The following is a 72,089-nucleotide window of genomic DNA, read 5'->3' as shown; positions in this document are numbered from 1 at the left end:
AACACCACGGGTAAGAAGAGAAAGAAACATGTGTCGCCACGGCGAGCGAGAGGGAACCATGGCGGGAAGACGGAAACGAAGCCACGGCAACGTCCCTATCCCGATAACTCGCCGAGATATCGTGCCAACGTATAGGAAGCGTGTGCGGTACAACCAAATAAAGATGGGGTGATCCCGCTACCGGGTTCCCATGTGTTGAGGGCGCGACGAAAGAGAGACAACGTGTCAACGGGCAACATACGACGCAAACTCACACGGGTACATCTCATACATCATATGCTTTCGTTACACGATACGTTCCAGCGGTATACCTTCGGAGCGTGCGAATCGGAGGGGTTCGGTTCGTAGCGGACGTCGTGGAAGTCGAGGTACTCGGGTCTCGTCGATGGTAGTTGTACTCTTTTCGTCGGTGCACGTGTCTTCGGCGTCGGTAGTCAAACACGGTCCGGGGGGGTCGTCGAGGACGTCGTGGTACTCGGCGACCTTGTCGACGATCCACGGTGGCGGGGATGGAGCACGCGGTCTTCGGCGACGTTTCTGAAAGGCGATAGGGCGAGGCAACGCAACAGCATCTAGAAACAAATAGCAGCTAACTAACAGAAGCAACAACAAACATTACAGCAAGCATCGGCATCAGCAGCAACAACTAACCTAGCAGCAAAGAGCAAACTACACCTAGCAACTTACAACAGCAGCTAACACTACTAGCTAGCAGCAAGGCAAGCAAGCAGCAACAGCATCTACAACAAGCTAGCAGCCGAGCAAAGCAACTACCCTAGCATGCATTGGCACAGCATCTCGCGGCAACAGCAAGCACGGCAGCAGCTACGGCACAGCAACTGCGGCAGCATAGCATCATGCAAGCAAGAATCGGGCAACAGCACCCAGCGGCAGCAGCACATCGGCAAGAGGAGGCCGGGGTTCCTGGAGGCCTAGCCATGGCGAGCACGGCGCCGGGGAACAGCGGCAGGGCGAGCGCGGCTCCGGCGAGCACTGACGGGGGCAGGCGGCACGGGCAGGACGGCGGCGCGCAGAGGACCTCGGGCCGGCCAGGGGCGACGAGGGGATCCGCGGGCACGGCAGCCATGGAGAGCTCGCGCGGGCGAGGGGCACTGGCGCGGGAGGTGGCTCGGCGGGGGGGACTGGAGGCGGCGACCGGCGGGAGCGAGGACGCGGGGCGCGGGGCTCCAACAGACGGGCGGCGGCACGTCGGCCAGGGGTTGGCTAGCCCGCAGCTGGCGGCGCACGGGGAGACGGCGAGGAGGCGAGGGCGAGGGCGAGCAGCGCGGGCAGGGAGGCGAGGTCGGAGGGGATCGAGACAGAGGGAGGGACGAGAGGAGAGGGACGAGAGGAACAGGGTGACGGGGGTTGGGGAAGGTTGCGCGAGGGGGACGAGGGGGTCGGGCAGGGCTCGCTAGGGTTGGGGGAGGAGGCTTGGGCCTTGGCCGGCTAGGCCTTGGGCAGGCCTCCACCTCTCTCCCTATTTGTTTTTTTAACTGAAAACAACCACAAAGGAAAAGGTTTTAACAAAATAAAAAAAATGCCTTTGGCTCCTGTGAAAAATATACCCCAACTATAAAATAGATTGGGTATTTTTTTAACGAATAAAAATTAAACCTTTTTGAAGAATAAAATAAAACCTCTTTTACAAGAGAATAAAATAAACCCCTTTTTAATAAATAAAATGAGACTCTAATTTAAAAATAAACAAAAGGAAAAATAAAGGAAACCCAAGGGGTTGCCCCCACGTTAAATAAAAGGATTTTAAAAGAAGACAAACTTTTAAAAGGGGGTTAAAACTGAAATCTTTTAAACAGTCACGAAATAAAACAAGAGATGAGAGAAGGGTTTTAGGTCCACGGTGTAAAAGGGTTTGAAGCGGCTCTGTTGCACCCACTCTCAGCACGCCAACAAACAATGCCACCTCACAAAGCACTCACAAGCATTAACACCCAACAACAAGGAGCAACAAGCAACAGCGACAAATAACACAGTTGACATGATGCCACGCATGATGCCATGATGCAAACTACATGATGATGCAACAAATAAAACTAACCACACGACGGAAACGGAAATAAAGGGGAATCTTCTCGGACGTCGGCATCGGGCTGTCACATTATCTCCCCCTAATGCCAGAAATGTCCTTATTGCTAATGCAATCAACATACGGGCTGTGAATAATTTTGATTGACGGATAAATTATTATTCCTCACATAGATCCCTAATTTTTTTGTGAGGGCACATTGATGTATGCTGGAGTAGTGATATTGGTATGCAACCGAATTATTGTAGATAGGAAATAATTTTAAAAATAAACAAAAGGAAAAATAAAGGAAACCCAAGGGGTTGCCCCCACATTAAATAAAAGGATTTTAAAAGAAGACGAACTTTAAAAAGGGGGTTAAAACTGAAATGTTTTAAACAGCCACGAAATAAAACAAGAGAGGAGAGAAGGGTTTTAGGTCCACGGTGTAACAGGGTTTGAAGCGGCTCTGTTGCACCCACTCTCAGCACGCCAACGAACAATGCCACCTCACAAAGCACTCACAAGCATTCACACCCAACAACAAGGAGCAACAAGCAACACCGACAAATAACACAATTGACATGATGCCATGCATGATGCCATGATGCAAACTACATGATGATGCAACAAATAAAACTAACCACATGACGGAAACGGAAATAAAGGGGAATCTTCTGGGGCGCCGACATCGGGCTGTCACAACTCTCCTACACTACAAGAGGATCTCGCCCCGAGATCCAAGAATGAAAGGAGGAGAGGATGAGAAAGAACAAGAGGTAAATTTAGTCGCTTCTTTGACAAACGAGTGAAACCAACGATTCTTGAAGGTTGCAAAGATATGAGAAATGATATGAGAAAGAAGCAAGAATTCACGGAAAACTTCGGCAGCACTTCGGTAGGAAAATGGGACAAAAAATTCGATAAGAAGAGAGAATTAGACAATATACATAACAAACAACTAAATAGAACAAGGGAACACCACAATCTTGACAAAACAAGATGATAGACCCAAAAGAGCAACATCATAATGCCTCCGGAACAAGAGAATATGAAGTAGCTCAAGCGGAAGAAGAGAATGAAGAAAAGAATGACAACTATCATCACCATAGAATTGAAGAGCCTCCGGACAGAGAATTGACGTAGTAGTTGGAAAACCAACAACGAAGAACAAGATAGTAGTGGGTTTATGAAAATCATCTCAACAAATATGAGGTGACAACCAACCACTAAAAGAAACAAGGATAGTTGAAAGCAAAGATATCAAAACTTCTTACACCAAGAGGATACATTGAGAAGTGGGATTAATGACAAGCACCATAATAGCAACAATCCATAGGAAAAGCTTTAGGTGAAATCCAAACGAAGATAGCTCAATGAAGAAATCATGGGTTGCAAATATCTCATGATCATAGAATTGGTGGATTTAATCATCTCACTCTTGAAAGGAAAACTCTTCGAGGCTCCTACACTAACAAGAATGCTATAACACCACCTCAAAGGATAAAGGAGAACAAACGCATTGGAAATGCAAGAGAAAGAATACTTGAGGTACTCCAACAGGAATGTTGAAGAACACTTGAGAATGAATCACATCCTTGAAGAACCAGCATGACGAGCCTCCGTATCAAAAGGATGATGCAAGATATGAAGGATGAAAGAATAATATTGAAGCCTTGCAAAGTCTTCGATGAAGCTTCACGAAGAGATACTTGAGAAAACTTGGAACTCCGTAAAAGAAAAGATAATAACACTTGAGAAAAAGGAATTGATACCATGAGCCACTCCGGAAGAGGAATTCAGATTACTATGAACAAGAATAAGAATTATGTTATGCTTATCCTTCATCAAGTTTAATTGATGACAAGCAACAGATTTAGCATACAACTCATTCCTCTTGAAAGAATCTTGAAGAGATAGAGAGATAAGCACCACTTGAGGCAAAATTGAAGGAAGCACCGGTAAGAATTCACAATTGAATGGGAATACCAAGAATTAATGGAGATACATGAGAATGAAGAGATCATGAGCCAGCTGAGGGAAAACTAGAACAAGGCACCAGAATAAACGAGAGACGAACGAAGAGACAACAATTGAGAAGAATTGAGGATGAAGCTGAACGCTGAGAACGAAGAATCTTCTAAAATGATGGCCTTCGGAGGATCGAGAATGAAAACAATTCAGAAAAGCACTGATAGCAAGAAATGAATTACTCATGATTGGAACAATTCAAGATGATGCAACAAAGCTGAAATGATGAATCTCCAAGAGAATGGACCAAGATTTGAGAGAAACACTCCTTTGGTCTTCCAAGCTGGAAATGATGAGGAGAACACCACCAAGAATTAATGAGACACCCCGGAATTAATGAAGAATGAAAGGTTGAGCCAAACATGATATTTAATCAAATAGATCTTGGATAAGGAATGTGACTGATGAGATACATACTTACGTCATAGTTGAAATAATTAGAGACCTCCGAGAAAAGATTAAAAGAGCCAGGAAATATCCTGGGAAAACCTGTGGGTTATGGGCCCACTCAAAGAAACCACCGTTAGAAAAGATTGCTAGAAAGATTGATATAGCACCGGTACAAATGAATATTAGATGAGATTAGCACCTCGAAATAATTGGAAGGATTGAAAAACAAGAACTACTGAGATAACTCCAACGCCTCGGATAGATAAGAGATGAATGAATAACAAGATAGGCTGATAAGAATCTCCAACATGGGAAAGAATTAACAAGGATGAAAATGATATGATGAACACGGACAACTGAATTAAATTCACCGGAAAAGATGACAAGAATGAATAAAGATGAACACGAAGCTCCTGAGAATCTACGCAATGAATCACCGGATAAGAGAGAAAAGAACACACAACGTAAGCACAATGAAAAGAAAACTCTTGGATGAAAATTGAATCACCAAAGAAAAGGGTGGGAGTGCGGGGAAAACAAAGACAACTTGGGGCAGATGAAAGAAACTACGGACAGAATTGAGAGAATGATCTGCAAAAAATTTGGAGAGGATTGAATTCAGTTGAAGAGAAGCACACCGGTTGGAAAGAATTGTCAAGGCAACTCCGGTTGACAAGAAATAACAAGAGAATTGATAAGACAATTTATTAAGCAAAAGGATTAGCACTTGTTGGGGAACGTCGCATGGGAAACAAAAATTTTCCTACGCGCACGAAGACCTATCATGGTGATGTCCATCTACGAGAGGGGATGAGTGATCTACGTACCCTTGTAGATCGTACAGCAGAAGCGTTAGAGAACGCGGTTGATGTAGTGGAACGTCCTCACGTCCCTCGATCCGCCCCGCGAACAATCCCGCGATCAGTCCCACGATCTAGTACCGAACGGACGGCACCTCCGCGTTCAGCACACGTACAGCTCGACGATGATCTCGGCCTTCTTGATCCAGCAAGACATACGGAGAGGTAGAAGAGTTTTCCGGCAGCGTGACGGCGCTCCGGAGGTTGGTGATGACCTTGTCTCAGCAGGGCTCCGCCCGAGCTCCGCAGAAACGCGATATAGAGGAAAAACTATGGAGGTATGTGGTCGGGCAGCCGTGAGAAAATCGTCTCAAATCTGCCCTAAAAGCTCCATATATATAGGAGGAGGGAGGGGGACCTTGCCTTGGGGTCCAAGGGACCCTCAAGGGGTCGGCCGAGCCAAGGGGGGGAGGACTCCCCCCCCAAACCGAGTTGGACTTGGTTTGGTGGGAGGAGTCCCCCTCCCTTCCCACTTCCTCCCTCTTTTTTTTCTTTTCCTTTGATTTACTTCTCTTGGCGCATAGGCCCCCTTGGGGCTGTCCCACCAGCCCACTAAGGGCTGGTGTGTCTCCCCAAAGCCTATGGGCTTCCCCGGGGTGGGTTGCCCCCCCCCCCCCCCCCCGGTGAACTCCCGGAACCCATTCGTCATTCCCGGTACATTCCCGGTAACTCCGAAAACCTTCCGGTAATCAAATGAGGTCATCCTATATATCAATCTTCATTTCCGGACCATTTCGGAAACCCTCGTGACGTCCGTGATCTCATCCGGGACTCCGAACAACATTTGGTAACCAACCATATAACTCAAATACGCATAAAACAACGTCGAACCTTAAGTGTGCAGACCCTGCGGGTTCGAGAACTATGTAGACATGACCCGAGAGACTCCTCGGTCAATATCCAATAGCGGGACCTGGATGCCCATATTGGATCCTACATATTCTACGAAGATCTTATCGTTTGAACCTCAGTGCCAAGGATTCGTATAATCCCGTATGTCATTCCCTTTGTCCTTCGGTATGTTACTTGCCCGAGATTAGATCGTCAGTATCCGCATACCTATTTCAATCTCGTTTACCGGCAAGTCTCTTTACTCGTTCCGTAAGACAAGATCCCGCAACTTACACTAAGTTACATTGCTTGCAAGGCTTGTGTGTGATGTTGTATTACCGAGTGGGCCCCGAGATACCTTTCCGTCACACGGAGTGACAAATCCCAGTCTTGATCCATACTAACTCAACTAACACCTTCGGAGATACCTGTAGAGCATCTTTATAGTCACCCAGTTACGTTGCGACGTTTGATACACACAAAGCATTCCTCCGGTGTCAGTGAGTTATATGATCTCATGGTCATAGGAATAAATACTTGACACGCAGAAAACAGTAGCAACAAAATGACACGATCAACCTGCTACGTCTATTAGTTTGGGTCTAGTCCATCACGTGATTCTCCCAATGACGTGATCCAGTTATCAAGCAACAACACCTTGTTCATAATCAGATTACACTGACTATCATCGATCAACTGGCTAGCCAACTAGAGGCATGCTAGGGACGGTGTTTTGTCTATGTATCCACACATGTAAATGAGTCTTCATTCAATACAATTATAGCATGGATAATAAACTATTATCTTGATACAGGAATTATAATAATAACTATACATTTATTATTGCCTCTAGGGCATAATTCCAACAGTCTCCCACTTGCACTAGAGCCAATAATCTAGCCCTCACATCACCATGTGAATTACATTGTAATAAATCTAACACCCATACAGTTCTGGTGTCGATCATGTTTTGGCCGTGGAAGAGGTTTAGTCAGCGGGTCTGCTACATTCAGATCCGTGTGCACCTTGCATATATTTACGTCCTCTTCCTCGACGTAGTCGCGGATGAGGTTGAAGCGTCGTTTGATGTGTCTGGTCTTCTTGTGAAACCGTGGTTCGTTTGCTAAGGCAATGGCACCAGTGTTGTCACAGAACAAGGTTATTGGATCCAGTGCACTTGGCACCACTCCAAGATCCGTCATGAACTGCTTCATCCAGACACCCTCCTTAGCCGCCTCCGAGGCAGCCATGTACTCTGCTTCACATGTAGAATCTGCTACGACGCTTTGCTTGGAACTGCACCAGCTTACTGCACCCCCATTAAGAATAAATACGTATCCGGTTTGCGACTTAGAGTCGTCCGGATCTGTGTCAAAGCTTGCATCGACGTAACCTTTTACGACGAGCTCTTCGTCACCTCCATACATGAGAAACATCTCCTTAGTCCTTTTCAGGTACTTCAGGATATTCTTGACCGCTGTCCAGTGATCCACTCCTGGATTACTCTGGAACCTACCTGCCATACTTATGGCCAGGCTAACATCCGGTCTAGTGCACAGCATTGCATACATGATAGAACCTATGGCTGAAGCATAGGGGACGGAGCGCATATGCTCTCTATCTTCATCAGTTGCTGGGCACTGAGTTTTACTCAATCTCGTACCTTGTAACATTGGCAAGAACCCTTTCTTGGACTGTTCCATTTTGAACCTCTTCAAAACTTTATCAAGGTATGTGCTTTGTGAAAGTCCTATCAGGCATTTTGATCTATCCCTATAGATCTTAATGCCTAGAATGTAAGCAGCTTCTCCTAGGTCCTTCATAGAGAAACTTTTATTCAAGTAACCTTTTATGCTCTCCAAAAGCTCTACGTTGTTTCCAATCAGTAATATGTCATCCACATATAATATTAGAAACGCCACAGAGCTCCCACTCACTTTCTTGTAAATACAAGATTCTCCAACCACTTGTATAAACCCAAATGCCTTGATCACCTCATCAAAGCGTTTGTTCCAACTCCGAGATGCTTGCACCAGTCCATAAATGGATCGCTGGAGCTTGCACACCTTGTCAGCATTTTTAGGATCGACAAAACCTTCGGGTTGCATCATATACAACTCTTCCTTAAGAAAACCGTTAAGGAACGCCGTTTTGACATCCATCTGCCAGATTTCATAATCGAAAAATGCAGCTATTGCCAACATGATTCTGACGGACTTAAGCATCGCTACGGGTGAGAAGGTCTCATCGTAGTCAACTCCTGGAACTTGTGAAAAACCCTTTGCCACAAGTCGAGCTTTATAAACGGTCACATTACCGTCAGCGTCCGTCTTCTTCTTAAAGATCCATTTGTTCTGAATAGCCTTGCGGCCCTCAGGCAGTATCTCCAAAGTCCACACTTTGTTCTCATACATGGATCCTATCTCGGATTTCATGGCTTCTAGCCATTTGTTGGAATCTGGGCCCACCATTGCTTCTTCATAATTTGCAGGTTCATTGTTGTCTAACAACATGATTGATAAGACGGGATTACCGTACCACTCTGGAGCAGCGCGTTATCTCGTCGACCTGCGTGGTTCAACAGAAACTTGAACTGGAGTTTCATGATCATCATCATTAACTTCCTCCTCAACCGGCGTCGCAATGACAGAGGTTTCCCCTTGCCCTGCGCCACCATCCAGAGGGATGAGAGGTTCGACAACCTCGTCAAGTTCTATCTTCCTCCCACTCAATTCTCTCGAGAGAAACTCCTTCTCGAGAAAAGTTCCGTTCTTAGCAACAAACACTTTGCCCTCGGATTTGAGATAGAAGGTGTACCCAACTGTCTCTTTTGGGTAACCTATGAAGACGCACTTTTCCGCTTTGGGTTCCAGCTTTTCAGGCTGAAGCTTTTTGACATAAGCATCACATCCCCAAACTTTAAGAAACGACAACTTTGGCCTTTTGCCATACCACAGTTCGTATGGTGTCGTCTCAACGGATTTCGATGGTGCCCTATTTAAAGTGAATGCAGCTGTTTCTAATGCATAACCCCAAAATGATAACGGCAAATCAGTAAGAGACATCATAGATCGCACCATCTCTAACAAAGTACGATTTCGACGTTCGGACACACCATTACGCTGTGGTGTTCCAGGCGGTGTTAACTGCGAAACAATTCCACATTGTCTTAAGTGAGTACCAAACTCGAAACTCAGATATTCACCCCCACGATCAGACGGTAGGAACTTGATCTTCTTGGTACGATGATTTTCCACTTCACTCTGAAATTGCTTGAACTTTTCAAGTGTCTCAGACTTGTGCTTCATCAAGTAGACATAACCATATCTACTTAAATCGTCAGTGAAGGTGAGGAAATAACGATATCCGCCGCGTGCCTCCACGCTCATTGGACCACACACATCGGTATGTATGATTTCCAACAAGTCACTTGCACGCTCCATTGTTCCGGAGAACGGAGTCTTAGTCATCTTGCCCATGAGGCATGGTTCGCACGTGTCAAGTGAAACAAAGTCAAGTGACTCTAAAAGTCCATCAGCATGGAGTTTCTTCATGCGCTTTACACCAATATGACCCAAGCGGCAGTGCCACAAAAATATGGCGCTATCATTGTTCACTCTAACTCTTTTGGTCTCAATGTTATGTATATGCGTATCGCTATCAAGATTCAATATGAACAATCCTCTCACATTCGATGCATGACCATAAAAGATGTTACTCATAGAATTAGAACAACCATTATTCTCAGACTTAAAAGAGTAACCGTCTCGCAATAAACAAGATCCAGATATAATGTTCATGCTCAACGCAGGCACTAAATAACAATGATTTAAGTTCGTCACTAATCCCGATGGTAGCTGAAGTGACACTGTGCCGACGGCGATTGCATCAACCTTGGAACCGTTTCCTACGCGCATCGTCACTTCATCTTTCGCCAGCCTTCGTCTATTCCGCAGTTCCTGTTTCGAGTTGCAAATGTGAGCAACAGAACCGGTATCGAATACCCAGGCACTACTACGAGAGCCGGTTAAGTACACATCAATAACATGTATATCAAATATACCTGATTTTTCTTTGCCCACCTTCTTATCTGCCAGATACTTGGGGCAATTGCGCTTCCAGTGACCCATACCATTGCAATAGAAGCACTCTGTTTCAGGCTTAGGTCCAGCCTTGGGTTTCTTCGACGGATTGGCAACAGGCTTGCCGCTCTTCTTCGAATTGCCCTTCTTGCCTTTGCCATTTCTCTTGAAACTAGTGGTCTTGCTCACCATCAACACTTGATGCTCTTTATGGAGTTCAGACTCTGCGACTTTCAGCATCGCAAACAACTCGCCGGGAGACTTGTTCATCCCTTGCATGTTGTAGTTCAACACAAAGCCTTTATAGCTTGGCGGCAGTGATTGAAGGATTCTGTCAGTGATAGCTTCTTGCGGGAGTTCAATCCCCAGTTCAGCCAGACGGTTTGAGTACCCAGACATTTTGAGCACATGTTCACTGACAGACGAGTTTTCCTCCATCTTGCAAGCATAGAATTTATCGGAGGTCTCATACCTCTCGATCCGGGCGTTCTTCTGAAAGATAAACTTCAACTCCTGGAACATCTCAAATGCTCCATGACGCTCAAAGCGACGTTGAAATCCCGGTTCTAAGCCATACAAGACTGCACATTGAACTATTGAGTAGTCCTCCTTACGCGCTAACCAAGCGTTCTTAACATCCTGATCAGCCGTAGCGGGTGGTTCATCTCCTAGCGCAGCATTAAGGACATAATCCTTCTTCCCAGCTTGTAAGATTAGCTTAAGATTACGAGCCCAGTCTACAAAGTTGCTTCCATCATCTTTCAACTTAGCTTTCTCTAGGAACGTATTAAAATTCAGGATGACACTTGCGTGAGCCATGATCTACAACACAAATATATTCAAAGTGGACTTAGACTATGTTCAAGATAATTAGAGTTCAACTTAATCAAATTATATGCTAAACTCCCACTCAAAAAGTACATCTCTCTAGTCATTTGAGTGGTTCATGATCCACTTACACTATCCCAAGTCCGATCATCACGTGAGTTGAGTATAGTTTCAGTGGTAAGCATCCCTATGCTAATCATATCAACTATATGATTCATGATCGACCTTTCGGTCTCATGTGTTCCGAGGCCATGTCTGCACATGCTAGGCTCGTCAAGCTTAACCCGAGTGTTCCGCGTGCGCAACTGTTTTGCACCCGTTGTATGTGAACGTTGAGTCTATCACACCCGATCATCACGTGGTGTCTCGAAACGACGAACTGTAGCAACGGTGCACAGTCGGGGAGAACACAATTTCGTCTTGAAATTTTAGTGAGAGATCACCTCATAATGCTACCGTCGTTCTAAGCAAAATAAGGTGCATAAAAGGATTAACATCACATGCAATTCATAAGCGACATGATATGGCCATCATCTCGTGCTTCTTGATCTCCATCACCAAAGCACCGGCACTATCTTCTTGTCACCGGCGCCTCACCATGATCATCCATCAACGTGTTGCCATCGGGGTTGTCGTGCTACTTATGCTATTACTACTAAAGCTACATCCTAGCAAAATAGTAAACGCATCTGCAAGCACATATGTTAGTATAAAGACAACCCTATGGCTCCTACCGGTTGCCGTACCATCGACGTGCAAGTCGATATTTCTATTACAACATGATCATCTCATACATACAATATATCACATCACATCGTTGGCCATATCACATCACAATCATACCCTGCAAAAACAAGTTAGACGTCCTCTAATTTTGTTGTTGCATGTTTTACGTGGTGACCAAGGGTATCTAGTAGGATCGCATCTTACTTACGCAAACACCACAACGGAGATATATGAGTTGCTATTTAACCTCATCCAAGGACCTCCTCGGTCAAATCCGATTCAACTAAAGTTGGAGAAACCGTCACTTGCCAGTCATCTTTGAGCAAAGGGGGTTACTCGTAACGATGAAACCAGTCTCTCGTAAGCGTACGAGTAATGTCGGTCCAAGCCGCTTCAATCCAACAAAACCGCGGAATCAAGAAAAGACTAAGGAGGGCAGCAAAACACACATCACCGCCCACAAAAACTTTTGTGTTCTACTCGAGAAGACATCTACGCATGAACCTAGCTCATGATGCCACTGTTGTTGAACGTCGCATGGGAAACAAAAAATTTCCTACGCGCACGAAGACCTATCATGGTGATGTCCATCTACGAGAGGGGATGAGTGATCTACGTACCCTTGTAGATCGTACAGCAGAAGCGTTAGAGAACGCGGTTGATGTAGTGGAACGTCCTCACGTCCCTCGATCCGCCCCGCGAACAATCCCGCGATCAGTCCCACGATCTAGTACCGAACGGACGGAACCTCCGCGTTCAGCACACATACAGCTTGACGATGATCTCGGCCTTCTTGATCCAGCAAGAGAGACGGAGAGGTAGAAGAGTTCTCCGGCAGCGTGACGGCGCTCTGGAGGTTGGTGATGACCTTGTCTCAGCAGGGCTCCGCCCGAGCTCCGCAGAAACGCGATCTAGAGGAAAAACTATGGAGGTATGTGGTCGGGCAGCCGTGAGAAAATCGTCTCAAATCTGCCCTAAAAGCTCCATATATATAGGAGGAGGGAGGGGGGCCTTGCCTTGGGGTCCAAGGGACCCTCAAGGGGTCGGCCGAGCCAAGGGGGGGAGGACTCCCCCCCCCAAACCGAGTTGGACTTGGTTTGCTGGGAGGAGTCCCCTCCCTTCCCACTTCCTCCCTTTTTTTTCTTTTCCTTTGATTTACTTCTCTTGGCGCATAGGCCCCCTTGGGTCTGTCCCACCAGCCCACTAAGGGCTGGTGTGTCTCCCAAAAGCCTATGGGCTTCCCCGAGGTGGGTTGCCCCCCCCCCCCCCCCCGGTGAACTCCCGGAACCCATTCGTCATTCCCGGTACATTCCCGGTAACTCCGAAAACCTTCCGGTAATCAAATGAGGTCATCCTATATATCAATCTTCGTTTCCGGACCATTTCGGAAACCCTCGTGACGTCCGTGATCTCATCCGGGACTCCGAACAACATTCGGTAACCAACCATATAACTCAAATACGCATAAAACAACGTCGAACCTTAAGTGTGCAGACCCTGCGGGTTCGAGAACTATGTAGACATGACCCGAGAGACTCCTCGGTCAATATCAAATAGCGGGACCTGGATGCCCATATTGGATCCTACATATTCTACGAAGATCTTATCGTTTGAACCTCAGTGCCAAGGATTCGTATAATCCCGTGTGTCATTCCCTTTGTCCTTCGGTATGTTACTTGCCCGAGATTCGATCGTCAGTATCCGCATACCTATTTCAATATCGTTTACCGGCAAGTCTCTTTACTTGTTCCGTAACACAAGATCCCGCAACTTACACTAAGTTACATTGCTTGCAAGGCTTGTGTGTGATGTTGTATTACCGAGTGGGCCCCGAGATACCTTTCCGTCACATGGAGTGACAAATCCCAGTCTTGATCCATACTAACTCAACTAACACCTTCGGAGATACCTGTAGAGCATCTTTATAGTCACCTAGTTACGTTGCAACGTTTGATACACACAAAGCATTCCTCCGGTGTCAGTGAGTTATATGATCTCATGGTCATAGGAATAAATACTTGACACGCAGAAAACAGTAGCAACAAAATGACACGATCAATCTGCTACGTCTATTAGTTTGGGTCTAGTCCATCACGTGATTCTCCCAATGACGTGATCCAGTTATCAAGCAACAACACCTTGTTCATAATCAGAAGACACTGACTATCATCGATCAACTGGCTAGCCAACTAGAGGCATGCTAGGGACGGTGTTTTGTCTATGTATCCACACATGTAAATGAGTCTTCATTCAATACAATTATAGCATGGATAATAAACTATTATCTTGATACAGGAATTATAATAATAACTATACATTTATTATTGCCTCTAGGGCATAATTCCAACAGCACTCTCATATGAATATGAGAACACTGCTTAGAAAAGATCTGAAATCACCACTTGACATCGAAGCAACACGAATTACCATATTCAACAAAACAAAGGGTGAGGCTTATGAAACAAGCCAGAACAAACTCATGAGAGAGATTTCGTCCGATATTTTTGTGGACAGGATCGCACGGGCTCGAACCTTACAGTAGCCATCAAGTGCAAGACAGTGCACCCAACATACGAAGCGTCCCCGAATCGTAGCAAGCTACAAGGACTCTTTAAGACACAACGAGAACCGCTGTAAGTCGACCGTCAACAAACGAATCCACTAGATGTCGAACCCCAACCTAACATCATGCATTTGTTGGAAGATTGTCCTATAAGTAACTACTTGAATTCCCACCTAAGAATTCCCGAAATATCTGGTCGTGCAATCTGGTACACGGATACAAGGAGTAATAATCACACAACTCCTATACTAACCCATCACCTGTATCACATCCGTCAACACACAACCAGAATCTCGGACCTTCATCTACAATAGACCCTCGTGATCACAACGATACAAAGTATGGCAGTACTCCCGAACAATCTGCACCAGTACTGGGGACATCGGGGTTATCTCGCCACTACTAGTATTGAAGCAATTACGAACATCCTTCGTTCTGAGATACTAAGAAACCTGAATGATAACGATGTGCTCGAGAATCCCCTGTAGCTCAACTCCCTGGAAGAAAATCAAGTCAGACTGGAGGCACCAAGACAGAACTCCGTCACATCGGCATCATATAGATTCCAAAAATATCTGCATGATCCTAAAAAAATTTGAGTGAGAAGAGGAGTAGAATAAATTATTACATAAAGATTCCACACCAGAGCATAGAGGAGGAGAAAAAAGAATCCTACTCTCCGATATATAACTAGACTCAAAGCAGTTTTTCACTAGTCTCGACTCGGCCAAGTTCGATCAATCAAGGGGGCTCCTAGGTCGGTACTGCTCTGATACCAACTTGTCACACCCAAGATGCGACCCTATACTCAATTTGGCACAAAGGCCCCGTCAGGGATAGAAGCGCATCTCGTCGTGTCGCAAGAATGGATATCGTTACAAGTACATGTACTGAAAAGAAGAGATATATATATATATATATATATAATTGGCTTACACTCGCCACAAGCTACATCAGAGTCACATCATTACAATACATAAACATCATGAAGAAGAGCAGGGTCCGACTACGGACGAAAACAAATGAGAAAAGAAGAACGACGTCCATCCTTGCTATCCCAGGCTGCCGGCCTGGAACCCATCCTAGATCGATGAAGAAGAAGAAGAATAAGAAGAAGAAGAAGCGACTCCAAATGAACAATCAACGCGCTCGCGTCAATAACCTTTACATGTACCTGCAACTCGTGTTGTAGTAATCTGTGAGCCATAGGGGACTCAGCAATCTCATTTCCAAAGGTATCAAGACTAGCAAAGCTTATTAGGTGAGACATGGTTAAGTGGTGAGGTTGCAGCAGCGGCTAAGCATATATATATGGTGGCTAACTTACGAGTACAAGAAATAAGAGGCGGAAGATCTACGCTTAGCGGACGTGACTACTGATGATCAAATGAATGATCCTGAACACCTACCTACGTCAGACATAACCCCACCGTGTCCTCGATCGGAGAAGGAACTCACGAAAGAGACATCACAGTTATGCACTCAGTTGGCAAGTTTTAATTAAGTTAACTTCAAGTTATCTAGAACCAGTGTTAAACAAAGTTTTCACGTTGTCACATAACCGCGGCCACGACTTTCCAAAAAGATTTAACCCTGCAGGGGTGCTCCAACTAGTCCATCACAAATTACCACAAGCCGCATAGAAATCCTCGATCACGAAACTCGCAATCTCGTCGGACCTCTTAGTGCAAAACCTCAACTCTGAGATTACCCAAAGCATCACCAGAATCCCCATGCACAAGATATCTCGTCAAAGGTAAAACTAATCCAGCAAGGCCGCCCGACGTGTCGACGATCCCGATAGGAGCCGCGTATCTCGTTCTCGGGACACGACGGATAAGCACAGCGTACGGTGGCCTGATAGAAATCTCCTGAGTTGCCTCGGGTTGGCCCCGCAAACAACTCTAGTATTGGACCAGCACCATCAGCACTGGCCCCCTGTATTATGTAAAATTACTCCTCGGGTTCATGACGCCCTATGCATCTCAGTATTAACAAATTATTATGTTGGGCAAATGTAGTACCAATGTTGGGCCTTGCCATACCAGCTTTAAACTAAAACGAATTATCAAGGGGGTCCCCATAACAACCCCGATCGTGTTAGGAGCGCTCAATTATGGAACATAACACCAGTAGCCGAAACTAAGGGGGCAAAGGTGGAACAAAACACCAGGCTAGAAAGGCCGAGCCTTCCACCTTTTACCAAGTATATAGGTGCATTAAATTAAATAGCATTAATATGGTGATATGACAAGGAACCCATGTTACCACATGGAAGCATCTACACCTGCAACTAGCAACGCTAACAACATGGTTAAGCAAGCAGTAACATACCCAATCAGTGGTTTGCTAGGTCGAACAGGTTGAAGGTTTCATGGCATTGTTGAGAGGCTGATATTTAACATGTGGTAGGCAACGAGACATAATCGATAGAAGCGGTAAAACTAGCATGGCAACGATAGTAATGGTATCTGGGGAAATGGTCATCTTGCATGAGATCCCGCTTGGAAGAAGAAGAATTCCGTGAAGTCGGTGAACCCACGTAGTCGAACGGGTCCTCACATTCCGACACGCTTGCGGAACTCTATCGAGACGGAGAAAACCAGAAACAAACATCAACACAGATATTCACCACAGCAAAAGCACGACATGATGCACAACATACTATGATGCATGATCGGTTCAAAATGCAGGGGATGGCATGGAGATTCACCTCACACAACACTACACATTAAGTGAAGCTCGATATGCAACGAGTTACATATCGACGAAACTTCACGTTTAATTATTTAGTTCACTCCCGTTAATTTACACGGCAATATTAAATTGTGGTTAAAATGGCAAGGGGGTGAAGCGGGTGATTCTACAAGGCATCCTAGTCGGTTAACACGCGGGACTTAGAACGGACGCTACGGCACAAGAGGCATGCAAAACAAGATTATATGCCATGAATGCGACATGCATGCAAGTTACAACACCACGGGTAAGAAGATAAAGAAACATGTGTCGCCACGGCGAGCGAGAGGGAACCATGGCGGCAAGACGGAAACGAAGCCACGGCAATGTCCCTATCCCGATAACTCGTCGAGATATCGTGCCAACGTATAGGAAGCGTGTGTGGGACAACCAAATAAAGATGGGGTGATCCCGCTAACGGGTTCCCATGTGTCGAGGGCGCGACGAAAGAGAGACAACGTGTCAACGGGCAACATACGGCTCAAACTCACACGGGTACATCTCATACATCATATGCTTTCATTACACGACACGTTCCAGTGGTATACCTTCGAAGCGTGCGAATCGGAGGGGTTCGGTTCGTAGCGGACGTCGTGGAGTCGAGGTACTCGGGTCTCATCGACAGTAGTCGTACTCTTGTCGTCGGTGCACGTGTCTTCGGCGTCGGTAGTCAAACACGGTCCATGGGGGTCGTCGAGGATGTCGTGGTACTCAGCGACCTTGTCGACGATCCACGGTGGCGGGGATGGAGCACGCGGTCTTCGATGACGTTTCCGAAAGGCGATAGGGCGAGGCAACGCAACATCATCTAGCAACAAATAGCAGCTAACTAACACAAGCAACAACAAACATCACAGCAAGCATCGGCATCAACAGCAGCAACTAACCTAGCAGCAAAGAGCAAACTACACCTAGCAACTTACAGCAGCAGTTAACACTACCAGCTAGCAGCAAGGCAAGCAAGAAGCAACAGCATCTACAGCAAGCTTGCAGCCGAACAAAGCAACTAGCCTAGCATGCATCGGCACAGCAGCTCGCGGCAACAGCAAGCACGACAGCAGCTACGGCACAGCAACTGCGGCAGCATAGCATCAGGCAAGCAAGCATCGGGCAACAGCACCCAATGGCAGCAGCACATCGGCAAGAGGAGGCCGGGGTTCCTAGAGGCCTAGCCATGGCGAGCACGACGTCGGGGAACAACGGCAGGGCGAGCACGGCTCCGGCGAGCACCGGCAGGGTGAAGCGGCATGGGCAGGACGGCGGCGCGCAGAGGACCTAGGGCCGGCCAGGGGCGACGAGGGGAGCCGCGGGCACAGCGGCCATGGCGAGCTCGCTGGCGGCGCGTGGGGAGACGGCGAGGAGGCTAGGGCGAGGGCGAGCAGCGCGGGCAAGGGGGCTCGGGGTAGGAGAGGGCAGGGAGGCGAGGTCGGAGGGGATCGGGACAGAGGGAGGGACGAGAGGAACAGGGCGACGGGGGTTGGGGAAGGCTGCGCGAGGGGGGCGAGGGGATCGGGCAGGGCTCGCTAGGGTTGGGGGAGGAAGCTTGGGCCTTGCCCGGCTGGGCCTTGGGCAGGCCTCCTCCTCTCTCCCTATTTTTTTTTTCTTTTTAAAAACTAAAAACAACCACAAAGGAAAAGGTTTTAATAAAATAAGAAAAATGCCTTTGGCTCCTTTGAAAAATATACCCCAACTATAAAATAGATTGGGCATTTTTTTAACTAATAAGAATTAAACCTTTTTGAAGAATAAAATAAAACCTCTTTTACAAGAGAATAAAATAAACCCCTTTTTTAATAAATAAAATGAGACTCTAATTTAAAAATAAACAAAAGGAAAAATAAAGGAAACCCAAGGGGTTGCCCCCACGTTAAATAAAAGGATTTTAAAACAGGACGAACTTTTAAAAGGGGGTTAAAACTGAAATCTTTTAAACAACCACGAAATAAAACAAGAGATGAGAGAAGGGTTTTAGGTCCATGGTGTAACAGGGTTTGAAGCGGCTCTGTTGCACCCACTCTCAGCACGCCAACGAACAACGCCACCTCACAAAGCACTCACAAGCATTAACACCCAACAACAAGGAGCAACAAGCAACAGCGACAAATAACACAGTTGACATGATGCCATGCATGATGCCATGATGCAAACTACATGATGATGCAACAAATAAAACTAACCACACGACGGAAACGGAAATAAAGGGGAATCTTCTCGGACGTCGGCATCGGGCTGTCACATTATCTCCCCTAATGCCGGAAATGTCCTTATTGCTAATGCAATCAACATACGGGCTGTGAATAATTTTGATTGACGGATAAATTATTATTCCTCACATAGATCCCTAATTTTTTTGTGAGGGCACATTGATGTATGCTGGAGTAGTGATATTGGTATGCAACCGAATTATCGTAGATAGGAAATACTTTGTTGATTTCCACGTAATTAATACAAGGGGAAAGTAGTATGATATGCAAGTAGTACGATATGCAGTTGCTATGATTTAGATCATACTTACGGTGTGTAAGGTCGTAGTTGTCCAGCAAGAGGCTGGTAAATTTACAATTCTTTAAGATTGGTCATTAATTTAATTTCACTATCTTTGATAAGATGTTGAATTACACCATTCTGGGTATGTACATAAGGTACCGTTGCTAATGAAATGGGTTCAACAACATTGTCCATTTGAATGGGTATATCCGTTGTCCAGGATAATTTGCTCTGACTTTGATAAGTTGATCGATTAATTTGGTAAGGTCATTCATGGTTGTGTGTGACAAGAGACACACTTGAAATCATTTTTTAAATGTTCCCATGAGTGCCATGAAGTATCCATATAAGACAACATAATAGTTGAGTAATCCACATATCTTCTAAATGTCTTCAAGGAAGAATAAGTGGCGCATTTGAATTTTTAAGGTGAGAGAGCCTTAAAATTTATTTCCCCTGTGGCACATGCCATGCACATAAAATTTGTTGATTTGGGAAATATTATAACTTAAAATTTTATGGCCAATAGAATTGCCAATATTTTTTATAATCAACCCCAAACCAGGACTATAAGGCTTAAAGCCAAATATTTTGTAAGATTTAGAAAATTATTTTGTACGCAACAAAATTGAGTATGAATTGATTCATACATTCAAAATTAATCAAATATAATGACCAATAAATAGGATATTGGAAATTGTACTACATGTGGTAGCACAAGAATAGGCTCATGTTATTTTCAGAATAATTAGGATATTACATGAGGTCACCCATATTATTGAAAATTAATTCTGCAAACATATCATAGGCATAAAGGAATTGATCATTCTTTTATTACACTATATTTTGGGTTCTCCTTCTGATGAAGATTTGAGAACAATCATTTACGAGGATATTTCTTGGTTGTATGTTTGCAAATTTTCAAATATCCCAATGAACTTATTTGCCTTTTAATAAATTCATGGTGTGGTTTGACCATATGTTTGAGGGTTTGATAATCATATGTACGATATTTATGTAACCACACATTTGACAAACTTAAGAGTTGTCTTTGTGATCATTTAGAAATGATCAATTCCCAATTAAAAGGTAATTATGTGATTGGTTGTCTTTAGCCTCCACTTTACTTTGAATTCCTCATGGTTCTATTTTGTGACCACTGACTTGCTACTCAATACTACCAAATATTTGAAATAATGGTATAGTACCCGTTGGGTGAATGTGATCATTTTAAGAAATAATATGTTTCTTTACCATGAAAATGGTAATGCCATCATATAAGAGGATGTAAAGTGTATATTATGGGCTTTTCAATCGGATTCAAATATGAAAAATATTTGATCACAAAATCTCAACTTAAAGTTGATTTTATAACTACCAAGATTGTAAGTTGCGATAGACTTGAGGCCTTGAAAGTTATTGGGCGATCATTCCAAATGTGCTCATGGCAGCATATTTCTCTTAAGGGAAATATTCGTTCATTATGTACTTAGTTTGAGAACTAAGTGAAGTTGGTGACACACGAAATACATATGAACATACTTAGCTATTAAGAGAATAGCCATGACACATATTCCAAAGGTGGAGTTACAATGGCCACAAATGCCGCATGTAGATATAATGACTAATGTCATGAATCATCTTACATTAAATACTTCAACCAAATCATTCATTTACTGTATTTGGAAATGTCAGACATGGGTTACTTGCAAATGCTAATGCATTTATTTAATTTACTGCTAGGAGTAAGTGGCATCTATGAATAAATGATTTGTTTGACAACAATCATGGCCAAGGTGATCCTTGGTGAACCTGGGTGTATCCTTCAATACAACTCATGTGATAAAATCATTACTAATGTTTTGGATGTCATTCTCGAGGAAGTGTGTAACTTTAGTGTCATTGCCAAAACGTATAGATTTTGCTTGTTTAACATTGGTTGGTCAATATGAAAGTATAACCACAATATGATGTGGACCTTGCATAAGTGTTGAGACACTCAATCATTGCCATAAATTATGGGATCCATCTTGATGGTGGACGACACTATAATTAGAAATAGTGATGTAGGCTCCATTGCCATGTATTTTACCAATGTAATAAAAGGTAATCATTGGAGTATGCAAATATTTGCATAATTCTCTATGACCTATTCAAACAAAATGAGGCTTGAATAATTGATATTGGTAGATAATACCATTCAACATGCAATAATCATGTATGAATTTGCTATGATAATAAATCATTTTAGTGAACAACAACAGTTGCTTCAGAGGAGCAAATGTTAGAATAGCTGATGCTTTTATAACCATATGTGTAGACCTCAATTTATATAGGACAAGCTTTAAAGATAATCACCAATATGGTGTAGATCTCAAAGTAATAGAGAACATAGTCTGACTTTTGTCAGTAGATGTTCATATCTATTACCTTATGTTATGCTATATTTACGAAAATCATTTCGAAGATAGTCATATGTCAGAATAACATGATGTAGACCTTGTAGTAATAGTGGATAGTCTACAAAATTTTGCAGTAGATGCCAATATTACCTTATGATATCTTAAGGTAGTCACATCTAATATTAATATTTGAAAGAACACATCGAAGATAGTCATCTTGTTAAAATAAAAATATGTATACCTTACAGTAGTGGTGAATAAACTGCATATGATGCAGTAGATGTCACCAATACCTTGTGATTCACAAATAAAATTTTAGGATATATACACATTAATATTTGGAAAAACACGTTGAAGATAATCATCTTGTCAAAATGACAAAACGTAGATTTCATAGTAGTGATGGATAATCAGCAAAATATATAGTAGATGCCATCAAATACCTTGTGATTCTAAATTTAATTTTAATTGTATAATATAGTTGTTGCACTAAAATTACATGTTACGGAGAATGCTTGAGGCAGATACATTGAACATGTTGATTTATTTTCTCTAGATAGAATTGTCATTTACAATCTGTAAATGAAATATGAAAAGCGAGTCTCCTATCCAAACTTGCAAAACAGTTGATCGCCAAATCTACTATTTAAAGTATGGACACATACTAAATTGGGGAAGAAAAGTAAGCCTGGTTGAATATTTTGCAAGGTCTACATACAGAACGTAGTTCCAAAATGCTGGAGAACTAAACCGTAGGTTTAGTAAATGCTAGTAACCCACGTTTTGTACAATGAAACTACAGGGACGTGTACTTGTTATACAGAAGTACAAGGGCTAATCGGAATAATGTCAAAAAGATAAGGATTTCCTCAATCATCTCTCTATCATGTGCGTTTTCAAATCGGGAGTTCTACCTGTCACCACCGTTGTTAGGGATTTTCCCTGGCGGCCAAAAAATTGTGTCGCACGCGCCGGAGGATTGGGTTGCTCTGCCGGCACCTCATCTCAGGCCATGGCCTCGACGGGACTGCACCGAAAGGCGTCGTGTTCTGGCCGGTTGGTGGATGACACCACCGTGCAGCCGGATGGATCCGTCGCTTCAATCGTCGGTTGTTGGCCGCGCCTGAGGACGCGCCACCGGGAGCCGTGATGGGAGCACGTCCGACGGCTTCTGATGCGTCGCCGTTGTGACATGGGGCACGCGTGCACCGTGTGCGGAGGGCGCTTCCGAGGTGTGAGCCAGGAGGGCTTGCACGCCCGACGCCACGCATCGGAGGGTGTTGTAGCTGCAGCGCCGTTGGTCGTCTGCGTGCCTCCCGCTGTCGCTAATGCCGGAGCATCTAATTGGTTGGAGGGCGTCACACCCGATATGCTGCAGCACCGGGAGGCGCAGGCCGGAGGGACCATCGCTGCATCGCCGGCGTGCCGCTGCCTCTTGTTCCCGAGCGGCACTGAAACGAGGAGGTCGCCGCGCGCGTGCCGGAGGGCGTCGCTGCGGAGGGCCGGTCGTGGCCCGTGGCCTTGGCGCCGCATCGACGACAAAGGTTCGAGTTCATCGTTTGCGATGCGCGAGTGCATCTGTCGTCATTCTTCTGCTATGGCCTATTTCTCTAATGAGCGTGTGATAACGTGTTAAGTAAAACAGGATTAATGAAAGTAAATGGACTATTAGTCATGATTTTTATTGATTCTCAAGTATATATACATCTGAAAGAGGTGCGAAAAAGAGGTGTCTATTCGAAGACATCCCTTCAGAACACATGCCTGTTGGTAATAGAGAAAAAGAAGAGACACGATTGTTCGGGGTGGTTGTCACTGCCCGAGGCCCCCCGCGTCGCCCTCCCCGAGCGAGGCGACCGGGGCGGCTCCCCACTCCTTCCCCTCCCCGCGAGCCGCCGCCGCCCTTCCACCTCGCCACTGCCGCCGGCGGGCGTGGCCGGGCGTTGCCCGCGCGGCGCCCCGCAGTCCGGCGGTGGCGGCCCCCCTTCTTCCCCCGTCGCTGGATCCCGGCTCGTGCATGCGGTCCAGGCGGCGGAGCCCTCCGGCCGGCGGCGCTCCGGCGCGGATCTGGACGACGACGGTGTGGAGGTGTTGCCCCTTGGCGGCGGTGGTGGCCCATGGCCTGCGGCGGCCGGCGGTGCCCGACTAGCTCGGATCTAGGCCCTAGGGGCCCGGTCTGGGTCGGGGCGGGCCTGCTGGGGGGCTGCGGTGGGTTGTTCTCCGGTGGCTCTGGCGAGCTCCTCGCGACAGGGACGGCGGCTGTTGTGCCGGGATTGCTGCAACGTGGAGGCGGAGCTTCACGGGCCTGTTATGGGCTCGGCTGGACATTTGATCTGGTGTGCCTTGGCTGCTATGTTCGGTCTGCTACCGCGTAAGCCGGTGAAGGTTGTTCCCTCCCTCGTGGTTGCGGTGTTGTCGGTCCTTGTTTACGGGTGTCTCGTTTGGATCCGACCGGCCTAGCTTCGTTGGCCGTGGTGAGACGACGGCGGTGTCCTCGTGACTGTGTTGGTGCATGTTGGTGGGCGACCGGTGTGGTGGAGCCGAAGGTTGGTCCTGGGTGGCGGGTGCGAGGGGTCGGGAGAAATCTTTGTCGGGTCTTGCCGACACCAAGGCGGTGACGCCTGCTGGCGCCGCCATCCTTCTTGAAGGGCGTCGGGTGACCCTCTCACCCCACCACCCTCCGTGTACCGGGAGAAATCCTAGGATTCGTCCGAGCAGCAGCGTCGACATCATCGCATTCCTTCTTGAAGGTGGTGCTTGGTACACGACAACTCGGTGGCTTTGGAGCGTGGTGGTTATCTTCGGTGGGCACAGCGGTCGCGAGGAGCCGTAGTTTTCGTTGATCCGGCGTTGTTGGTGTTTCGAAAGGAAAGCAAATGATCGAAGAATAATCTCATTAACTGAAGATGAGGGTATTTATACCCTAGTACAGAGGCGGTAATTACATAGGCGGTAAGTGACGGTTGCTGAACTCCACAACCGCCTTAAGCATTGATTACTAGAATTAAATTAATTTTTAACACTCCCCCTAATCTATGCTTGACTAGGTGAATATGCACCATCTTGATAGAATCCTCCTAATATATGTCCGCCTTGAGAATGCTCAACATCTTCATCTTGAGAAATTCTTGTATAGTCTTTACAGTCTCCTCCAAAAACCTTGTGGGAAAAATATGAGGAGAATAGTGTAGATATGTTGCTAAAACTCCTTTAAACCCAGTGGGAAAAATAAGGAGAAAATTATGCAACATATAATGATTATTGTCTCTTGATAACTCATATGAGAAAAACCTTTGAAAAGGGAGAAAACTCATTGGGAGTTTAGAGAACAATTAATATGTCTTAAGTACTTCCTTTAAAAACCCATATAGGGAAAGTAGAAAGTATGACATATGATATTTGAGAAGATATGCCTCGTTAAAAACCATGATGAGAAACTTTGAGAGAAAACTCATAAAGGAAAAGAGTGCGATCTGATATGCCATTGAAAACTCCTTTAAAACCCAGTGGAAAAATATAAGGAGAAAATAATATGGCATATATGGATACTTGTGTTTATATTGTCTCATTAAAAACCTTATATGAGAAACCATTATGGGAAAAACTCATCAAGGGAAAAAGAGTACAATATATGCAATGTGATGATTGCTAACACGTTATAGTTTGGGAGATTACTCCCCCTAAACTTGGCAAATATGGAGGATGTCTCATACCAATTCCATTGACATGAACATGATATTGCGTATAATCTGTTAGATTATAATAATATTTTGTTTGCAAATTATTTCCTCACTTTTCTATAATTCGTGAGGATAAGTAATTTCCGAGTAATCTGATTTATGATATTGCTCTTCATATAACCTATAGGTATTGAGTAACACAAGTGGAAGTATCTTGATAAATCAAGTTATGTGATTCTCATGAATCTCAACCACATGATTTTGAGTGTGGTTAACCATTCTACTGAGTTATGCATATTTTGCAATGCTTTTAGATAAAGCAATTATGTCAGAATGATAACTGAAAATAACCATTAAAATCCATTTATATGACTTCCATGTGAAGGCTATTCCAGCAAATTCAGTCATTGATATGGCGTTGTTGGGATCAAATAAAGAGCCAATATCATTACATTATATCATGGCCATATCTTCTATTTCCTCATGGAAATATTCAAGATTTACTGTAATATTCAGATATAAGATGATAGTACTTATATCAACCATATACCTTTTGTTTGGGGTTGCACTCCGAATAAAGATAGCAAATATATTGTCAGGCCTGTCGTAGTTTGCAAGTATACGAGTGCTTTGACATTAGTGAAATATAGAACTTCAGGTCCTAGTATCACTTCATTATCACCCCTAGGTATGAATGGTTTGTACCTTATCAAATATGACCATACATGTCTTTTGTTGATATGATATATCCGAATTGAACTTCTCGTATATGTTTGGATATATGTAGACTGATATGTATTCTTGAGAGAATGCTCAAGTTGTAAACTTAAGCTAAATTTGGTTGAATCTAAATTTTCCGTCTTGAGATGATTTTATGTATGTTTAGGTCTTGTAGAGACATTGATGATGAAATCATCATATACACTGAGGTGATGTAAGGAAATAAAATTTTGCTATTCCTTTATTAACACATAAACAATCATCATCCTTTGAGTAAACCTCTGAAGAAGGAACTCGTCTAGTCGGTAGTACCATATGATTCACGACTATTTCTAGTCATAGAGTAACTTATGAAGTTTTACACAATACATGTTGCGATTTGTTTTTGGATTCGGAAATGAAGCCCTTCAGGGTATTTTAATATAGATTTTCGAAATGAGTGACTCATATGAGTATGTAGTCACTACATCCATTAACTGCATGGATAATATTATTTGTACTGTCAATGATATTTATTATCGAAACTTAATTCCACTCATACCAAGAGTGTATGTTACATCGTAATCGATGTCGGGTCTCTGCATGAACCCTTTTGCTACAAGCCTTGCTTTCTCACCACCTCATTGATTTTGTCTATGAATGAGAAGTTTTTAGTATTCCATATGGAAGTACTTATGAGGAGTAGGTATTACTGTGGTAAATACCACTCTTTGTTGAGCGAATGATATTCTTCATTACTTGCTTCCTTTTATGTGAACCAATATGAATGCAAGAGGCACTCTACCATGGATCTTGGTTCAGGGCCCAAAAGGTTTTAGCAATCTTCAGAAGAAATATATGTCAACAAATGTAGACTTATGTTATATAATTCTGGATGAATTAGTGAAATTTGTGAAAATGTATTTATTCCTTTTAACTCCTTGTGATTTCCTACAACAATGGAGTCAAGGTGTTTCGATGTCCCGACACCAAAACATTTGTGCACATTTATATCGGGCTTTGGATGATGAGCATCCAGTGAGGTGTTCTTTCAACTTGATGTTGAATTACATTTACTGGTTGAGGATTTGATTTTCTCTATTTCCGCGGAAGCATATGCGAGATTATATCTCGTGTAGTCAGATTTCTCCCCCTATTTCTCTCATTTGAGGAGAAGAGTGGTTTATCATGTATCTCCACTCTTTCTGACACTTTACTGCAGGAATATAATTGAGTAACACCTTAGTCATCAGTAAATGTATGTGGCAGATTTGCAATGTGTTGCAAATATGTGATTCTAAACTTCTTGTTCATATTCTTTTAGTACGTGGATATAAGGACTGAATGTGAATAACATTTCTAATTTATTTCTTGGCATTCTTTGTGGTACTTATCTCCCCCTAATGCCAGAAGTGTCCTTATTGTTGATGCAATCAGCATACGGGCTATGAATAATTTTGATTGACAAATAAATTGTTATTCCTCACATAGATCCCTAATTTTCTATGAGAGCACATTGATGTATGCTGGAGTGGTGATATCGGTATGTAACCGAATTATCGCAGATAGGAAATACTTTGTTGATTTCCACGTAATTACTACAAGGGGAAAGTAGTATGCTATGCAGTTGGTATGATTTATATCATACTTACGGTGTGTAATGCCATATTTATTTAGCATGAGGCTAGTAAATTACGATTCTATAAGTTTGGTCATATTATTAATTTCATTATCTTTGATAAGATATTGAACTAAACCATTATGTGTATGTACATAAAGTATTATGTATAATCACACATTGCTTGTGAAATGAGTTCAACGAATTTGTCCATTCAAATGGATGTATCCCTTGTTTAGGATAACATGCTCTTACTTTGAGAATTTGAGCAACTAATTTAGTTATATCATTCATGGTTTGTGTGACAAGAGACACACTAGAAATCATTTTATAAATGTTTCCATGAGTACCATGAAGTATCTATATAATACCACATAATGATTGAGTGATCCACATATCTTCTCGATGTGCTCAAGGAAGAATGAGTTGGCTCATTTATAGTTGTAAGGTGAGAGTTCCTTAAATTAATTTCCCCTATGGCACATGTGGTGCACATAAAATCTGATGATTTGGGAAATTTTGCAACTTGTTAAGTTGTGACCAATAGAATTGTCAATAATTTTCTAATCATCCCCAAACGAGGATGGCTAAGGCTATTAAGCTTAATATTTAATTTATTAATACTTGGAAAATCATTGTGTACGCAACAATATTGAGTATGAATTGTTTCATACATTCAAAATTTATCAAATATCATGTCCGAAAAATAGGATATTGGACATCACTCTACATGTAATAATACAAGTATAGGCTAATGATATTTTGGGAATAATCAGGAGATTACATGAGGTCTCCAATATTAGTGATTTTTTTATATATGCAAACATATCTTGGGTGCAAAGAAATTGACAACCTATTCTTGCACTAGATTTTTGGTTCTCCTTCTCAGGAAGATTTGAGAACAATCATTTACCAGAATAGTTTCCAGTTATAAGTTTGCAGTTTTTCAAATTTATCCCAATGACTTCTTTGCCTTTTTAATAAATTTGTGGTGTGGTTTGACCATATGTTTGAGGGGTTTGGTAATTATAGGTACGATGTTTAAATAACCACACATTTGACAAACTTGAGAGTTGTCATTAATCGTTTGAAAAAGATATATTCCCTATTAAGAAATAATTCCATATTTGGTTGTATTTTAGCCTCCACTCTACTTTGAATACATCATGGTTCTATTTTGTGACCAATGACTTGATTAGTATTTCCAATACTAGCAAGAATTTCAAATAATGGAATAGCACCCGTTGGGTCAATCTGATGATTTTATGAAATTCCATGTTTCTTCATCATGAAAATGGTACGACTATCATAAGAAGATGTAAAGTGTATTGAGGGCTTTTCAACTCGATCTTCGGACAAAAATATTTGATCATGAGATCTCAACTTAAAGTTGATTGAGTGACAAAATGTGAGCTGTGATAGACTTGAGGTCTTGAGAAACGAATGGGTGATCATTCCAAAGGTTTTCATGACGGCATGTTTCTCTTAAGCGAATATTCAAGGTGAATCTATATTCATCCATTGTGTACTTAGTTTGAGAACCAAATGAAGTTGGTGACATATAAAATGCATATGTACATCAATAGAATAGCCATGTGTTACATGAAATGATCATGCATTATTTAATTTACTTCTTGGAGTAAAATAAAATATATGGATGAAATGATCTTGTTGAGCAAAATCCGCCAATTGATGCTTGATGAACATGGGGTGTAAACCTTCAATATAGTGCATGCGATAAAATCATTGCTAATGTTTTGGGCTTCATTCATGAGACAAAGTGTGACTTTAGAGTCACAGCCAAAACATAGGCTTTGCAATTTTAACATTTCTTAGTCACTATGAAAATAACAACCACAATGTGATGTGGATCTTGCAATAGTGTTTGAGACACTGGTTATAAATTATGGTATCCATCTTGATGGATGGATGACACTATAATTAGAAATAGTGACGTAGGCTCCATTGCCATGCATTTTACGAATGTAATAGAAGGTAATCACATGTATTTGCAAATATTTTCATGGTTTCCTATGACATATTCAAGCAAAATGTGCAAGAACAATATTTACTATGAGAGTAAATCATTTAGTGAACAACAACGAATGCTTCTGAGGAGCAAATTCTAGTACGGCCGATGCCTTATAGCCATATGTGTAGACCTTAATTTATATATGATAACACTTTGAAGATAATCACCAATATGATGTATATCTCGTAGTAATAGAAACATAGTCTGACTATTGTCAGTAGATGTTCATAATTCTATTACCTTATGTTATGCTATTTTTTAAGAAAATCACTTTGAAGGTAGTCATCAGTGAGAATGACATGATGTAGACCTTGCAGTAATAGGGGATAGTCTGCAAAATTTTGCAGTAGATGCCAATATTACCTTATGATATCTTGAGGTAGTCACTTATAAATATTAATATTTGGAAGAGCATTTTGAAGGTAATCATCTTGTAAAATTGATAAGATGTAGACCTCACAATAGTGATGAATAATCTGCGAATTATGCAGTAGATGTCATCAATACCTTGTGATTCACAAATAAAAATATAGGCTATATACACATTAATATTTGGAAGAGCACGTTGAAGATAGTCATCTTCTCAAAATGACAAAACGTAGATCTCACAGTAGTGATGGATAATCTGCGAAATATGCAGTAGATGCCATCAAATACCTTGTGATTTACAAATACAATTTAAGGTAGTCATATTAAGTATAACACACCATAATCCATGTTTCTAATTTACATCCAGATTTAATGTACAGTTGTTTCATATTGCTATTATATGAAGAATGCTAAGGCAAACATATAAAAGGATGACACAATGCCATCACTGATGTATAATCTTCTGACCACAATAGTACTATGATGGTAATACATGCAAAATGAGTGTTTTAGAACATTACGCACAATGTGGCATAATTACAGTGATACTGGGTGCTTCTACCCAAGTACTAGTACTAAGGCTGATGGCCTTATTCGGGAATCAGGGAAGCATGAAGTGCTAAACTGTGAAATGGCGAAAGAGATAAGGTTCTCTACTGATTCTCCACAAACCCATCGATTCAGTTGGCTTTGTTGTTTGCACTTTGCCCAGACCACATCTCCATGAGAAATTAGGAACGGAGGATGTGTCGCTGATTGAAGGTTGTAGTCATGCGCCGCGCCTGGTGAGTGTCTCCACGATGTGGAACCGCCCCGTCTCTGTCGGGCGCCGGGCCATGACTTGGCGTGGCCGTTGACCACCATTTCCTTCATCTGCCATCCCTGGGCGCTACATCTCGGAGGGAAATGTTGTGCCAGCAGCCTAGGCCACGCTGCGCCGGAGGACGCCGCTTCTCCGGATGCTAGACGATTTGCCGCCGCTGATGGATACGAGGGATTGTGTGCCTCGCGTTATGTGCCGGAGGGCGCTATCGTTGGCCTGATCGACGCCTGGTCATGGCCGCTTCGGGCTGGTGCGGGAGGCCGCCCATCTCCAGACCATGCTGTGCCCCGCCGCCGTACCTCACATCCAGAGAAGAAACAACTCGCCAGAGGGCCACAACGTGCTTTGAAGATTGACGCCGCCAGCCCTGGGTCGGGTCGGATACGCCTCCGCGTCGAGGCCGAAGGCCATGGCTACACCGTGAGCGTCGTCTGATGCGCCGACAGGCACTGCCGTCGGGCGTGAAGGGCGAGGCGCCGAGGCTTCTTCCGGATGCCTGCAGGCAAGAAGGCCTCTCACTTCCGGCCAATGGCCATCTTCATCGACGCAGGGTATGCCGCAACGCCGCTTCTATGTTGTTCTTTCTCTGGCCTAAGAGCATCTTCAACAGGCGCCTAAAAACTGCTCCGCGCGTTAAAATATTCGTTTTTTGGGCGCCGGGCTGCTCCAGCAGAAGCTGCAAAACGCTGCGCGCACTAAAAATTTCTGGGCGCGCGCTTAAAAACGCTATCGCGCGCAGCATATTTGGTGCGCCGGCTTGCGCGCGCACCAAACTCTGAGCGGCTGCAGATGGGACCGCTGGATCAGCGCGGATTGGGCGCCGCACTAGCGCGCGTCTGTTGGAGATGCTTCGGTCCCCGCGCTGTAAAACTGCTACAGTGGCGCGCTAAAAAAAATATTGGGCGCGGATTTTTTACGCTGTCGTTGGAGATGCTTAATCGCTCTCGGCGGAGAGAAGTGCCGATAACGTGTTTCGAAAGGAAATCAAATGATCAAAGAGTAATCTCATTAACTGAAGATGAGGGTATTTATACCCTAGTACAGAGACGGTAATTACATAGATGGTAAGTGACGGTTGCTAAACTCCACAACCGCCTTAAGCATTGATTACTAGAATTAAATTAATTTTTAACAGTTGGCATTTTTTCTCTTATTTTTTTTTTATATTTTCTTTTGAGCGTGCTTGTGCTGTCCGCTCCAGCGTTGATCGGAATGTTATATCTGATGATTGATATATCCATATAGCAGGGCGATAGCCTATTTCGAGAGACAATTGTTTGGGGTTGGACACTAATTAATCTACTAAATAATTATAGTTTCTAACAGTGAGAAAAGAGAGTTGTCGAGGTCAAAGGAAATGAGGTTCGATTGGGTTGAGGCCATCCCAGATAAAACTAAAGGGAAAAGTGACCTGATGGGTCCCACGCATCGAGATTAGTGCATCCGATCGGACGGCCCACCACACACCTCCAAATCCTATAGATCTGACGTGAGATTTATATCAATTCCGAATTTTTAAACATCTCGTTCCATTCCTCTGTTTTAAACACTTTAGTTGCAAGCTTGCCGATAGCTACAGAGCGGGTTAGGCGACCACGACCGAGAATTTTGTTTATTCGCACTCCTCTTAGCTTTTGCAAACTGGTGGCTAGCTAGCAAGCTCAACGTGCCAGGGCTGTTTCCATGAGCTGCAGTCGTGATGCCTAGAGCAAGACCGCGCCTGTCCCCCCTTGGGAAAAGCTTCTCTTGATCAGACTAGCCGGCCACCAAGAATTTCTTGTTCCCGGGCTGGGGCGCGCGGCATGCCGCCGCCGCCGTCGTCGTCACCGCCACGCACTTCTCTAGCGCGCGCGGCCGGACCACCGGTTCATACGTGCCGATCGACCCACGAGAGCTGTGCCTGCGCTGCCGCCGTCGGCATGGACGAGGACGACGTCGCCGGCAGCCACGGCGGCCGGGGCGGAGGCTGCCCGTGCCTGCCGTTCTGCTTCTGGGGCTCCAGGGTACCGGCCGCGCCGGAGGGGCGGAGGCGTCGCCGGCGCAGGTTCAGGCTCAGGCTCAGGCTCAGGCTCAGGCTCAACCTGTCGTGGCTCTCGTGGCCGTGGCTCAGGAAGAGCAAGAGCTCGGAGGCGGGCGGCAAGAACAAGGGGAAGCGGAGGAGGAAGCTGCTGCTGCTCCTGCTCAGGTCGCTGCAGGTCAAGAAGGCGCTCGCGTCCGTCTCGTCGGGAGGCAGCTTCTTACCAAAGGTACGCACTACACAGCGTACGCCACATGCATGCATGGACATGGATCGACCGCCATGGCCATTGATGATCTTGTTTTCCCGACTGGTACGGCGTTATCAGCAAGCTCTAGCTACGCTTCGCAGTTCCTTGTGTGGTTGGTTAATTAATTAGCAGGTGGGTACGAAGTAGTTTAACGGGATGGAGATGGAGACGGGGCCGGGGCCGGAGCTGCGTGATTGACCCACCAAAGCAGGCCATTCCGCGGAAGACGAGACGGGCGACGGGGTTTTGGGTCTCCGGCGTCACTGTGAGGTTTTGGACTGGCGACTTTTAGCCCGCGGGTCACGTGTGCGTTTACTAATGAAACATGCGCCAACGTGCTTGGCAGCTTGCCTTATGGCGGAAGGACCTCTAATATGGCATATTATATTTGTTTTAAGAAAGTATAAGAAGTAACGTAACACACAATCGGATGTCATGCCTTGGTGAATACTGCAAGGATGGTGAAGGGGCTTTGTGTTGTGACTTGTGACAACTCAGTTTTTCGAACCGTATGCCTAAGTACCACGTGACACACGTGGTAAGCAATCCAATCTTTACAAAAATCGTATGCCAAAGTGACTTTATCCTTTGTCTTAGCTATATTTTAACTCTAAACAAACGCTTGAGCAAAATATTGTGGTTCATACTCAAATGTTTTTTGTATGTGTTTCAACTAATAGGTGTCGTCTAACGAAAAAAATTCAACAATCATATGAGTGCTTATTTCATATTATTCAACCAACACAAATTGAATAGCTGGCTAGCTAGATAGTACTCCCTCCGTCTCAAAATAACTGTCTCAACTTTATACTAATTCTAGTACAAATTTGTATTAAGCTTAAGACAGTTATTTTGGGATGGAGGGAGTACTTCCTCCGTAAAAAAATATAAGAATGATTAGATCACTAAAATAGTGATTTAAACGCTTTTATATTTTTTTACGGAGGGAGTAGGTTGCTCCCGACTTAATCAATTCTAAAATAAGTATTTATAGCACCCTCAAAAAAGAACTATTTATAGGCAGCTGATTAGAAATAGCAATACCCAGTTTTATCCTATTTGACACTTCTTTAACCATTGGAAATGTGTTCTAATGGTGAGACCAGTGTTATTTGTTTCTCTTTCGGAAAGGGCCCGGATCTATTATAAAGGTCCATCAAAAGTATAATCATTTCAGGCATAATAAAAATTCCATGGAGACATCTGGTTCACCGAATTATCACTATCGGCCGTCGTCAACAAACCCGAAGCCTCTAGTGGGGAGAAGTTTTAACTACTCCCTCCACATATAAGGACTCAAGCTTGCAATAGTATCCACATAACTCATTGCCAAACATGATAGGAACAATAGGGGGTGGGTACAATTTAGAAGCCACCTGCATAGACTTTATTGAAAGAAGAGAGGTCTAATTGTCTCATCCTTGTCGTAAAAATAACATTTTTTATTTCCGGGCGTAGTTGGAACTAGCTTTTTTATCCTGGGTTGCGCCTTGCCAGATTGTCCTTAGATAGGATCAAACCTCTACAGGTTACCAAACTTTTGAAAAGAAAAATGAATTTTTGAAAATTTAAAATTTCAAGGTACCTTCATTTTCCAAATTTGTTTAGGTACATGGACCTCTAAGGCTCACTCTCTAAGATAAAAATGGCTAGTTCCAACTATGGAGCAGTACAGTGCCTACAGTCCTACTCAGTGGCTAATTGCCCGTTGCCGATGTTCTGCAGCTGCAGGTTGGCGGCTCCGGCGGCGCCAAGAAGCAAAAACGGAGCAACCCATGGCAAAAGGTCGACGATGACGCTGCACCAACCACAAGCTGCGCTAAAGAGACGGGGCCTGCACGGCCGGAGATGATCAGCCCGCCGTTCCCCAGGCCCACGGATGGCGTGTGGCGAGCCCCGTCGTCTAGGTTCCACTCGCTCCAGCTTGACCGTGGCAGCGCCAAGCCTTCCACAGGTGGTCTGTGGACGGCGGCCACGACGCTGGGCGTGATCGTGTTCTTCGGCCGTGTCACCGCGGTGTTCTTCTTGTGCTCGTGCATGTACGGGGCGCGGTGGTTCGGGGCAGCGCAGGCCGACACCAGGGGCAGCATTGCCAGTGCCGGTAGCAGCCGGAGGCTCGGCGATCGGGTGGCACTGGACTACTTGTGGGCGGAGGAGCACAAGAAGAAGGTGGTCATGTGTGGGCTGCTGGACAGGGCCGGCGGCAAGAGACCATCGTCGCGCTTTTGTATATAGTGGTCATGTCTGACAGCAGCCGCTGGTGGTGTAAATTGTTGGGTTTGGAGTGGTTTTGGGATATGGCATGCCATATTGGGCTTATTTCCCACATTGTTTGGTTAGATTTGTACGTATGTAATAGAGCTGCCAACTGTAGAAATCAGTTTTGATGGGACATTTGTGGAGTGAAGTAGAGAAATTTAACTACATGTGAACTCTGCAAAGGAGCTAGCAAAATTGCACTCAATTCCACTAAGAACCTAGAAAAAAAAATACTTACCTGAAAAGAGGAACCTAAGGTCAATAATTGACCCAAATATGGATTCAAACCAAAGCAATATCAGTTCTTGCAAAATGTTTTAATTGTCCAGCAAGTGAAATTGTATAGTGTTATTTTCGGAAGACAGGCATTAATTACTGCTAAGATATCCTGCAGGATAATCTAGCACCACCACCGAGCCTTTCATAAACATTTCCAACAAACTACCTCCGTTCCTATAGTAAAATCTTTAAAAGATCTTATATTTAGGAACGGAGGGAGTAATTCACTTTGGGATGGAGGATAAGATCCCCAGGTTAACGAGCCATAGCAATTAGCTGGCAAGTGGATCCATGATGCTTTGCTAAGTCTTGCATATACAGACCTTGAGCTCTTGAAGCTTGTGGAGCATTATCAGCGACGCTGAATCCTGGGAGCTCTTTTTGTCAGTTTGCCGTTTGCCTTGAATTGTAATGGCAGTTACATCAGGTATGTGCAAGGTGATGGTTGACACGAAGCTATTGAAGTTCGTTGTGGTTACCCCGTCCAGAACAATAGGAGTCCTGTTGGATCAACCCAGTACAATAATTTAGCACAGCTTTGTTAAAAGACCAGAAGGGTCGGCATTGCCAACATTCAAGTGGAATGGAGTTTCTGCCTTGGTTGCTAGAGGTCATATATATCTTGTATTCCTGGACATACCTGAACCTTTGTTCCACAAATTCGAATTCTGGCATGGGCCACTGCAACCTCTTGCATAGCTTAAAAAGAGCACTTCGTGGTCCACCTTTGTCCATTTTGAGCTGAAGAACAACTGAAAACAAACAAAATTGCCTGGTTACCAAGCAAACATGCATCTTATCCATGCAAAGAGAAAAAGGTATATACTACTGTACATTTTAGTATGTCATGTTTGACAGGCTGTGAACCAACAAGCAACACAATTAAACCAAAGGACGACAAAAATAGGAAATGTGACATACCTGCTTCCTTCAGTGAGGGAAGGCCTCCTAGGCTAGGATTGACATTCACGTCACAATAATCAAGTGGTGATTCCAACTACAGAAAAGTAATAATAGTCATTATATTATAATAAAATGCAACACTTTGTTAAAGCATTTGCTGGAAAACTATGTAGAAGCTTGCACTTGCCAAAGGATACTGCAGGTCCGGAGATATAATATCTAACTGCTTAGATTTAGAGGAACATTGTTTCATCGAAAGACCTCTTTTCTGCTTCAAACTTAAACGTCAGTTTCCATAATAGACAAATGGCATAAACAAATCATCTACTCCCTCTGTACCTAAATACTTGTAGTTGGGGAGAACAAGTATTTAGGTACAGAGGGAGTAATTTCTAAGCAGAAAAACATCAGCTAGTTAAATACCCCAGGGAAGAGTATACTGTATACGAGATAATGTATGTTTCCTTCGGAATAGTAAAGGAAAGTATGCTAAGGGTATTGTTCTGCTACCCATTCAACTGAACAACAATTAAAACCAAGAAGCACCTGCCATGAAATACACACTAATATAGCATTCATTTTTATGTTTAAAGCACCTACCTTCAGATCTGCCAATATACGAGCTGCTGCTTTTGCCTTTGCACTCTTCTTGTTTCTGTCATGTCCTTGGGCTATCAGCAGTTCATCTCGTAATTGCACTGACATATCTATAGTTACTTCTTCTCCTCTACTACTGCATTTTGAATTTATGAAATAACCAAGGTGACTACACAGCTCTAACAACTCCCGATAGGGTGGCAATGCAAGATTATCAGGGGTTATCATCGGGGAAAGCAATGGTTCAACAATCTTCCAAACCACATCAACATCAAAATCTGTGTCTACAAATATTGCACCGGCAATGCTTTCCATAATGTCTCCAAGTACCTGTAGAGCAAACAAAATAATATTGTTAACTTCAACGTGTAATGTTGGCTGGGAAAGGTTTAACAGAGAAAAGGCCATCGCAGAAACAATAAAAGCACAAAATTGAAATGGTAGGCTGCTAAGATAATGAACATAAGTGAAACTGTATTTCTAACCTTAGGTACTTTACATGTAGCATGTTGAAGGAATTTATTAACCTTCCCTTGGCACTCCAAATTGGATTTAACATATTCTGTGATTTGCTCCAAGAGTATTCCAGACCCATGCTGTAGATGACTGTGAATGTTGTTTCTTAAAACTACTTCTGCAAAATTCTCGTTACTAACCAAAGCGGAACGTAAGTCTGTCAATTCTCCAGGATCAACATCAGTATGGGTAACATAGAGATAGCGTGTAATTAGTAGGTCCAGCACAGAATCACCCAGAAATTCCAGACGCTGAAGTAAAGGCACAAGTTAGACACAAAAATGTTAAGGACAGAAGACATGGATATATCTTGTTTTGAAGCAATTTCTGAGTGAAGCACAATAAGCTAATGATAACCCCATGAACCAATATAGAAATATGCTGCTATACACTGACCTGGTAACAGTAGTCAACCCCTAATTCCTGCAGAGATGGATGAGTTATGGCTTCCAGTAGAAGGCCCTTGACCGAGAAGTTGTACTTCAATTTTGCTTCCAACTCCTCAATAACACTTACTTTAGGTAAGTAGCATATATAAGATGCATTGAGCTTTACTTCCTGTACCAACTTCCTATCACATTTTATTTCAATACCGAACCACTTCATAACCCAAAGTGCAGCAACTATGCCACCACCAACATAATATGCTCCAACTAGGGCTTCAACACAATCAGATATTGTTTTCGAGCACATCCATCTGTGAGCTCTATCACATGGTTTTCCAACGACAAAAGATGGGTCGTCGCTGATATACCTTCCATTGGTTGGAACAAATGCAGTCTCAATTCCGCAGTTACAAGGAAAAGGGCGCAAGGATATCTGCCCAGGAGCAACCCAACGCCGTGGGTCGAATGCACTATCCCGCACGTAACCCTGGAAAGCAAGATAACAAATAGCCAGTAAACATATACACCTCAGAATTGTATTCTCAACCTTGCAAATCTCAATGGTATCTAGGTTATATTATACTCCCTCCGTCCCATAATTCTTGTCTTAGTTTGTCTAGAAATGAATGTATCTAAATACTAAAACTTGACTAGATACATTCATATCTAAATAAATCTAAGACAAGAAATTTGGGACGGAGGGAGTATCTCCTATACGCAACTTGACTCTGCTCGTATATAACTTCTGCCTTTCTACAGTATCATGAAACATGCGTTTTGAATGAAAAGAACATTGATGAAGCACCTCTAGAAAACATCTGACTGGCATGGGCTCAAATAAAATTAAAACTCAAGATGGAGCAGAATAGAAGAAAACCACTTGCTATATGAAGTGCATATGTGATTGTTGGCCCTCAGGCTCAAATATTTATTTATTTATTGCGGGGAAAGCTCAAATATAACTGGTTGACTGGCCAAGTGCACATGAACTAACAAAATTAAAATTATTTGTCTAACAGAACTCATCATAAACTTCAGGAAGTTGAAACCATTATATTAGGCTTGGATTTACGCCATCTACCTGCAAGGATCGCCAGATTCCGTGCTTATGAAGTGTAGCATTGCAGACAGCATTTGATCTCATATCAGAAAGATGACCTTCATGTTTCATAGGATACCTTAAAAACAGGTCACATCCTATCAAATATTTTAGTACTGAGTCTCCCAATAGTTCTAAACGCTCCAGGGAAAATGTCTCGCAGCACCTTAAGGTTGTGATAGCTTCCAAAATCTGACATTGAAACGGATCAAATTATTCAGGTATGCATAACCAGCCATAGCAATAAAATTATATTCTCATGAAAGAGAACAGACCAGGTAACTTGGTATATGTTGAGTGTAACCAATATCTCTGCGAAGCTGGCTGGCTAGCATGAGAGACTGAAGTCGATGCATTACAGAAGGCAATAAATAAAATGATTTGAGAACTTCAATTGTCACATCAATGTGGATTAACAATTCAGGTGGGACCCGGGCATGTATTTGTTCTTTTTCCATGAGCAAAGGATCACCCGTAGAACCATCTGCCATAGGTTATGTAGAGTTTCATGTAAAAAGCAGGCCAAATAGTAAAGCAACAGCTATCTGGCAGTTCATCATAACAGGAAAAGGGGAACTGGACCGGACTAGGATTTAGCTAGTACCTATGTATTTTGATTTTGAAAAAAGAAGATTGTGTGCATTGTGGCTTTGCTTTAACAGCAACAACGGTTGTTTTGGATGTTGAATAATAATACCGTACCTACAAAAGAGTGGTAAAAAAGGAAGTTTGTCAGGAAGCATATCAGAATAAATTTTAATTGTAATTAGGAGTTTAAGACATGTAATGGAGGTATTACTTTTCACGGTAGTAGTCCACAAATGAAGAAAACGGTGAAGCTTTTCCATTATACATCTCTTCAAACGAGTCCTCAGCAGTTGTGTCATAGATCAAGTCAAGAACAGAGTATATCCTCCCAGTATGAAGCGACAGCACAACTGAATCTTTGATGCTAGAAAAATGAAGAGATTTGTTGGCTAGATGAATAATGTCTTTCTCCTTGATACTTCTATGTTGAATAGAATTTGCACAGATATTTTCATCTTCCAGATACAAATTTCTCAACTGCTCCACCACCTGGGTGCAGGATTCAACTGCCTCCCAGTATATGTTTAAATCTTGCTGGATATGTGGTGAATGCCTCAAAGGTAAAAGTAAGTACATGCACTCTGAGCTCCATTGTATTTCATGACCTTTTCTGAAAAGAAATTCCCTTTGCACTCCACTTGTTCGAGACCCATGAAATAATCTACCAAATATTCCATTGAAAAATAATTCTTGGAACAACTTCCCGTCACGTAGCTGAAGAAATGATAAAAATAAGCGATGGCCAAACAAACTTTATAGAAGAGAATTACAGTATGCGATTATTTCTTGAACACCTGTTTTTTGTCCAATTGAACTTTTCCACACGGAGTTATGGTGGTGTAGACCATTTTATTAGGGATCAGGAATAGATCCATTTTTGAACAAGCTACGTCATCATCAAGTGCTGACTCCATTAAGAGAACAAACCCAGCATAGTTTTCACCCTCTTGGTCACAAAGAAAATCGAATCTATAAGTATTCAATGTGACACTTTCACTTTCATGAATCCACGATCCTGACAGGGCAAGAACATTTCTTGTTCCATGGAGCTCCTTTCTTTTAGTCGTTCCTGCCAAAATGAAAAAAGAACAGTGGAAACATCATTATCATCTGCGATGAGAGAAGCACGCATACCATTTTGGAAGAAGGGGTTCCTGTTGGAACTTGCACAGTTCACTACAGACAGCAGTATGCAATGTAACAGCACCACTCAGAGGAAATGGTAAAGTAAAAGAATGGAGAATAACTATGTAAGGCCAGCAGATTTCAACAGTAGGGAGATATTTCATATTTGTCCCAAGCCTTGCACAAACATGTTCGAAAGACAACCTCATACACACAGAGTTGCCATTACTGTGCAAAAAAATAAAAACAAAGCCCGCCAGCATTAGTTGCACAAGTTTAACGATGTACGACAAATTGGCAAGCTCAGTCTTACTCTGATCAATGTTATATTGATGAAGTGTATAAAATAGATGAGTGAAAGTAAATAGCAAAACAGGCAAATAAATGTTCTTATTTAAAGAACTTTTATGTAAGCAAGACTAAAAAGGGGTTAGACACATACCTGGTCCAGAAAGGAATTTTCCATCTCTCAAAGCAACATCAATATCAATAGGTTCTTCGGTCAACGGTAGAAGATGATCATTGAGTTCTCCTAGCTGATGCAGTTTCTTGCACGCATCTAGGGATACAAGCTGCTTGGCTAAATTACTTGTACTGCATAAAGGGCCAACTATCCTTTGAAACGCCGCATTTGGAGGCAAAGTCAAGGTACATTGGTATGATCCATCTTCTATAGCCACCACAAAGGAAGGCTTTGGCATGTAATACCTTCAGAAGAATGTTATAATGATCAATCACTTCTATCTAATGAAATACAGCAAGATCGTGCCATGGGGAGTATGAGAAATAGTTTTTCTTTGTGCTGTGTGTGACATTCAAATTAAGCAACTTTTTCACCAACATGCTATCCATGTAATTGGTTACAAGTTCAGGAATATTAAGCACACCACCATTCTTAGTGATTATGCATGAGGTGCATTACCAAGCAGACTGACAGAACAACAAAAGCTACAAAAATGGTAAGCATAGGTGTACCTATCTTTAGGAAGTTTCTCACAATATTTACGAATCAGATCGACACAGCAGTCTGCAGTTATAGTTGCTCCTGTTGAATCAACATGGTATGCATACTTATCTTGCATAGGCAACTCAGAGGATGAAACATTGGGGGTTTCCTGTCTATACAGAGCGAAGTGTTTAATATAGTACTCAGTCTGTATTATGCGGAATATGTGTTCCTGCTGATCCATGTTTCCCCTGAAAAAATCATGTGAAGGATCAAAAGGTGAATAGGTACTCACAAAAATTATTAAAACATTTTTTAAACATGGTTGTAACATTTTTTTAGATGAGAGGGTAGGGATTCAGGAATTCCTGGGCTAGAAACTCAGACTGCTGACTGACAAAACATACCGTTCATGCCAAACCAAATTATGTAAAAGAGCATATACTTCTCCAGAAAAAATAATGATTATGAGACGTAAATTGTATCCAATCTATGAATATAATATGCGCGGCAAATTTGCTTAGAATAAGAATAAATGGTGGCCAAACATATCTCTAAAATTTAATATGCTATACCAGCATGTAGCTTATGCAGTGGACGATTATTGTACCTCTCAATCATAAGAACATAATTTGAGCTTCTCCTTCTGGCACGACCACGAGATTGAACATAGCTACAAACAGTTCTGGGCAGGTCAAAGCGTATGACACAAGAACAGTTAGGTACATCAATACCCTCTTCAGTTACATCTGTGCTGAAAAGCAAGTTCACCTAGAAATTGACATGGAGTTGATGTATCATTTTGAATCCTGTTTAAATCAATCTTTGCAATTTAAATGGCATACCTTTCCAGATCGGAACAAGTCCAAAGTATATCTCTGCACTGCTGGGCTCAGAGAATCTTTTGATGTACTCCCTCCAGTCAAGTAAGAAATTGAAAAACTAGAGAAATTAAAAATTCCTCTCATGAACCTCTCAACAGCTTTAGCTGTCATAATTCTTTCTACAAAAATTAGGCAAAGCACTTCGTTTGATGACCTGTGGAGAAAATACATGTGGATTTACCCATTTTTGCTGACACAAGAGCACAAGTAGGCAAAACTAAGCATCTTGAGCAGAATATGGCTTTACCCAAACGATTTAAAAATGTTGATTAGAGCATCCACTTTTGAAGAAATATACCCCCTTTTACTTAATTCCGCGGTACCAGATTCTGATTTCATTAGTTCACCATAACCTATGATGCAATTACATCAGCAGAATTAGAAGAAGAAACTATCAATGCACTACAGTGTAGCTTACAGTCTAGTGAGATATCAATAATACAATGCTTCAGAAATCAAAAAACATAGGTGCATCAAGAAACAGGCGATTTCAGTCTTTAAGGCTATAGATTCACACAACGAGGAGTGTCCTACATTCAACCGAAAATAATTGACCAGTATGTTAGGAAGTATTAGTATTAGTCTAGGAGTCCTTATTAGTCTATTAGTATTAGTCTAGGAGTCCTTATTAGTCTATGTTTACTTTCCTTGCACCTCAAGTCATGTGTAATATATATATGCCCCTTGGGCCTTCAATAAACATAAGTTGCTTTCCTAACATGGTATTAGAGCCTAGGTTTAGGTCTCCGGACGCCGCAACTCGTCCTCACGATCCAATTTTTTTCCTGTTCCCGTCAGGCAGCGGCTCCTCCTCGTGCCAGCGCTCGTCCCCCGCGCAGCAGCAGCCATGGCGACGGAGACAGAAGCCCCCGCCGCGGCGCCGTGCCTCCTCCTCGGCCCTCCCCTCATCCGCGCCGCGCGCCCGTCCCCCGCGGCGGGTGCGGCCGCCGGTGACGACACCGACGCGTCGCACCCGTTCCTCGACCTCCTCGACGTGGCCTTCAACGCACCGTCGGCCGCGGAGATGAAGGCGGCGCTCACGCCGCGGAGGGCGCTCAGGAACTCGGGCTACAATGTCTTCTGCATACACGATGGATTTTGCATCTTTGTGTCGTGTATGCTTCCTAGCTTTTAGCTTTCTTGTTTTCCGCTACGTCCACCAAATCCGTTGATATTTTGTGTTTTCTCATGCCATGCGAGTCCACCATACCTTAGTCCGTCAGCCTTTCTCCGGTCCTGATCCTTTCTATACAACTTTTGTGGCCTATTTGCCCTTGTTGTTTTCTATAGGATTTTATGGACTTCTTTTGCATTGTCGATCTACGTTCATCGTGTCTTATCAGCCGAGCTTCTTTCGCCGACGGTTGTCGTGGACTATGATTTTCTGCACAATGTTTTATTCTCTTGATGTGCCATCTTCTTTAGACAACCCATCTTCTCTTGATACTTATCTTGTATCTTCAAGTGATGTGGTGTCTTCCTCTGATGTGCCATCTCTTCGGTGTCTTCCTCTGATGTGCCATCTTCTTTTGACAACCCATCTTCTCTTGATACTTATCTTGTATCTTCAAGTGATGCGGTGTCTACCTCTAATGTGCCATCTCTTTGTTATCTCCTTCGGCGACTCGACAAGTTTTGAAGACTCTTCATGCTACGACGACACTGTCAAGACGCGGATTTGGATTATCATTTTTTTAGTATTACACTTCTTTATCGAGGTGTGGTATCCCCATCGAGGTGTGGAGAGGCCTTGGAGACATAGCGATAGTATGGCTAACTAAGCTTTTCAACCTCATTTTTCGGTCAAACAAGATGCCCGAAGAATGGAGGCGGAGTATTTTAGTACCAATCTTTAAGAACAAGGGAGATGTTCAAAGTTGTACTAATTACCGCGGAATCAAGCTGATGAGCCATACTATGAAGCTATGGGAGAGAGTCATTGAACACCGCTTAAGAAGGTTGACAAGCGTGACAAAAAACCAATTTGGTTTCATGCCTGGGAGGTCTACCATGGAAGCCATCTTCTTGGTACGACAGCTGATGGAGAGATACAGGGAGCAAAAGAAGGACCTTCATATGGTGTTCATTGATTTGGAGAAGGCCTATGAAAAGATACCTCGGAATGTCATGTGGTGGGCCTTGGAGAAACACAAAGTCCCAATAAAGTACATTACCCTCATCAAGGATATGTATGATAATGTTGTGACAAGTGTTCGAACAAGTGATGGCGACACCGATGACTTTCCGATTAGAATAGGGCTGCACCAAGGGTCAGCTTTGAGCCCTTATCCTTTTGATTTGGTGATGGATGAGGTCACAAGGGATATACAAGGAGATATCCCATGGTGTATGCTCTTTGCGGATGATGTGGTGCTAGTCGATGATAGCCGAACGGGGGTTAATAGAAAGTTAGAGTTATGGAGGTGGACTCTAGAATCGAAAGGTTTTAGGCTTAGTAGAACTAAAACTGAATACATGAGGTGCAGTTTTAGTGCTACTAGGCACGAGGATGGAGAGGTTAGCCTTGGTGGGCAGGTGGTACCGGAGAGAGACACGTTTCGATATTTGGGGTCCATGTTGCAGAAGGATGGCGATATTGATGAAGACGTGGGCCACCGAATCAAGGCTAGGTGGATGAAGTGGCGCCAAGCTTCTGGCGTACTCTGTGACAAGAGAGTGCCACAAAAGCTAAAAGGCAGATTTTATAGGACAGCTATCCGACGTGCGATGTTGTATGGCACGGAGTGTTGGCCAACCAAGAGACGACATATCCAACAGTTAGGTGTAGCAGAGATGCGCATGTTGAGATGGATATGTGGACACACAAGGAAGGATCGGGTACGAAATGACGATATACGAGAGAGACTTGGGATAGCACCGATTGAAGAGAAGCTGGTCCAGCATCGTCTCAAATGGTTTGGACATATTGAACGGAGGCCACCGGAAGCGTCGGTGCATAGCAGACGGATAAAGCGTGCTAAGAATGTTAAGAGGGGTCGTGGTAGACCAAACTTGACATGGGAGGAGTCTGTTAAGAGAGACCTGAAGGTTTGGAATATCGACACAGACTTAGCCATGGACAGGGGTGCGTGGAAGTTAGCTATCCACGTTCCAGAGCCATGACTTGGCTTCGAGATCTTATGGGTTTCAACTATAGCCTACCCCAACTTGTTTGGGACTGAAAGGCTTGGTTGTTGTTGTTGTTGTATTACACTTCTTCAAATGCAATGCTATTTTATTTTCGTTCTTATTCCGAGATATAGCAGGCAAAGTACTGAAATAAATACAACTTACTAAGGATCTTAATGCCGCTTGCAACTGATTTTATCCCTTTATATACAGAAAGATGCTGAAGATTCTAGTTGTATACTATATTACTCCCTCCGTACCTAAATATAAGTCTTTTTAGAGATTTCAATATGGACTACATACGGAGCAAAATGAATGAATCTACACTCTAAAATACGTCTATATACATCTGTATGTGGTCCTTATTGAAATATCCAAAAAGACTTATACTTAGAAACGGAGGGAGTACTATTTATGAGCAATAGCAAGTGAATACAGACAGATATAACACATCTAACTGATGGATATTTGTTTGTAGCTTACCATGTGGCAATACTGCCTCGATTAAATCTAAAGCTTCTTTAAAATAAGCTACATGCAGACTGAAGCTAGCTTTAGAGAAGAGGCAATCTTCAGAATCATCCAATGTCTTAATGCTTTCATTATATATCTTCACTACCTGTTAAGAAAACAATACACAGTTTATTCTCCAGGAAAAAAACCTAGTCTTTCATATAATAAAAAATGATATGGAAGAATAATGAAAAGGTATGCTAACTCCCACAGGCAAGGGAAATGGTTGGACCATACCTTCTTCTTAAGACTGGAACTGTGGAAGTGGTAGGGAAGAATCGAGTTTTTTTTACCAAATAGTATACATTAAAGTGACCCAATTTACAATTCATATGGTGAGGGAGGCACAAGAAAATGGAAAAATGCTACCATTATTCTCGTTGTAAGGTTTCTTCATGATGTTTCCTACAATGTCCCAGGAGCAAACTCTAACACTCAATATAGGTTAACTCCAGTTGCAGCTCAAATGGTTCAGCAACTACCTCAACTAAATTATTCTGTCCGACTTCTAACTACCTGTTTTGCATCATCTAACACATTCAGTCCGTCATGTTACTAAAGCAAAAAAAAAAAAAACCGAATTACTAAAGCAATATTACCGGGGCGTCCATATTTCCCCCCTTTGTGAACCTCTTAATTTAGAGTTTTAATGTATTTACAAAGATAAATAGCTCTAAGTGTAATGGTCAATTAACAGCAAATTAAAAAAGTGGTATTGTAACCAATTAATACGCTTCACAATCATTTGAATGACAATACTAGTTGACCTTTTAGTAGACTCAAGTTTCTCTTCACATGCAACTTATACTTCATTTTTTCGAGAAAACGCAAAAGACTTTGCGTTTCATTGTATTGAAAAGAGGGAGAGACAACCTCCTAGGAGGCTAGTTCAAAGGTGTTACAACCAGATCAATGCACGTCCCATGAGGGTGGCAGGGTGACCCTAAGCCCCTTGGCCCCTGCCTTCGCCCAATTCCTGGACTCGTCCTTGATCGCATCGGCAGCTCAACTAGTGATGGGGTTACATGGTCAAATACACACGCGTTCCTATGCTTCCAGATCATCCAAGGCACGAGAAGCGCAATCGAGGCCAGCGCTTTGCGGAGCGGGTGAGGCATGGCATCGCGAGCGCGTAGCCACCAGTCCTGCAGCGAGGCGTCCTGGTCGGGCGCAGGTGCCGGTAGTCGCAGCCAAGACATAATCCCGTGCCAAGTCTGCTTCGCGAATGGGCGAGAAAGCAGCAGGTGTTGTATCGTCTCCGGTTCTTGGTCGCAAAGAAGGCACCAAGGGTGATGCGTTAGGCCATGGCGAGCAAGGCGCTCCGCAGTCCAACAGCGGTCCTGATTAGCGAGCCAGTGGAAGAACTTGACCTTCGGAGGGGCCCAACCCTTCCAGATCAACTTCCAGGACCGGCAAGTGATAGATCCGGGGAAGGTGGCAAGATAGCAGGACCTGGCTGAGTAGTTGTCGCTGGCTGTCCACTTCCAGGAGAGCGTGTACGGCTCTGAGGAGAGGGTGATGCGGGACACCAGCAGCCAGATCTGTAGATACTGCCCAATCTCCTGAAGGCCAATAGTGTCGTGAATGTCCCTCGCCCGGGCATTGCCGGCGATGCCCTCTGCCACCGTCCGGGACTTTCTACGATGTTTGGGGATGCACATGTATAGCGAGGGCGCGTGCTCGCGGATGGAGAGGCCGAGGAGCCATCGGTCCTCCCAGAAGAGCGCTGTCGATCCGTCTCCAATCTGCATGGTGGTGGAGGCATAGAAGAGGCCATACTCCTCGGGGGTGAACTGCAGGTCCAGGCCATACCATGCGTGGCTAGTGTCCGTCCGTGAGAGCCATAGCCATCAGAGCCGAAGGGCAAGCCCCGTGCGCTCTAGGTCGCGGACACCCAGGCCGCCGTACTCCAGCGGTCGGCATACCCGGCGCCAGTTCACGTGGCAGTGCCCACCGTGGGCAGCCTCGCGCCCGGCCCAGAGGAACCCACGCTGAATCTTCTCAAGCTGCTTCAGAGTTTTCTTCGGGGGCGCTAGGGCGAGCATTTGGTGGACGGGGATGGCGCTGAGCACAGACTTGACGAGCGCCAGCCGCCCGGCCTTGTTCATGAGCCATGCCTTCCACGATGGGAGGCGGGCGGCCACCTTGTCGACTAGAGGCTGCATCTGAGCCGCGGAGGGGCGGCGCGTGGAGAGGGGGATACCCAGATACGTGATGGGCAGAGCCGCCGTCTCGCAGCCCAGAATCACCAGTGATTCGGCGGTCGACTCATCTCCATGAAGTGTTGTGGCAGAGCTCTTGCCGTAGTTCACGTGCAGGCCGGAGGCAGAGCCAAAGATCCCTAAGATGCCCTTGACAGCGAGGACCTCGTCGGTCGAGGCGTGACAGAACAGCATCACATCATCGGCGTAAAGCGAGATAGCCGGGATGTTGCGTCGGGGGTGGAGTCTCCGGAGAATGCCGGCCTGGAGCGCCCGTTGCATGAGGCGGCTGAGCGTGTCGACGGCCAGGACGAAGAGCTGCGGGGATGTCGAGTCACCCTGTCTCAACCCGCGGCGGTGCCAGATCGGGGGTCCCGGCACGCCATTGAGCAAGACGCGGGTGCTGGCCGAGGAGAGGAGGATGGCCAGCCACTCCCGGAACCTCGCTCCGAAGCCATATTGGCGCAGGGCCTCGAAGAGGAAGGGCCATGATATGGAGTCGAAGGCCCGGGTGAGGTCGAGCTTGAGCATGATCCTCGGCGCGCCCAGTTGGTGCAGGAACTTGAGGGATTGCCGGACAAGGATGAAGTTGTCGTGGAGGGTACGTCCGGCGATGAAAGCATTCTGATAGCGGCTCACTAGGCCGTCGAGCATCGGTGCCAAGCGCAGGGAAAGGACCTTCGCGAAGAGCTTAGCCACAATATGTATCAGGCAAATCGGTCGGTAGTCGCCGAGCTTGTGAGCATCGGAGCGCTTTGGCAGCAAGGTGAGCAGTGCTTGGTTGAGCCTGTGGAATCCACACCCCCTCAGCGCATAGAGCTGCTCAAAGACCTCAAGCACGCCTGCTTAATGGTGCTCCAGCACGCTCGCAGGAACTCCGCGGTAAAGCCGTCCGGCCCCAGTGCCTTGTGCGCCGGCATGCGCCGCACAGCCTCCCATATCTCGTCGGGGCTGAACGGCGCCTCTAGGCCTGACAGGTCAACTGGCTGGATGAGGTGCTCGAAGTCCAGCGTGTGGGCGCGGTCGGCCGCTGTGCCCAGCAGCCCGCCGAAGTGAGCAAAGGCCGCCTGGGCCATCTCGTCGTGGTCGCTGATCGTCTGCCCATCAACAAGCAAGTTGTACACTCTGTTTTTCTGCCGACGATAAGTGCATTGCCTGTGGAAGAAGCTCGTGTTCGCGTCGCCGTCCGAGAGGGAGGAGATGCGAGCACGCTGTCGGGCAATCATGCGCTCAAGCGAAGCCAAGCCCAGGTACGAAAGCTTGGTCTGCTTGCGCAGCCAATCCTCCAGGGGGGAGAGCGTGCGGTCGCAAGCCAATCCTCCAGGGGGGAGAGCGTGCGGGTCTCCATGGCTTGGTCGAAGCGCAGAATGAGCTCGCGGGAGATGGCAAGCTTGTCCCTGATGTTGCCCGTGGACTTGGCGCTCCAGCTCGTGAGGGCGCGGCCCGTAGCCTGCAGGCGCCGGACCAGCCGCCTGAAGGGGTCTGGGTCGGACACCGAGCCCTAGGCCGCGGCTACCGTATCGTGGAAGCCGTCGAGGCGCATCCAAAACTCCTCGAAGTGGAAGCGTTTGTGAGCTGATGGCATGGGCGAGCAATCCAAAAGCAGAGGGCAGTGGTCGGAGACAACGGATGCCAGGCAGCGGAGGTGACACTCGCCATGACTATCCTCCCAGTCAGTGGTGCAGAGCACCCGGTCAAGGCGCACGAGCGAGGCGCCCGGGTTAACATAAAGTGGCCCAGTTGGATTGCCAGGATTGTTGGTTAACAAAGGATCACTTTATGTTGAATATGTTAACTTATACTTCATAAGAAGGATATGTTCCATATTCAACATAAAGTGATCCTTTGTTAACCAACAATCCTGGCAATCCAACTGTCCATTTACTCCATTAAGGATTAGGGATGAACTCAACAACAGCATAATGCTAAGAAATATACTTTTTCGTTGAGAGGGAAATGATAGGTAGCTAAATCGCTGGTCTACTTGCTCGTGATGCAGCATTTCTTCCCTCAAAATGTACAAGAGACTTGATGCGCATGATTTTCCCCACAATAAAAATATATTAAATGACCTTGCAAAGCAGTTAATCTTCTTAATGTTAGGTAAAATTTCTGCCCAGCATCGCTAATTCAGAGATCTTATCAGCAACTGCTGAACATAAGGGATGTTGTGGTAGTATATCAGCTAGGAATATGGCAGTACAAATATTCTACACATGGCCAAAAAGTTTGAGTAACTTCAGTTGGAATCAGGGACTTAAGTGAAGTCAACGAACTAGATCAGATATAGCAATGACCATTTTAAGTCTTACGAAAATTTTGGTAAAGCTACTCAATGATTAGATAATACATACCTCAGCGGTGATGATTGGACCAAGATAATTTAGGCCATAAAATATCTTCTCATGGTATCTAGACAAGGTCTTTCTTGATGTCTCTAATATGTTATTCGTGTCTTCAAATTTATTTGGTGATGATTCTTGCAGATTAGCCAACAAAGCATCATACTGCCCAACAATGACAAGTTTTAACAAATAAGCATTTGTACAGTAATATAGATGCAAAGAGAGAAATACAACACACTATAGGTGTGGCTACACCAAACTACAGATGTATCTTATGAAAGAGTCAAAACATAGTTGAATCAAATCACCTCTTCATACAATATCTGTAGCTTCGATTTCAGATCTTCGAAATCAATCGAGTAAGCATCATAGTATTTGTTCACAATTGTTGCAGGAGGGGAAAAGCTCTCAAGTTCACTACGATCCTTTATGATATATACCTGGAATGGCATGTGAGGTATGGAGGCTATTTCTTACTGCAATATAGGTTTCCAAAGGCTCAATAAAATCCGAAGTGAAAGAAGCTGAGGATGCTGAGATAACCTTTGCATCCAATGTAAGTTCAAGTTGACCAATGTGTGCTTCACAATCTTGTACCGTGGAAGTGCCTGAAAAGGACGGTGATTTAAAAATGAAACTTGCCTCTCCTCCACTGTTCTTTTATCAAAAGTAAATATAGAAGCTTGTAATAAATAATAAGCGCATGTCGGGGAGGGAGGGAGGGGGGGCTGCAGCATTACAAAATTTAGCGTCTAACAAATCATCCTAGTGCAGGAAAATAATTTTCATTTGATAAATTGGTCCCAAGTCGCGAGTGCCTTCAAGTAGGATGAATAGCAGGCACAGTTAACCTTTTTGTCAAAATGAAATAAGCCAATAAAAATCATGTCAAACGTACAGGTTGTGTTCCCAGTCATCCAGATGAAGAAGGAAGCAATGATGTATAGGTAGCTAACTGCAACTTATAGTGCAGAGCAGTGGGGCACTGTTGGCACAACAGAGAGTATCACACTTCAGGAAGTGTATGATCTTGTGAGGGAGAAGATGAGAGCACGACACATGGTACATAACAGTCATACAACATGCTGATTTCAAGAACCAAAATAGTGGTCGTTTGCTGGAAATATTGACGAAGATATATGGCAGAGGGTAGAAAGAAAGGAAGCACATGATAGTCATGTGTACTCCCTCTGTAAACTAATATAAGAACGTTTAGATCACTAAAATATTGATCTAAACACTCTTATATTAGTTTACAGAGGGAGAAGAATTCTTGCCTTTAGTAGCAACAGGAGATGCTGTCATTCCAAATACAGCTGGCCTCCACTCAGAGCCAACATAAAATTCCTACAGACTCAAGAGAAACATAAACCGTTAGGAAATTTGACATGCCAAACCATTACAAATACTGCTATCCTAAGGAACTTCTTAACTGTCAAGAAACTGCATGAGGCAGGCCAAATCCTATCTACCGATGATGTTAAAACAAGAAAAGAAAACCATTACCTTCATTATTCGTGTATACGGGTGGTTTCCACAGGCACGATGGCATTCATCAAATATTAGCAGGCTCACTGCACTCATTGTTATGAAGGCATGCCTCAGGGCATCCAACAATATCTGCGGCGTCATAACAGCAATCTGAAACAAATAATGGAAGGCATAATAAGATGCATTGTTCAAGGAGAATTTATATTTCCAGTCAAATATATCAATAGTATGCATAATAAGCGCAGCATGGTAGGTACAAGAAAAACATAGGAACATCCGCAAAACTGTATTAGAATTTAGAAAGACACATAATCCAGATTACTTTACCAAGTGGCATATTTACAAGATTATTTTTAAGCAACATATTTACAGGAGTTGTGAGATCTTTTGGATTTGAAGCAGTGTCCAAATTTAGCAGTGACTGCAATGAAAGGGGGGTTTCCTTTTTCTAGGACTTGTGTCCAAACCTCGGCTATTTCATAGGCACAACCCTTCAGGAAATTGCTTTAGTCGACAGCCCTCTCATCATGCTAAAGAATACTACTCTAATAACAATGGCCTCAATCTACATGCGATCCGAAGCTGCTACCACCCAGAAACTAACACTGTTGGTTCCCTGTCAACAAGTCATTCATCAAGCACTTGGTGAGCACGGTACGTGTACAAATTCAATGTGCATTCAAATTCAACCAATGACCGCGTCGCTGGATAAGAGTAAACCCTGACAGCTGACACTTACCTCCTTGCTCCCAACTTCCTTGTTCCAGCGGTCGGTACTCCAGTCGCCGACACCCGAAGCTCCGTAACACTCCGCGACATCGAGGTCGGTGTACTCCCGAATCACCTCGAATTGCTACGGCGCGAGCCAGACAAGAACCAGGGATCAGGGCCACGGCAGCTGCGAACGCGAGGCGGAAAAATGGTGCAGACGTTGCCGTCGCTAAACGGTCGCTGCAGACTTCAGAAGCGCACCTGGTGGACGAGGTGCACGGTAGGCGCGAGGAAGACGACGATCCGGCGGGGCGCCTCCCCGGCGCGCGCGCGGCTGACGTGGTAGCGCGCGAGCAGGACGGCGACCATGGTCTTCCCGGAGCCGGTGTCGAGCACTGCGATGGTGTTCCCCTGCAGCGCCGCCTCGAACACCTCCACCTGATACCTGCGCCGACGCAGACACGGAACGAGAGACCCCCGTCAGTTCTAGGAATGCAGGGGGTAGAGAGCTGTGGGGAGGGTAATGGGAGCCGATCGAGACCTCCTCGGCTGGAGCTGCATGTGGGGGCGACGAGGCGGCGGCGGAGGAGGAGGCGGGGGGATGGGGCCGTCGTCGTCGGCCATGGCCATGACCATGGGGTTGGGTTCGGTGCAGGCGAGTGGGGGTGGGGGAAGCGCATGTCTGTAGGCCAGCAGTGTATATGAATCGGCGCCGGGGGTGGGAGACTGGGCGGAGGGGAGAAGGCGAAGTGCGTGAAGCGGAGGTGTGGGTTGCGCTGCGTTCGTTGGCTCCGAGAGGAGGTTTTGGGGGAGGAACTTTCCCGTAGTGGTGGAGGTTCGGGGGGTTCATCCGGCGGCTGGCTTGTGGGGTCATCTTTTCAGGAGGCGTAAATGCTTTCGTTGCGGGGTCATCATGCCAACCGGATGAACGTCTCAAATCAACCCGGTAATTCTACCCATGGGTACGCATGTACGTTGGCATTTGATCTGAACAAATAGAAAATCGATTAAAATCATCCAACTGATTCTCCATCCACGTAAGCCGTCTTTGACGCGTGCCACGCGTCCCTATGGGCCGCTCACACCTTATCCTCATTTTTTTTCTAGAAGAAGTGTGGATCACTCGTTCCTTTCCCCATTCTCTTCTTCCTTCGAGCGGACGGCGCTCTCCAGCAATCCCGGTCGTCGCTCACCTCGTGTTGTTGTAGGGCTATGCTGAGAGGAGGTTGCTGCCATGGCCTGCGGCGGAGCTGCGTTGCACCAGATGTCGTGTGATAATGCTGCAGCCAGTTTGACGGTGGAGCTGCGTTGCACCAGGTGCCGCGCGATGATGGGGCAAACAGTTTGATGGTGGAGCTGCAATACAGCAGGTGTCGCACGACAACACGGTAGCCAATTCGACGTCGGAACTGCGTTGCACCAGGTGCCGGGCGACGACATTGCGGCCAGTTCGACGACGGAGCTGCGTTGGAGCAAGAGGTGCTACGAGCTGCTGCCATGACCGGCGGCACAGTTGCGCTGCAACAAGCGATGCTACGATGGCGCTGCTGCACAACGACGGCGAAGCTGCATTGCAGCAGCAGAGAACTATGAGCTGCTGCCAAGGCGGGCGGCAGAGCTGCATCGCAGCAGGCGATGCGTCAATGGAGTGTCGCCGGAGCTTCATTGAAGTGTCGCCGAAACTGCACTGAAGCGTAGCTGGAGTTGCACTCAAGCTCCGCCATAGGTCGCCAAGCGCTGTGTCGCAACACCCGTGTGGCGGTTGCGGATCCCGGCGCTGTGATGCAGCTGCTCGCCGACGGATCCTGGCGCTGCGATGCAGCTCTTCGTCGGGCGGCTCCCGGTGCTTGCTCACCGACGGGGAGGTGTGGCTCATGCTGTGAGTCGGGCGGTGCTGCTGGCCCACGACGACGTGCTTTGCTTGCTTCACTGTGATGAGAGAAGGAGACGATCAGCGCGACGATGTTGACCGAATCCAAGGGATGGCGTGTGATGGATCCAACGAATACGGGAGAAAGGATCTCATGGCCCACAACCCGACTGATTTCTTCAGGAAATCAGTCGGCTGATTTGTAGCAGCCGCCAATTAGTTATGGATAAGGTATGGACATAGATTTAGAGTGGAACGCGTATAAGGACGGATGAGTGAATCTAAATTTGTCCACGCGTTAGCTTCCTTTCTTTGTGTGGAAGAAAGAAAGGTGATCTTCAGCTGCCAGAAGTCCACCACCGCGGTTATCCTCCGGCGACAACTTCGGTCGTCGGTGGTGAGGGGATCCATCCGTTTGGTTTGTTTTCTACTCTCGTAGTTTAGGTTTTTTAGGTTGTTCATTGTCTCAGCTTCGATGACGGCGATGGCGGCGCTGAATAAAGTTTTTTCAGATCCTACTCTGACAAGGCGAACAGTCCTATGATTGGGGATGGATTTGAAAATCAGTTTGTTCAAGTAATGATGGCGTGACGGTGACGACATCCTCGTGATGGACCCGTGTCCTCAGGTTCCACCGTTGCGACGACATTTGCTCCAGCGCTGGCCTGGAGCTTGGGAGGTGGTCGAGGAGCGGATGCAGATTGGGGTCTGCATGGACGACATGTGAAAGATGGTGGATCTAGGTTAGTGGTTTGTGGATGGCAGGTATGGTTTTCTCCTTCGACGTCTTAGTCCGGTGGGGGTGCCACATTTGGAGTTCGATGGCGTGTCTGGGGTGTTCCCCGGCCTGATTCGTTCAACGACAATGGTTTCGCCTTTAGTGAGCCACCTTGGAGGTCCGCAAAGCTGCTTATCAGCGATGGAGCTGCTTCGAGCTCGGGTATGAAGGTGATTCGTCATTTTTTTACTTTGGTGGCTACTATGGTGGTGCCAAAGGCAGGTGACGGGTGTTGGTGTCAAGCTCAAATGATTCTTCGGTCTTGATTGTATTTTTACTTCTTGGCTCGTGTTCCTTTGTGTAAAGACTAGCTTTCTGCTGTCTTTTTCAGTTTTGCCACGTTAATGTATACATGGCTTGTACTACGATCCTTATGATATAAATGAGATACATATTATCATGCAAAAAAATGGACATAGATTTACGTTCATGGGTTGCTTGATTAATATGAAATGTAGGTTGTTGGGGAACATCACATGGAAAACAAAAAAATTCCTGTGCTCACCAAGATCAATCTATGGAGATCAACAATCTACTAGAGGGTGAGTACATCTACATACCCTCGTAGATCTCTAAGCGGAAGTGTCAAGAAACGTGGTTGATCTAGTCGAACGTCTTCGCGGTCCAATCACGAACGTCTCGATCAAGTGCCGAACGGACGACACCTCCGCGTTCAACACACGTACAGCTCGATGATGCCTTCACCTCCTCGATCCAGCGAGCGATGGTGAAAAAGAAGCTTGAGTACCTGACATCCCGATGGTGTGGTGGCGGCGGTGGTGGACTATCCCGGCAAGGCTTCGCCAAGCGGTGTCGCGACTGAACTAGAGAGGAACTACGAGAGAGAGGGAAGGGTAGCGTCACAGGTGTTTTCTGGTGCGGCTACCCTCCCTCTCCTCTAGTATATATAGGAGGGAGGGAGGACGAGGTTGGCGCCCTAGGGTTTCCCCTAGGGTGGGGCGACGGCCACCAAGTGGTTGGCCCCCAAGGAAGGAGGGGCGGCGACCACCTCTAGGCTATACCTCCTCCTTGGCCGCATGGGCCTTGGGTGGGAGGGGCGGCCAGCCCACCAGGGGCTGGTGCGCCACCTCTCACAGCCCATGGGGCTCTCCGGGGTGGGTGGACCCTCAGAACTCTTGTGGAACCTCCGTCACAAAACTTGTAACCTTCCGGAACTCTAATACCAACTTCTCATATATCAATCTTTACCTCCGGACCATTCCAAAGCTCCTCGTCATGTCCGGGGTCTCATCCGCGACTCACCAACACAATAACTCAACTATACTAGATCATCACCGAACATTAAGTGTGTAGACCATGCGGGTTCGAGAACTATGCACACATCACAAGGACACCTCTACGGTCAATAACCAATAGCGGGACCTAGATGCCCATATTAGTTCCTATATATTCTACAAAGATCTTTATCGCTCGAACCACGATGTTAAGGATTCGGTTAATCCTGTATGCAGTTCCCTTTGTCCATCGGTATGTTACTTGCCTGAGATTCGATCATCGGTATCTCCGTACCTAGTTCAATCTCGTTACCGGGAAGTCTCTTTACTCGTTTCGTAATACAAGATCTCGTGACTAACTGTTAGAGCATATATCTCCATATGTGGTTTTGGTAATTGATGACAATTCCTATGGACTAATGGTTGCCTTAAGTTATATTTATAGAATTTGTCCATAGGCACTTCTTGAAGTCCATCTGTTGGGTTCAAGAAGTTTATATGATGACCAAGATGGTATTCAAGGTAGTATCCAAAGAATGGTCATAGAGACACTAGGTTGATCAAGATCTCAGACAAAGAGTAAATCAATATGACCAACACACAAAGCGTATAAGATGTACCGAGAGGGATCAAGTGATCTCAGACAAAGAGTAAATCAAGATGATCAACACACAAAGCGTATAAGATGTACCGAGAGGGATCAAGTGATCCCATGGAATGGTAAGCGTTGTCCATTACGTGTTTGTGTACTAACCCATGGTCTTTGTGAGAGTCCTATGTGGGGGTTAGGTGTGCTTCCATGGGCTTGCGTCAAAAGTAAGATCTCATACAACCCATGAAGGATGACGTCAAGTGGTGATCGTCATCAAGATTGTGGTGTGCAAGTTCAAGTGGATCAGCACGAATATATCATTGAAACTATTGTTAATGATCATGTGTTGATAAGGACAAGCTCATGTGCTAACAAGGACAAGATCAAGATAAGCATTCGTGAGCACTACATGCTTGATTCTTGTGGATGTTCACATGGTGGACAAATGAAGATGAATACATAAGCTAGGCTTTCCACATTGTGTATGGGAGAGCTACTTGAAGACTTCATCATGTCCTGCTTTCAACTTGAGCCAAGAAGGAACAACAACATCAAGCTCAAGTGAAATGGCTAACTCAAAGGTATCAGTTCCTTTGACGTTAGTGGTGCGGAGTGATGATCAGCGAATAAAAGTATACACTCAAGTATGGATCATCAGTACCCTTTTATGATTCTTGAGTCTTTAGGGATCCCGCACTATTAAGAGGGGATCACATGTTTTGCGATGAACTTGCTCAAAACTACATCTCTACTTTTCTGCTCATACCACATCTCCACTGCTCTGTTGTTATCTGAAAACGTAACCAATGCCTCGGACATCCGGCTTCCTCCGAACGCCCGAGGGACGGACGCCCGACCACTTCGGAAATCCGGAATCCTATACCAGAGAAATCAGAGCCATATAACTCGGACTTCCGGCTCCCTTCGGACGTCCGAGGGATGGACGTCCGACCAGCTTCGGAAATCCGGAGCTTTGCACCAGAGAAACTTGAGCCAGATAACTCGTACTTCCGGCTCCCTCCGGACGTCCGAGGGCCGGACGTCCATCCACTTTTGGAAATCCGAAATCTTGCACCATAGAAGTTTGAGTCGAATATATCGGACTTCCGGCTTTCTCCGGACGTCCGGTCCTTGTTCAACTACCGAGTGGTTCCAGATATATTTACATCCCCCGGACGACCGACCCCTGTCGGACGTCCGACTCCTTGTGGACGCCCGAACATCCGTGAACTGCCGGATGTCCGACCCCTGTGTGACTTAAAGTGTCTCCAACGGCTGTTTTACTCTCCCCACTATATATACCCCCCTCCCACTTCGTGAGAGGGTGCCCAACACAACCATATCCTCATAAGAACACATTTCTACCTCACACACATTTGCTTACACCAAATCTTAGATCCCAAGAGCATTTGCGAGTCCCTTTGAGAGTTGTTCCAATCAAAAGATAGATCGTCTCCCTCTCCTTCTCTCAACCCAAGCTATTTGAGATTTGAGCAAGTTTTGAGCATTCCCCGTGATCTTGTTACTCTTGGAGGTTGGAGACTCCTAGGCGGTAGGAGTTCTTCGGAGAGGAATCAATCTGTGTGATTTCCCCCGGAAAAGTTTGTGAGGGTTTGGAAGCCACCTCAAAGGCTTACCACTAGTGGTTGAGAAACGCCTTCATGGTGTTATCTCAAAGGGAGAATAGGGTGAGCCTTCATGGCGTTGGTGTGACTTCGTGGTAACATCCACCTCTCTAACGGTGACTAGCTTCCCTCCAAGGAAGTGAACATCGGGATACATCTTTGTCTCAGTGACCTTGGTTATCCTTAACCCTAACTCCTTACTTGTGGTTTACTTGTGTTACTTGAGCATACATACATTGCATATTGTTTGTGCTCATTATATTGTGTTGGCTATTTCTTTGTACAAGATTAATCATTCAAGCATGCCCTCTATATCCACACGTTCACACTTGCAGCTTTTGATATATCGTGTGCTATAGTGTGATCTAGTATCTTGTGTCGCTCACCTACTTGTCATGTGATATAGCTCAAGTAAGTTTGTGTAACTTACTTGTGCTTGTTAGTAACCGTGTTGTGTCCATCTTGGTAGATCGTGTGGTTGGTGCACGTTGCGGTGCCTATTGCATTTAGGATTTGTGCTTGAAAAGTATCCTCTTAGTTTATTTCCGCACTAGGTTTAAGCCAAATCCGAAGAAGTTTTTTAAATAGCCTATTCACCCCCCCCCCTCTAGGCGTCATCGTGGTCCTTTCAATTGGTATCAGAGCAAGATCTCTTTTTAATTAGGTTTCACGACCTAGAGAGTATCGATGTCGATTATTGGATCAGTGCACAATGACACCTTTGACTTTGATGGCATAAATTATACCCTATGGAGAATTCGTATGCTTCATCACTTTCGGGCCATGGGCCCAAATACTTTATGAATTGTTCTTGTAGGAATTGCCGACAAAAAGGATGATGCATCTTCATCTACTAATGAAATGTATCTTGATTGTGAGGCTTTTCTTGCCATTCATCGAACCATAAGTCCTGAAGTGTTTAAGTCTATCTCGACTTGCAAGTCAGCTCATGAAGTTTGGACTAAACTTGAAGATATATATGGTGGGTCCAATCTTGATGAAGACAATATTATGATGAAGGAGTTGGTGCATGAGCTCTTCACTCTTTCCGATCATGAAGAGTCCACCACTACTTCCATATCCGATTGCTTGCACACCTCAGCATCTTCAATCTCACAAGGTAATGACATGGTGAGTGAAGAAATATATGTTGATGAAAATGTCATAGCCTCTATGGACACGAGCATATCTAGCACCACACATAGTGTAAATTATTGTGCTGATAGGTCATGCATTTCACCTAAAGATCCCTCGACAAATGTCTGTGGTGATATGCCTGCTTTCCCGTGTCCTCTTGATCAAAATATCTTGTTTCTCCCTAGTTGCTCTATGACTAATCATTTAGGGGAAATCAAGAAATATGAAGTACTTTTGACTAATGAAGAATCCGATTCTCCAAAAGAATCATCATCAACTCCTCCAGTTCACATGTGCCTCATGGCAAGAGGTAATAATGAGGTATCATCTTCCCTGTGCAATAACGATGATATTTACGATGAGGATGATGATGATGACTTGACTGAAAATATCTATGTGATCAGTAAAATTCTTCATAAAGCTAAAAATAACGCTCTTCAAAGATTCCAAGATGTTCTTGCTTACTTTGAAAATTGTAATGATTCACTTAATCATGAACAAGCTAAAAGTGAACAACTTGAACATGAACTTGAGAAGAGTCATCAAGCATGTAGAGACTTAAGATCTTCAAAAGGAGAGATTGAAGTTGGTCATGATAAACTTAAAAAGGATTTTGAGGTCCTTCTCCTTGAATGCAATAATGTCAAGGGAGAGCTCATCAAAACCTCTAAGATCTATGAGGAGCTTCAATCTACTCATGAGAAGTCTCTATTTGCTACTTACTCCTCTCATATTGTTGATGATACTTGTACATCTAACTCTACCTCATCTGAAGTATCAACATTGAAGGAGAATATTGAGATACGTGCTCAACTTGATTTACTAACTAGCAATTATGGGAAGTTGGAAGAAAACCATGTAATGCTCACAAGCTCTCATGCCGATCTTCTAACATCCTATAATGTGCAAAAGTTAGCTCATGAGTCTATCATCACCAAGGTAACATCAAGTGAGCCTCATGTGGACAATGGCACTACTTCTAGTCAAGGTACTATATTTCCATGTGCTAGTCCTCGTAATTCGTCTACTCATAATGTTGCTACCTCGTGTGATGAATTACTTTCCTTGCCTTGTTGCTCTAACATTGAAGCTTACACTTCCTCTAGTACTTGCATTGATACTAACCGTGCAGAGGAAATCGAAGAGCTCAAGGCCCAAGTCACTTCTTTGAAGAAATACTTGGAACAGTGTCATGAAGGGATGTCCACACTCAACAATGTCATGTGTGAGCAAACATCTCCGAATGACAAAAATGATGTTGGATTAAACTCAAGCAAGAACAAGAGGGGCCTAGAACAAGTCAAGAATTCGGCCAAAATCATTTGCTTCAAGTGCAAAGTTAAAGGGCACCATGTTAGATCTTGCCCTCTGAAGACGAAGTCTCAAAGTCACAAGCAACAAGGGAAGTGGCCACAAACTCAATCACATATTCAGCTACAAGTTGAAGGAAGGCCTCTTCCCAATAAGACCCAAGCCAACACTCCCCGAGGTGAGAAATCAACTGGGAAGAAAGCAAAGGGTAGGTGTTGCTACTTATGTCGTGAGAAGGGTCACGTCGCTTCGTCTTGTACAAGAGGTAACTTATCCAACCCAATCACTATTGATGATATCTATTCCCTTGGGAAGGATAAGGTTGGCAATGTGTTTGCGAAGTTTGTTGGTACTCAAAATGGTGTTAAGAAAAGAACCATTTGGGTTACCAAGCCTATTGTGATTAACCTCTTAGGACCCAACGTAGTTGGGGACCAACAAGCTCAAACTTGATCAATAGGTGACTATGGAGGACATTGGAGACTTGGATACATAATGAAGAATTAAGGGGTCTTCATCATTCATATTATCTCAAGCCAAGTCATTTGGATTGTTGAGTTTCTATCTTATATCCAATGTGCCTCCTTACGGTAACTTATACTTAAACTGTTTACATTGTTAGGTGCTTGCCTCTTTGCATGTTGTGGTTTTGTACCTTGCATGCGTTTGTATATGTTGTGATTCCAACTTGCTTATCTTGAGTAATCGAGTATGTGTATGTTGGTTTGCATATCATGTACATGTGAGTCTTGTATTGAGCCTTTTTGCATCTTGTTTGTATTTTTGTTGGCTCTTGTGAGAGATTAATGGATGGATTATCCCATTGTGGGGGAGTGATGTGCTTTGCACACCTCACAATCCTATAAATGTGTATACATGGGGAATACCACTTAGTTTTGATATTTCAAGATTATCTAGTTTCTACGTGGTATGTCTTACTCATGAGAAATTCAAATTCTGTATGGTCCATTAAATATCTCTTGTTGGTTTTAATTTGCCACTTGTTAATATTGTTGGTTTATCACATTATGGGGGAGTAATATGCTATGTGCATATTACAAACCTAGAAAATGTGTACATTTGAGGTGTTGCCACTTAGTGTTGATATTGTAAATTATCTTGTTCCTAGGTGGCATGTTAGATCTACAAGTGTCATTTGCTTGCGTTTTGTGGGTAAAGATGATCTTGGATATATTTGCGATCTACCAATGAGTATCACTTCCAAAATACTTCTTGTCCTTGACAATTGGTATTCTCATCATGTGATAGGAATTGCTAATCGTCTTTACATTGGATTTTGTGTTTCGTTTGTATTCCTTGCCTCTTATGGATCTATTTTAACATGTCTAGTGTTTTTACAGATATAGAGAAAGTGATGATCCCATCGTATGCATTTTGTATTTAAATGCAAATTCTATATAATGCACGTCCCTTGGGGGAGCTATCCTATTTTCTTTCGAACACTCTCTTTATTCACCCATCATAAAATCTTTTGATCCCCATCAAGTGTGTGTTGATGGGAGACAAGTCTTGCTCTTTACGATGCTTTGTGCCATCATGAAAATTTGTCGAGGGCTTGGTTTGTTGGAACCTAGTTCTCTTTTGGAAATTAGATACATCGTGTTTGTTTTCCTTCAATTGGTTTCTTGTTTCCTTTTATTTGGCATGCGTCAATGGATATCTCATTCCTTGAGGTATCTTTTAATTGATATCCTTCAAGTGATAGTTCTTTTTGTTTAGGATCTTATTATCACTTGATACCTTGTCTTTTGGTGACTTATCAACTTTGTGTTGAGTTGATTCTTGAGAGTCTTGAGCATGCATATCTACTATATACAACTTCTTTTGCTTGCTTTCATTCTTTGACCCAATATATAGGGGAAACTCCACCTTGTCATAAATTGGCTAAAGTGTGCATGAAATTCAAATTCATATCTATATGCACATATGTATGTGGAGTTTGTCCTATGTATTGCTGGTTTTCTAACTCTTTGGTCCCAATGAGTTTGGGCACCATTTTGTTTGTTGTGTTGTTCCAGGAACAACTGGAGATGCATTGGATGCTCGGCTCACCTATAAGGAAGGTGTTGAGACCATGTGATTATTGGAGCCAAGTTAGGATGATCAAAGAACAACTATCTACTACATCAATCCAATGTTGCCTCGGTAACAAGTATCCACTTCATGCATTCTTTTCTTGCAAAGGCCCCAACCTGTCTTTTCTTTTCCAGGTTGCATCATGGCATGAATCTCTTGATTCGTTCTTGTAGTACTTGTTTGCTTTCTCAAAGCATCCGAACGATGATGTCTTACTACTAATTGGGATGTCTTTGATGTTCGTATGTTGGAAGTTCGTATTGTACAGTAAGAAAATATTAGGCCATGTGCTGCTTCCAAGCAAAAGATCTCATTGATATATTTATGACTTCCTTTTGGATATCTAGTTTGTTCCTTCTTGTAACCATTTCGTGTGTACATCCTTCTTTGTGGATATATATCATCATGATTGTATTCTACTTAGAATCTTTTACACATGAGAGAAGTTACATCTCTAATTGATATCCTCTTTTCTTTCACGTCCACCGTTGCATTTCCTTTTTCAGTTTTTGGTGGCTTCGTGAAAGGATTTGGTTTGAGTGCGTATCTTATTTTCCTACATCTTCATGCACTCTTTGGCTGTGAAGATTATTTTTCCTCATGCTTGTCTTGATGAGGGTTTTGCCATTTCAATTAGTATCCCTCCTCTTGACAAGGTCCTTACTTCCTATCTTCACAATGGGTTGTCACAAGCGTTGGTTCTTATTTTGTTTATTAGTAAGCTTATGAACCCATTTTCTAGTATGTGTGTGTGGGAATGATATGTCTTGCACTTTGTATCTCATTTCATCAAGACTATGTTGATGAGTAATGCTCATCCTTATTGTCGTGGGTATAAGCCTGACAGTAGATGTGTAGGGTACGAAAAGGATGGGTAGAGCCTTAGCTACGGCGAGGTTGTATGAGTTCAGGCCCCTCTGCGGTGGAGGTAATAGCCCTACGTCTCAGTGCTCTGGGAGCTTGTTGTCGAGTGGAATATAGAATACAAATGAGTTGCTAACCCCCGCACCAGTGGGGGAGGGTGGCTTATATAGAGTGCGCTGCCCTCCACAACGGTTTGGTGCGCAGGGGTGGAGTAGTGGCGAATAAATGCCTACGTTACAGGTAACGTACGTCTTAAATGCTAATAAAGGCGTGTGGAAACGTACGACCGTTTCCCTCCTGGGGGGTTACGATGTACAGAGTGGAATCCAGTCGGTTAGTTCGATACGCTCCGAATGCTCGTCTTCGACTGGATGGTCGAAGGTCTGTTACCGACTGGATGATGGGAACTTCTTAGTTCAGTCGGAACTGACTAAGGGCCTTGTCCCTTATGAAGGGTAGTCCTTGGGTAGGACCTATAAGGCAGGCCTATGACCCTACCCTAGGACTATAACCCCATCATTAGTCCCCGAATGGATTGAGGTTGGAACGACGAAGTGATGCTTGAAGTTTGGATCCGACTGGTACGGATGTGACTTTGGCGTTGTTTGTCTCGATCCATTTTATCTTTTTTGACCTACGATCCGAGTGGAAGTATTTGTGAAACAAACTGTCGGAAACCGAGTGCTTCCGCGGTATCTTCTGACGTGACCGGTCAACTGACAGCGGCGGATTTTCCGGGATCCTCAAATTTCGGTTATCGCACGCTCAGCGGGGATGACGCCATCACGCTCGAGTAGCGCCTGACGTCTCGATTCTCGCGCCTTCAACCTCTCCACTAATATCGCCGCGGTTGGTCGGGGGATAAGGTTTCGGGGCCACCTGCCAGCGACTCAGTCGAAAGCTTACTTAAATCTCAGCGGCGAGTGTTTTTCATTACGCTCGCCGAATCTCTTGCCTTTGCTCGCTCCGTCCTTCTCGCCACCTCGAGCGCACCTACACTCCTTCCTCCTCCTTCCTCCCTGCGGATCCGCAGCTTCCGCCATGACCAAGGGTCAGACGAGCAAGATGGAGGCGAGGAAGAAGAAGGGGAAGGCGGCGGCTCCTGCTCAGCGGCGGCAGCGACCGCTGCCGGCGGGGTGGATTCAAGGCGACTTCCTCCCCTCCACGGTGACGGAGGGGGATCTGCAGCAGCTGGTGGAGCACGGGATGATCGTGCACAAGTCTTGGAGGCTACCGGCGGAGAATGAGGTCGAGGCGGCGCCCCGAGAGGGGGAGCGCGTCCTGCTGCTCAGCCATGTCTATCGAGGTTTCTCCTTGCCCCCGCATCCCTTCTTCAAGGGCATTATGAATCACTTCGGGGCACAGCTTCACCACTTTCCCTCGAACGCTATTGCCCATCTCTCTGCTTTCATAGTTCTGTGCGAGTGCTTCATTGGCTATCCTCCCCATTAGGGGCTGTTCAAGCACATATTCTCTGCTAGATCTCAAACCATCAAACGACTCAGCCAGTCGGACGATAAGACACATCTTCTCCAGCTCTACGGGGGCTTAGGTTTCCAGAAAAAGAGTCGGAGTAGTTATCCTGCCCTTCAGCTAAGTGAGTCGGTCAGGAACTGGCAGTCGACGTGGTTCTACTGCCAAGATGTTGCCTGTCCGAATGCCACGACAGGGCTGCCTCCCTTTAGCTTAGATCGGCCCGCTCTGCCTAAGCAGCTTGCGCTCACGAAGGCGGAGAAGAACAACATCCAGCCTCTGGTCGAGGCACTCGTAGATGTCATCAGAAGGGGGGTCACCGGCATAGACTTGCTGGAGGTCTTCCTCGGTCGGCGCATCCAACCCCTGCAGGCTCGCGACCACGCCATGTGGCATTATACGGGGCCCGAAGATTCCACTCGGACCATCGTTGTGGGCGTGACTGAGGAGAAGGTGACCTCATGGGTGCTCCAGATCACAGGCGCCTGCGAGAACCCCAGAGGATCCCGGCGAGTGAGGCCTTTCTGCGTGGATAATCCTCCTCCGAATCAGGTGAGTATCATTTGTCGAGTGCGCGTAACTGTCTTAATCTTATTGCTTGCTTGAATCTCTGTGTGACGTCTGATGTTGCCGACTGAATTTTATGCAGAAGTGGACCAACTGGTTTTCTCCCGTCTCAAATGGGAACCCGGCCGAGGAGGAGGAGGAAGGCAGCCAGGAAGGCAGCATGGAGAGCGCCGAGTATGTCTCCGACAGCGGGGAAACGGAGGAAGAGACTAGTGAGGAAGAGGAGGAAGACGAAGAGCAGGACTCGCCACCCCCGCAGTTAGAGCATCGGACCAAGCGCCGACATGAACCTGCAGTTCCCTCGGTCCCTCCGGCATTCTCGAGTGCTCCGCCCACTGCCCCCGTGGTCCCGAGTGTTCGGAGCACCAAGAGGGCCAGGGATGTTGCTGCCGAGCCTGCGGGTCAGTCTTCCAAGGCGGCCAAACCGAGTGGGTCTAAACCTCGGAAGGCTTTGCCGCGGATGAGGGTTATTGTTCCCGTCACCTCCACGTAAGTGCATTAATCTTCTAATTTCTTCTGATATCCGATTGGACTCCTGTTTATTGGTCGAATGGATTTCACTCGACAGAGTTGCTACCTCCGCCACCTCTTCGGCACACCAGGAGGATGACCCCATGGACACGGACAACGTCGTCTCGTCCCAGCCAGGTGCGTTGTAGTGACTCCGAGAGTTTTATATTATCGCGTCGCGAATTCTATCTTAGGTCTTGCCTCTTTCTTTTTCTGAGATCTCGCGCCGTTCGGTCTATCAGGGGAGATTTGCGTCGACGAGGGTGACCAGGGGAGAGCTGAACAAGCCGCGGAGCCTGTTCTTGAGGCTGCCCCACCAGTCACTCTCTCGCCGCAGACGTGCTGCCGACTGAGGCGATGCCGCCGACTGAAACGGCACTGGTGGCCGATGAACCGACTGGAGCGGGTCTTGGGATGCCCCAGGAACTTCCAACGATGCCAGGCTCGTCGAATGTCGAGTTCAACATCCAGTGTCTCCCGGAGGAGCAGGTGGGAGCGGCCAAGGGGGCCATGGTGCAGGCGGAGCTGATGGCGGGAGAAGCCAAGAAGGCATATGACTCCATCGCATACCTGTACCAGCGGAGCTTGGAGCTGCGGGATGATATCCGAGTAAGTGGGCTAGTAAGTATTTACTTTTCTCTTGTAACCCAGTGGGTGTTCTCGGATACCGTATGACGTTTGCAATGGGTTCACTCTGAGTGAACCCAGTGGGTGTAGTCCCCGAGACTTCTGTCGAGTGCTTGCACTGGCGGTTGTCTTTATACATATTGTCTTTGCTTTGGTCAGATCTGTAAATAATACGGCCGACTGCGAACAGTTGTGGCACTCGGGGTGCACTTACTGTAAGAGTCCCCGAGAGTAATTTGTACTTAGGTCGGGTAGTATTAGCCTCGTAGGCGTAGGTGGTAACATGTATATCAATAGGGCGGGCCTGCTTGAGTTGTATGCCAGTGGGGTCACTCTTAGTGAACCCACTGGGTGTAGTCCCCGAGACCTCTGTCGACTGCTTGCGCCGGCAGGGGTCTGAAGAACTTAGACTTTTATTGTGGAATTTTCTGATTGTCTCTTGGTGTTGGCTGGCAGAAAACATGTGAAATGGGGACAACATATGAAACTCTCAGGGCGGAGAAGAATCAGTTTGCTGGTGAGCTTGATGCGACGCTGCTTGCAATGGCTGGTATGAAGGAGGTTCTAGCGGAACGAGACAAGTCATTGGAGCAGGCTCGTGAAGCGAACAAAGTGCTGACTGAGGAAGTTGAGAAGATGGGGAAACAGAGGACTGCTTTGATGGGACAAATGGACGTGCTGAACAAATGGTGCATAGCTCAGGAGAAATACGTCAGCGACTGGGCTCGGCAGATGATGACGCGTCTGGCTGGTAAGTCCTACTTTTTCCGAGTGCCTGTGGTATGTGCGTCACACTCGGCGCTTATTGTTTGCTTGTCCTGTTGTTGCAGATTTTTGCATTGACGCTGAGGCTGAAGCAGCTGACGTGGAGCGGTCGATTCGCGAGAATGTTCCACTCGGCGAGGACGCCAATCGAGATCTGCTCCGAGCGCACATCCACGTGGGCAAAGTTGGTCCTTTCATCGGTCGACTGAGAGAAGTCGTCGGCCGAATCGACAAGGAGCTTTGGCCTGAAGATGAGTCGCGGCAGGAGATGGAAAACTTGATGACTCGACTGGAAGAGATCCCGAACCGAGTGCAATCATGGAAGAAATCTGCGGCTTGTTGTGGTGCAGATGTTGCTCTGTCCCTGGTCCGAGTTCATTGCAAGGAGGTGCGCGAGGAGAAGCTGAAATCATTGAAGGTCGCCAACACGAAGAATCTTCGATTCAAAGATTTCATGGAAACCTTCCTTGAGAGTGCCACCCGCATCGCCGACGGTATCGATCTGGACACGTTCGTAGAGCCGTCCAGTCCTGGCGCTAATCCTGATGATGCGTAAGAAAACTTTATCCTCGGTATGCCGAGTGTTGATTTGTAAGAAACTTTGGCCACTGCTGTTGGCCGTCACATTCTTGAATCGGTGCGGGTAAAGTTGATCCGCACCGAGTGAACTATCTTTGTTTGAACTTTTGAATCTGAATCAAATCGTTTGCTCTTGTGTTGCAATTTTGCCTCGAGTTTCTGTTTGGCGTTTCTTGGTGAAGCCAATGGCAAACATGCGTAGCATGTACGTGTCAGTTGTCTTGACATCTGCATGAACCTCTGTGAGGGTCTTGCGGGGTCTCCGAGTGGATCTGTAGGGTACACTCGAGGGCAATAGAGTACTTAGGCAATTCATGATCGCAGCTAAGTCGTCGAGTGCGTCGGACAGGATTCACTCGAAGCGAGTTGGTACTCATGTAATTGTCAGTAGTCTTGACATCCACATGAGCCTCAATGAGGGTCCGGTGAGTGTCCGAGTGGATCTGAAGGACACACTCGAAGGTCTAAAAATACTTGGGCGATACGGGATCGCAGCTATGTTGTCGAGTGCGACTATGAGGTCACACTCGGTGCGATTTGTTAGTCATGTACTCCCTCCGTTCTTAAATATAAGACCTTTTAAAGATTACACTATGAACTACATACGGATGTATATAGACATATTTTAAATGTAGATTCACCTATTTTGCTTTGTATGTAGTCTATAGTGCAATCTCTAAAAGGTCATATATTTAGGAACGGAGGGAATAGTTGTCAGTTGTTTTGACATCCACATGAGCCTCAATGAGGGTCTGCTACTCATGTAGTTGTCAGTTGTGTCTACATCTACATGAGCCTCAATGAGGGTCTGCTACTCATGTAGTTGTCAGTTGTTTTGACATCCACATGGGCCTCAATGAGGGTCTATTACTCATGTATTTAGGCGATTCTGGATCGCATCTAAGTCCCCGAGTGTGACGTGAAGTGCACACTCGAAGAAAGTTAATACTTAGGCGATTCTTGATCGCAGCTAAGTCTCCGAGTACGACGTTTAGTGCACACTCGAAGGAAGTTAGTACTTAGGCGATTCTTGATCGCAGCTAAGTCCCCGAGTGCAACGTTTAGTGCACACTCGAAGGAAGTTAGTACTTAGGCGATTCTTGATCGCAGCTAAGTCCCCGAGTGCAACGTTAAGTGCACACTCGAAGAAAGTTAATACTTAGGCGATTCGTGATCGCAACTAAGTCCCGAGTGCGACGTTTAGTGCACACTCGAAGAAAGTTAATACTTAGGCGATTCGTGATCGCAACTAAGTCCCCGAGTGCGACGTTTAGTGCACACTCGAAGAAAGTTAATACTTAGGCGATTCGTGATCGCAGCTAAGTCCCCGAGTGCGACGTTTAAGGCACACTCGAAGTAAGTTAGTACTTAGGCGATTCTTGATCGCAGCTAAGTCCCCGAGTGCAACGTTAAGTGCACACTCGAAGAAAGTTAATACTTAGGCGATTCGTGATCGCAGCTAAGTCCCCGAGTGCGACGTTTAGTGCACACTCAGAGAAAGTTAATACTTAGGCGATTCTTGATCGCAGCTAAGTCCCCGAGTGCGACGTTTAGTGGACACTCGGAGAAATTTAGAACTTAGGCGATTCTGGATCGCAGCTAAGTTTTTTTTTTGAGACCGGAGTCTGCAACCGCGGACGAATTTTGAATCTGCAAAAGCTCACTCTGCTTTATATTATTTCATCAATACTTGTTCTTTACATTGCTTCAGTCGACGGTCACGTGTAGAAGCGCTTTAGGAGATCTCCGTTCCATGCTCGCGGCTCGTCTATCTCCTTGTCGATGTTGTAGAGTCTGTATGCTCCGTTGTTCAGCACTTTGGAGATGATGAAGGGTCCTTCCCAGGCAGGAGCCAACTTGTGGGGTCTTTGCTGATCCACTCGGAGCACCAGGTCGCCTGCTTGGAACATGTGACTCCTGACGTGGCATGCATGAAAGCGCCGCAGATCTTGTTGATATATGGTTGAGCGAGTCAGTGCCATCTCGCGCTCCTCCTCTAGAAGATCCACTCCATCTTGCCTTGCTTGTTCTGCTTCAGCTTCGGAGAAGAGTTCGACTCGTGGAGCATTGTGAAGCAAGTCACTCGGAAGGACCGCTTCTGCTCCATAAACGAGGAAGAACGGTGATCGCCCTGTAGATCTGTTCGGGGTTGTGCGGAGACCCCAAAGCACTGAACGTAGCTCGGTGACCCATGCGCCAGCGGCATGTCCCACCTCTCGCAGGAGTCGGGGCTTCAAACCTTGCAGAATAAGTCCATTCGCCCGCTCTGCTTGTCCATTGGATTGAGGATGTGCTACGGAAGCAAAATCCACTCGGATACCTTGGCTTGCACAAAAACCTTTGAATCTGTCCGAGTCGAAATTTGTTCCGTTGTCCGTGATTATGCTGTGAGGCATACCGAATCTGGAGATGATGTCCCTGACAAACTTGATGGCTGTTAGGGCGTCGAGCTTCTTGATGGGCTTGGCTTCAATCCATTTTGTGAACTTGTCGACTGCCACCAACAAATGTGTGTATCCTCCTTGGCCTGTCTTGAATGGACCGACTGTATCTAATCCCCATACCGCGAACGGCCACACAAGAGGGATTGTCTTCAACGCAGATGTCGGCTTGTGGGACTTGTTGGAGTAGAACTGA

General features: G+C 45.1%; 2 protein-coding genes across 3 annotated transcripts; one reads left to right on the top strand and one right to left on the bottom strand.

Annotated features, from left to right (window-relative positions):
• The first annotated feature begins 30,926 nt into the window (after positions 1-30,926).
• LOC123431760 lies at positions 30,927-35,883 on the top strand. The gene is made up of 2 exons (XM_045115355.1): positions 30,927-33,429; positions 35,176-35,883. The coding sequence occupies exons 1-2, from the start codon at positions 32,986-32,988 to the stop codon at positions 35,683-35,685; spliced, it is 954 nt and encodes a 317-aa protein (XP_044971290.1). The 5' UTR covers positions 30,927-32,985; the 3' UTR covers positions 35,686-35,883.
• Positions 35,884-35,986: 103 nt separating this feature from the next.
• LOC123431733 (endoribonuclease Dicer homolog 3b-like) lies at positions 35,987-54,227 on the bottom strand. Of its 2 annotated transcripts, XM_045115353.1 has the most exons (26): positions 53,964-54,227; positions 53,684-53,867; positions 53,451-53,564; positions 52,727-52,861; positions 52,498-52,567; positions 51,764-51,828; positions 51,529-51,660; positions 51,230-51,382; positions 46,645-46,780; positions 43,280-43,385; positions 42,994-43,186; positions 42,759-42,919; positions 42,178-42,399; positions 41,645-41,910; positions 40,872-41,146; positions 40,289-40,791; positions 40,094-40,191; positions 39,765-39,973; positions 39,472-39,681; positions 38,401-38,877; positions 37,974-38,255; positions 37,492-37,818; positions 37,079-37,162; positions 36,910-36,985; positions 36,629-36,740; positions 35,987-36,489 (listed from the first exon to the last, which is right to left on the bottom strand). In XM_045115353.1, exons 1-26 carry the CDS (start codon positions 54,056-54,058, stop codon positions 36,291-36,293), a joined length of 4,884 nt encoding a protein of 1,627 aa, XP_044971288.1. In that variant the 5' UTR covers positions 54,059-54,227; the 3' UTR covers positions 35,987-36,290. The 2 variants fall into 2 exon arrangements, with proteins under 2 accessions (XP_044971288.1, XP_044971289.1); XM_045115354.1 differs by lacking the exons at positions 53,684-53,867; positions 53,964-54,227 and adding an exon at positions 53,179-53,327 and having other exon boundaries at positions 53,451-53,543.
• Between the last annotated feature and the right edge of the window lie 17,862 nt (positions 54,228-72,089).

This window comes from Hordeum vulgare, chromosome 1H (assembly GCF_904849725.1).
Source record: "Hordeum vulgare subsp. vulgare chromosome 1H, MorexV3_pseudomolecules_assembly, whole genome shotgun sequence".
NCBI classification, from domain to species: domain Eukaryota; kingdom Viridiplantae; phylum Streptophyta; class Magnoliopsida; order Poales; family Poaceae; genus Hordeum; species Hordeum vulgare.
Note: the sequence above shows the minus strand (reverse complement) of the source record. Positions and strands in the feature narration are given on the sequence as shown.

Coding starts and splice junctions, on each gene's coding strand:
- LOC123431760 (XM_045115355.1), top strand. CDS start 32,986: ATGCCGCCGCCGCCGTCGTCGTCACCGCCACGCACTTCTCTAGCGCGC. Junction 33,430..35,175: donor GAGGCAGCTTCTTACCAAAG/GTACGCACTACA, acceptor GATGTTCTGCAG/CTGCAGGTTGGCGGCTCCGG.
- LOC123431733 (XM_045115353.1), bottom strand. CDS start 54,058: ATGGTCATGGCCATGGCCGACGACGACGGCCCCATCCCCCCGCCTCCT. Junction 51,383..51,528: donor TACAGATATTGTATGAAGAG/GTGATTTGATTC, acceptor ATTGTTGGGCAG/TATGATGCTTTGTTGGCTAA. Junction 40,192..40,288: donor GTGGACTACTACCGTGAAAA/GTAATACCTCCA, acceptor ACTCTTTTGTAG/GTACGGTATTATTATTCAAC.